The sequence below is a fragment of the Pelobates fuscus genome, chromosome 1 (assembly GCF_036172605.1).
Source record: "Pelobates fuscus isolate aPelFus1 chromosome 1, aPelFus1.pri, whole genome shotgun sequence".
Classification (NCBI taxonomy): Eukaryota; Metazoa; Chordata; class Amphibia; order Anura; family Pelobatidae; genus Pelobates; species Pelobates fuscus.
The window spans coordinates 281,063,821-281,135,762 of NC_086317.1; the positions used below are offsets into that span (position 1 = coordinate 281,063,821).

At 39.1% G+C, this 71,942-nt stretch overlaps 2 protein-coding genes across 2 annotated transcripts; one reads left to right on the forward strand and one right to left on the reverse strand.

Moving 5' to 3' along the window:
* Nucleotides 1-4,745: 4,745 nt before the first annotated feature.
* Nucleotides 4,746-25,205, reverse strand: MIS12 (MIS12 kinetochore complex component). The gene is made up of 2 exons (XM_063444602.1): nucleotides 24,909-25,205; nucleotides 4,746-5,459 (listed from the first exon to the last, which is right to left on the reverse strand). Exon 2 carries the CDS (start codon nucleotides 5,433-5,435, stop codon nucleotides 4,779-4,781), a length of 657 nt encoding a protein of 218 aa, XP_063300672.1. The 5' UTR covers nucleotides 5,436-5,459; nucleotides 24,909-25,205; the 3' UTR covers nucleotides 4,746-4,778.
* A 416-nt stretch (nucleotides 25,206-25,621) lies between these two features.
* Nucleotides 25,622-47,604, forward strand: DERL2 (derlin 2). The gene is made up of 7 exons (XM_063457440.1): nucleotides 25,622-25,843; nucleotides 34,581-34,646; nucleotides 36,447-36,520; nucleotides 37,848-37,941; nucleotides 39,513-39,708; nucleotides 45,662-45,752; nucleotides 46,696-47,604. The coding sequence occupies exons 1-7, from the start codon at nucleotides 25,751-25,753 to the stop codon at nucleotides 46,787-46,789; spliced, it is 708 nt and encodes a 235-aa protein (XP_063313510.1). The 5' UTR covers nucleotides 25,622-25,750; the 3' UTR covers nucleotides 46,790-47,604.
* The last annotated feature ends 24,338 nt before the right edge of the window (nucleotides 47,605-71,942 follow it).

Here is a 71,942-nt window from a genome sequence, read left to right on the forward strand (position 1 = left end):
AAATCAGAAGTGCTGATTAACTTAATTCTTCCTTGGGGATACATTTGAAATATTCTCAAATTGGAGAAATATCCATATCTACATAAGGAAGGCTTAAATATTAGAGAGCAAAGCATGTGTTGTTTGTGTTTCTCTACATAAAACAGTTTTGACTATACAAATATTTTTCAACTTTCTTAGTTACAGAAAAACTAAAGGGAAGACCAAAATAAAATCACAGATGACTGATGCTCCAAATATGTTCCCTTTTCACAATTTATAGACATGGTGCATCACAAGGTCATGATGAATTGAACACTGAACACTCTACATGGGTAAAAAAATAAATAAAAAAAAAGTGAGTTATTTTTCTATTTTAATAAGGTCTAGAAGTTGAACCTTCGTTTCCATGGTAACAAAAGCTGTCAATGTTGTAGAAGGAAGCCCCCATGAAGAATTAATTTACAGCACCAAACTCTTACTCTCATCCAAGCATGGTGACTCATCCATGGCTATATGCAATAACTGTGTAATAGGTCTCTGTGATCTGGCTTCAGCGAAAGTGGTGGTGGGGGGGAACGGACTCTTATCAGGATTAACCATTGTACACTTACAAATGGAAACCCAGATCACATAAACTTGACTTTTAACAAAGCACACTGTTAACAGTGTAATTGTTTAGAGTAGTATCTTTACACCTACATATATATAAACACACTTTTTCTTAAACAGTAAATCAGACTTGCTTGAAAAAAGAAAAACCGCTCTCAGTCAACTCAAACAATATTTGCAAATTAAACAATGATCAGTAGATTAAGATATATTATGCGCCATCCAAACAAAAGCAATCCAAAGCATTATTATGGAATAGAAATAAACAATGTGACACAAATATGTATCCTTGAGAAATTACTGTATAAAGCACCCTACTTAAAGGATTATTTCTAGCATCCTGACTACTGCAGTGACATTTACGTGGTCAGGGTGCAAGTATCCTGTATGTGTTCAGAGATATTTAGTCTTGCTACTGGTGGAGAAAGTCCACCTAACAACCAGCATCACTTACCAACTTGGAACACCAGTTCAGGACTGGCTTATGTTAAAGGGACACTATAGTCACCAGAACAACTACAGCTTATTGAATTTGTTCTGGTGAGTAGAATCATTACCTTCAGGCTTTTTGCTGTAAACACTGTCTTTTCAGAGAAAATGCAGTGTTTACATTACAGCCTAGTGATAACTTCACTGGCCACTCCTTAGATGTCTGTTAGAGATCCTTCCTGGGTCATGGCTGCCTAAAATGCATCCAAACATTCAGTATCTCCACCCTCTGCATGCAGACACTGAACTTTCCTCATAGAGATTCATTGATTCAATTCATCTCTAAGAGGAGATGCTGATTGACCAGGGCTGTGTTTGAATCGTGCTGGCTCTGCCCCTGATCTGCCTCCTTGTCAGTCTCAGCCAAGCCTATGGGGAAGCATTGTGATTGGATCAGGCCACCCCTTTCTGCTGATGTCAGCAGGCAGTGGGCAAGTCAAAAGGAAACCGGGACAAAGCCTGCAGCTTCAGGCTTGGATACAATTAAGATTTTACTATATTTAGGGAGGCATGAGGGTGACCGGGGGGCTAGATGGTGGTTTTAACCTTATAGGGTCAGGAATACATGTGTGTTCCTGACCCTATAGTGCTCCTTTAAATTAGTGCATAAAACATCTATAGCTCACACAGCTTGCTTGCAACAAATATCAAAAGGGTGCACAGTCCTTACCACCCTACACGCTGCCTCAGTGATATCCCTCTCCTGCAATAAGTCAGTGATGTCACCAAAGCTGGGAGACGTAGGCCTTGGAAGGCAAGCAAGGGTCACTGCATCCAAATAAAAAAAAGACTAAACTGTTTCATTAAAGGGACACTATAGGCACACAGACCACTTCATCTCAATAAAATATATGGGTGTCATGTCCCTCTAGTGTCCATAGAGAACATCTGATTGGTGCATGCATCGTGGTTTGCCGCACTACCTGAGATCATCAAGATTGGAAGTGTGATGAGTGCAGAGAGGGGTGGGAGAAATGATAAGTAACTACCTTTTTAACCCTTGTGGGCTGGGGGCAGTCAGTCTAGGATACTATAGTGTTAGGAATACACAAGGTACTGTGTACCTTCCATTAGCTTATAAACAAAGGTTAGTTTTAGTTCTAACATGCTTTTTTCGCCTAGCTTGACTTCTATTTTATCATGTGTATACTAACCAACATAAAAAAATATGACTAAATATTTAGCCAACAGAAAAATGTGTTTAAAGGACCACTATAGTCACACAGACAACTTCAGCTCAATGAAGTGGTCTGGAGGCAAGGTCCCCCAGGTTTTAACCCTTCAGATGTAAACATAGCAGTAAACAGATGTAAACATAGCCGCTAGAGGTACTTCCCCGATGCTCAATACGAAAATCGCATTGAGCACGCAGAACGTACATAGGAAAGTATTGAGAAATGCTTTCCTATGGGCGTTTTAATGCGCATGGGGCTCCACTCTGGAGCTGACGTCGGAGAGGTCACCAGCGCCGAGGAAGCCTGGCGCTGGATAAAGGTAAGTGGCTGAAGTGGTTTTAACCCCTCCAGCCCAGTGGGAGGAGGGCCCTGAGGGTGGGGGGACCCTAAGGATTATATAGTGTCAGGAAAACGGGTTTGTTTTCCTGACTCTATAGTGGTCCTTTAAGATAACCAAGGAAACACATGATAATGGTTATTATAAACCGAAATGTATTCAGTATAGCAATATACTGATATTATATATAAAATTAGGCAATCCACTTGATTTTGATAAATACAGATATCATTAAAATATTAGGTAATACACAAGACTGAGAAAACCTCCCTTGATTATAAGTATGAAAGAATGTTTTAACAATGAAAAAAACACTGTATAAAAACAAAGAATAAACACATTGTTTACTTAGATCATTCGGTTTTCAGCAATGCACATCAATACAGTTAATACAATCTAAAATACATTTTCAATTGCAGGATTCTAACATGAATTTCAAGTTTAAGGCCACAATAGTTGAATTGGAAAGATTCTCCAACTTCTTGCTTTGTTTTCATGTCGGCTATTTTGGCATTAAATTTCAAATTCGCTTTGCATTCCCAAGTCACACTTTAGTAAATACCTCTGACAGTCTGAACAAATTCTTCATACACTGGCACAGTGCTCAAATTTAATGTTAATCTAGCACTGCAAGTCATAACAGCTTCAAAAACACTAGAATATAATTTATCAATGTTCATGATATATTTAATTACTATGGAAGCTCTTTTAGCTTTGCGTACCAGCGTTCTTGGAGGTTTGTGGGTAGCACGACTGGTACACTTTAGGTCTTACCAGATTTACTCCAGAATAGCAATGACAAATCACAGCCTTAACGCAATGCAGTATTATTCTGTCTGGGTCTATATTCCATTACATCAGAGAGTTTTTCAGTCCTTCGAGGTTTGTCTCAAAACTAGTAGAGTTGGACATTCAGAGATGCTCTTCTCAGTGAGTAGAACGGTTATAACAATTACAGTTGTCTTCCTCTTGGCTTGAATCAGTCTGGTCACTCTTATCAACAAGGGCTTATTCAGTACACATTAAACTGTATGTCGAATTGCCAAATACTTCCCTGCTGCCACAGGTTGGCTATTTTTTTGTCTTAATGCAGCAAAAAAAAAAAAAACTTCTGATATTCTAATTCCAGACCAAATTTCAAATAATCCAGGTTGATTTGCTTCCTTATAATTATACACATGCCAGATGGCACAATAATTACAACACATTGCAGGCAGGGGGAGAGGAGGGTGAGGTGACAACTCAGGCACAGTAGCTTGGTGATACATGGCTAAGTTTTGCATTATGGATAAATTTACAAAAATGCAGAGTTTAGTTAATAACCCTAATTGACCATGGCTGTTCATGTTATGGCCAGGATAGGTGTACTGAAAGAAATAAGCAAAACAACCTCCATCAGTATGTGTTACGGTCAAGAATCCTTTCAAGAGTAGGGAGTGAACAATCTCTGTATGCCAAAAATATTAGTTAAAGCAATACATGCATAGTGAAACCTGCTGGTTAATCATATATTCTTTATAATTATTTTGCTGGACTCCATTAACAAAATCAGTATGATAGCGATGCCTCGCTTTACAGAACTATTGGGAATTACCCCCATATAATTTATTTTCCATCAGAACCCAACTTGAAAAGCTGTAACTTTTGTTTTTAAAACGGTGAGCCTTCTATTTTCACCTTGTTTTACATTTTACTAAGGATAATGCGTATACTTTAACATTCATGGATTTGTGGAATACAGGTGTTAATACAGGCTGGCTAAATTTAAGTCTCCTACAGCACTAACTAAATCCATGTGGGTTCCCCAATTGTGTGCCATGGTGAATGATATTGGTCAAGCTGTTTAAAGTTGCATTACATTTGTCAGATCCCAGATATTGCTTTATCAAATCACACAAAGAAGCTCAGCAATGATTTAGGAAATATTTCATTCACATGTTAGCAAGTACAATTATACACACAAGGAAAGAAACTTTGTGTACAGGTAATAGTTAAATTCATTTAAATAAAATACAACCTGCTGCTTCTTTATAGCAATTGTTTAAGCCAAAACGGTATATAAAATATTTAAACTAAAAAATGTAGTTGTTAGATTATATATTAAATACTATATCACATTTATTGTACAATTCACACACTAACAATATACACACACACACACGCACACACACGTCTTTAAAATACAGTCAGACTTTTTTCCATGTTCTCACATTGATTGGCGTTACAGAAGATAAATCCAGTTTAACTTTTTCATTGATTTCTTCCATTGTTCCTTGAAGCTTCTTGGATGTTTGAGTCATAAAGGCAAAGCTTTCTTTCAAATCAATGTTTCCATGCTCTCTGCAAATTGTATCAAGGCCATCAAACCAAGCAAGGACATTTTCCAGTTCAGCCTGGACTGCTTTCTGCTCTTCCAACTCCGCTAAAAGGGACTGAGTGGCAAATGTTTCAGCTTTATACTGCTTCTGTAACAGCTCGGTTTCATTTTGAAGCTGTTTAAGTTGTTCTGCACTGTATGGGTATTGTCCATGGACCTTATCTTCAGGCAACACAATATTCTTGGGCACCTGCAAAACCAGCCTTAAAATACATTTTTCCATTTTCTGGAATAGGTGATTGAAGCGTTCATTTACAAACTGCAGATACTTTTCAGTGCTCTCTCGGATATGGAATTTACTAATCCTATGGCCAGGGATGCTCTCCAGCTTCTTCAATATGACTTTTTCCACAACTAAAAGCATTTCAAATAAATAGTCTTGGAATGTTATATACAACCGGAGTATGCAGGTCTGGGGTGTAAATTCAAAAAACTGCGCCTCATAGCACATCGGGGCAACAGACATTTCTTTTTTGTTTTCAGAGGTAACCTAGCCAGAAAAAAAAAAACACAAATTGCATTGACAGTGACTTTTCTTTTAAAATGTAAACTCAAAAAGATCATGTAATTAAATTAAGAAAACAAATATGGTTTACTCCCAAACACACTGCTTAAGGGGGAAGCATTATTTTAAGTTAACTACACAACGAATAAAGTTGAAAACCACGATAACATTTTGTCATGTGATGCTTCATTTTCATTGTTTCTAGATCCAAATATGCTTGTTTATATTTAATTTACACTTACAAATGCTATTCCAAAATTACAGATTCAGACACACACACACACACACACACACAGAGATACACACATCTATCTATATCTCTATCTATATCTATACACACACACATACATACATACACACACTGACACTCACAGATACACACATACCTAAACATACACACACAAACTGCAATTTACATTTGTTAACCATACTCTGCTCCCATATCTTTTGTTTGCAGGGAGGTGAATTCCTGGGGCTGGCTGATGATGATGGGAGTCTGAAGGAGAAGCTGTAGAGCTCTCTCCTGACTCCTCCTCCTCGCTCAATTTCTTCTTCAGTGTCCTGTCAACCCGCACGGTTGTTTCTTCCTCCCAGCATACCAGTCAGTTCCTCCCAGCACTCTCTGCAACATTAAAAAAGCCCCCCTCCCCCCAGTGCAGCGATGGCGCAGCTTAGCTCATTCCGGGACACTACATTGTCCCTGAATGAGGGTGCCCAGGACAGACTGAATGAGGGTGCCCAGGACTGTCCCGGGCGATCCAGGACACATGGGCCCCCTTCCGGCAACCTGGGGCGGACCCAGAACCTAATCTCAGGAGGGGCGCTGGTAGATTATTTAAAGAAAACAATCCAGGCACAATAACTACAGCTCTCAGAAGTGCCATGGTGCCCTCCCAGGGAATAGAGGCAGTAGTGTGTGTGTGTGTGTGAGAGAGAGGGGTGCAGTGTGTGTGTATTTAGGGAGGGTGTGTGTGCGTATTGTGGGGAGTTGAGTGTTGGGGGGCAGATAAATATATACTTTTTTTTTTATTAAAAATATTTTTTATATTTCCCCTTGCCATCACTGCATTGGGAAAACTGTATATACTTTAACTGTTGTTACTGTATCCATTTGGACATTATTTTCACTAGGCCAGCACTAATCTGTACTTTTGTATGTTTGTACTTAGCGGTTACAAAATGTACTACTTATCAGCCAGTCCAAATTCATCACAAGACACCACACACAAACAAAAATAATAATAAATAAAGAAAAATCACTGTAGTTATAAGGGCAAGTTTCACACAAATATAATACAGTAAAAATCTCACCATGCAGATACTTTTACAACCACCATGGCCACTTCAGTGATTTGGCAGCAGTCAGTATGTGCAATGTTTCAGCGTGATCTTTGTAATTGTTTCCTGGGGGACAACAGCATCCCCAGCAAACTTATGACATTGGCAGCACAAAACTCTGTTAGGAGGCTGCCTAATTTTAATTCTGTGCATAGGTTATGTCTTTTGCCAGTGCGCACTGGCACGTGAAAATCTTCCCCTCACAGGCAGAGTACCTGCAAAGGGAAGCAAGCTCACCTCTCCCACCCACATCCCTCTACGTAACATTGCAGCTTTTTTATTTTTTATTAATAACTCTCCATCCCTCCCTTCACCGGCCTCTGATATTACACCAGAGGGTTATCATAACCCAACCCCTTAAGGACACATGACATGTGTGACATGTCATGATTCCCTTTTATTCCAGAAGTTTGGTCCTTAAGGGGTTAAGCAAAACCCTAAAAGGCACTGCAGCGGAGAGCTCAATGAATAAAAAGAAGTCACAAAACACCTTCAGGGAATGCTCCAACATTGGGCATACAAGCAAAACAAAGGCTAGCGTGTGATACTAGCTATTTAGATTTTTTTTTTTTGTCTTTCTCCCTTTCCCCTCTGCCCTACAATTTCAGGAACTACAAAAGGAAGGCAACTTTAAAAAAAAAAACAAAAAAAAAAAACATTTCTTTACATACTTTCCATATTTTTGTAATGCATTAAAAACGGTAGCATGTGATGCCACTGTACTGAATAGTCCATCTAGTACCAAAACTATTTACAAAATAGAAATTTAAGGAAAAGATTGTAGATAAACGAAAAACAAACAAAACTTGCACACATCTTGTCATCTTCACTCTATGGATACTTTAGTGTTATGCAGCCCAGATGGAAAAGTAAAGTCACATCATTATTAATATTATATTTTATTAGTTTGGAATAAAATGTATGCGTTACATCACTGGTAAATTCCTTGTTAATGGGCTATTTTCCTATAAATCAGATGAAATGTTCATTTCTGCAAATTTGTTCTCTTTATGCCATCTAGTGACAGAAACTATAACAACAAGTGTTTCGGTTATAATCATTTACGGACATCTAAGGGACAAAGAAGAAAATTGATTACTTAAATCGGATATATAAATAGGACTAAAAAACAAAACAAAAAAACCCTCCTCTATGCATTGCAACCTTTACGAGATACAGCACAAAAACAGCCCTACTTAATAGACAAACACCAACACAACCCTCTTTTTTTGTTATTGTAAAAACAGCAAAATTTTAAAAAAGTTTAACCCCTTAAGACCGCAGCCAAATGTACAAGTTGTGATCCAAAAAAAACGTAAACAAAACCTGGCATTTGCACTATATGTCTGTCCAACCGTAATTCACCTCTTTCATATTTGCACCCACACTTATTATATATCATTTTATTCAGGGGAAACAGGGCTTTCGTTTAACATAAAATATTTAGGTATGGAACATAATTTAATATGAAAAAAATATTAAAAAAATGGGAGAAAATAAGATTTTTTAAAATTGTTTTAGTTCTATGTGACATTTTAACTGTGAATGTCAAAATACTGTTTGCTTTTACTGCAATACAATACACATTTGTATTCAGCGATGTCTCACGTGTAAAACAGTACCCCCTATGTACAGGTTTTATGGTGTTTTGGAAAGTTACAGGGTCAAATATAGCATGTTACATATTTCAGTTTTTTTACATTGAAATTCGCCAGATTGGTTACGTTGCCTTTGAGATCAAATGGTAACCCAGGAATAAGAATTACCCCCATGATGGCATACCATTTGCAAAAGTAGACAATCCAAGGTATTGCAAATGGAGTATGTCCAGTCTGTTTTAGTAGCCACTTGGTCACAAACACTGGCCAAAGTTAGTGTTAATATGCAAAAAACGAATTTGAACGCAAATTTTGACCAGTGTTTGTGACTAAGTGGATACTAAAAAAAAACTGAACATACCCTATTTGCAATACCCTGGGTTGTCTACTATTGCAAATGGTATGCCATCATGTGGATCATTTTCATTCCTGGGCTACCATACGGTCTCAAAGGCAACCTGGCGAATTTTAATGTGAAAAAACTGAAACGCAAACCTTATATTTGACTCTGTAACTTTTGAAAACACCATACAACCTGTACATGAGGGGTACTGTTATACTCAGGAGACTTCGCTGAACACATATTAGTGTTTCAAAACAGTAAAATGTATCACAACAGTTATATCGTCAGTGTAAGTGCCATTTGTGTGTGAAAAATGCAAAAAATGTCATTGTCACTGACGATATCGTCATTGTAATATATTTTACTGTTTTAAAACACTAATATTTGTGTTCAGCGAAGTCTCCTGAGTAAAACAGTACCCCCATGTACAGGTTTTATGGTGTCTTGGAAAGTTACAGGGTTAAATATAGTGCTAGAAAATTTTATTCCCTGAACTTTCGGCCTGGGTTGTCAGGCAGGTCCTGCAAATTGTAATTAATAAAATGACCTAATTATGTAAAATTATTACATAAATATATACGTAGAATTATTATATATATATATATATATATATATATTTCGTTCTACATGTATTTTGATATCAATATATATATTAATTTTAAAATACAGTTAGAACGAAATTACGCATGTTTATATATTTTTTATTTATTTTTTTAACATATTTATATATTTTTTATTATATATAAATATATATATAATGAAAATTATATATATATTTAATCAATATCATTGTACGTGTATTTTGATATTAATATATATATATATATATATATATAATTATGCATATATTAATATTAAAATACACGTAGTAGACAGTGTATGTATATATATATTCTTAGATCATACATACATATATATATATATATATATATATATATATATATATATATATATATATAAATATATATAATGTTATTTTACACTGTTTTAACATTTTAGTTTATTTTTTCAGACAGCAGGGGGAGTACCTGTCATTACAGGCACTCCCCCCCTGCTGGCATTGACACGGACGGCTATGCCGTCCATGTGATCGCGAGGTCCTCGCAAGGACCTTGCGATCACATGGCCCTGGGGGGCCGAAGAGGACAGAGGGGGACTCCCTGGGCTCCCAGGTAAGTCCCCCATACCGCGATCGCCGGCGTGGGATCGCGGGCGACCGGGTAAGTACAAAAGATCGCAGGACGTTCTATGCCGTCCTGCGGCGTTTAGAGCCACCAAAATAAGGACGGCATAGAACGTCCTGCGGTCTTAAGGGGTTAAATACGGTATAATATGGTAAGAAAACGTGTTTTCCAATCTGACTAATTGAGGGCCACACCTGTGTACAACACATGTTCAAAAGCCTGATTCTGGGGGCATGGCTTACTGCCAATATGGCCAGACGTGTTTCTTCACACCTCCAGCACAGTCAAAATCCATTTGAGCTGTAAATGCTAAAACAGTGCTGGATCTGGTCTGCACATACAGTGGACCAACACTGGACCGTGAGAGTATTTGTGAATGTCCCTTCGACACCAATCAGTAGAGAATTTGCACAATCCGACCATGCCTGGAGGAGGCGGCTGATACTCTGACACTTACTCTTCTTTAGCCCCGCAACCCCCCCCCCTTCCCCGAAACGGCGGAGGTTATCCTGGTCCCCACTAGGGAAACTTACCTCTCTGTATCAGCGGAGTCTTATGCCTACTCAGAGGCCTTGTGACATTCCTAAACTAGCAGACACGCCACAGCCTTCAGTGTCCCGGAAAGGCCCAGGAACTCAGAATTGCAAAGAGTGCTTTGAAGAGCAATTTGATCAGCTCATCTAGTTTTGGAACTGCATTGCCCACCGACCCCTTTCCAAAGATATGCCTACTAATCTGACCACCAGAGATGCTTTGTCAGATTGGCCACCTTGCACCAGGCTGGGGGTACCTCCACCCAGCTGCCCACATTCCAGAAGAGCCCTTCGATTCATAGAACCAGTGACCCTACCGAATAGAGATGGAGGATCCGTGGATACACTACATTGGCTCACCCTAAGGTCTGGGCTCAAGGGGATGAAGACTCTGGGTACAGCAACCCTACCTCGGATTTTCAATGTAAAGTCTGGCTAATCTTGCAGGACTACATGTTGGGGAGAGCTGCCATCACGCCTAACAAAGTGACAGACTGTATCTTGCAGCCTGCCAGCGGCATTGGATGATTCCAAACATCTTTGACTGAGGAGATCCTGCCTATATATTGCTACGAACAAGTTATTGATGCAGGGATCTCTGTCCTCTTCTCTATTAGGTCCAATACCCAGTGGCATAAAAGTTTTGTTGCATATGGCAGTTTAGCATGTTTGATCACCTATACTATAATTCTTTCTTCATGTCCAGAAGACTTTACTGATGCACAGGTTTAGTATTGAGCCAGGTTTTTATATAGCCAAACATACCTAGCCTGACAGACCAAGTTTTCTGCAATTTGCTTTTTCCAAGGTCTTGATACTTCCGACCAATACAAATCACCCTTCATAGACTTGTAAGTTTTTGCTTGTTTTCATTTACCAAAAACAGTGCGGTATTACTTGATTTTTTTTTATGTCTCAGCTTAATCACTTGTACTATTGTACTCACAAAATATCACTCAAAGCCTGTGTATCTTGGTATGCACTACAAAAATAAAATTTACAACAAAAAAAACACAACCTGATTCTAAGTCCATTTGGAAATTTATTCCAAATGAGTTTTTTTTTCTGGAATGAGGGGCAAAGCTAATATGGCAGACTTATAATGCAGCAGTCTGCAAAACAGTTTTTTTTCCCCTTTGTAAAAACTATAAAGACTTGAGCATGCAACAAAATAAATACGTAATGCATATTTACAAAGCCAAAGTCTAAAGTGCATTAAAGGAACACTATAGTGTCAGGAATACTCCGGCGATGACTCAATCCATCTCTATGCAGAAAGTTCAGTGCCTCCACGCAGAACATAGAGAAGCTGAACATCAGTGCTGCACGTTATGTTGTCTCTGGAGGTGTACCTAGGCAGTAATTTAACCCCTTAAGGACGTAAGACGGTTCAGGACCTGAACCGTCCTAAATTTAAAATGTACTTACCCGATCGCCGTCGTTCCCCCGGCGGCGATCGGCGTTGCTCCCGTTGTGGGGAGACTGCCTGCAGTCTCCCCATGGCGGATTAGGACCCCTGGGGCCATGTGATCGCCCAACAAGGCGACCACATGGTCACAATAGGTGTCCTAGTCTCTGCCTGCAGGGGGACTGTCTGTGCTGACAGGCAGTCTCCCTGCAACTGTAAAATCATAAAAAAATTTAAAGTGAAAGTTAATAAAAAAAAATATTATATATGTGTATATATATATATATATATATATATGATATATAGACATATATTATACCTATATAATATATGTCTATATATCATTTTTTTAATGTCATGCTAAGTGTATTTTTATATCAAAATGTACATATATTAATATAAAAATACACTTATAATTAATTTACACACATATATAATATATATAATAACTATATATATATATTGCATATATTATTATAAAATACGAATAATAAATAATTTAAATTAAAAAAATTAAAAATAATAAAAATTTAAAAAAAATTATATATCTATACGAAATGTTATTCTAACTGTATTTTGATATTAATATATATATTTATATCAAAATACACTTAGAATGAAATTGTATATATATCTATGTATATATAAATAAATAAAAAGAATACGAACTATTCATATGTCCATATACAAAATGACATAAATAATTATATAAATATACACGTAGACTTCAAATATATAAATATGCACATATATTTAAATTCTACGTGCGTATTTATGTAATATTTTTACATAATTAAGTTATTTTATTGATTGCAATTTAACCCCTTCAGGACGGAGTCAATAGTGCACGTTCTGATCAAAACAAAACGTAAACAAAAACTGGAATTTGCGCTATATGTCTGTTCAACCGTAGTTCCCCTCTTTCAAATTATATGCACCCACACTTATTATATATCATTTTGTTCAGGAGAAACAGGGCTTTAATCTATCATTAACTATTCATATATGGAACATCATTTATTATGAATAAAAGTAAAAAAAATGTGAGAAAATAAGATTTTTTTTTAAATTTGCATTTCCGTCTGACATTTTAACTGTGAATGTCATAATACTGTTAGGTTTTACTGCAAAAAAAATGCACATATTTGTAATCAGCGATGTCTCACGAGTACAACAGTACCCCCCATTAACAGGTTTTATGTTGTTTTGGAAAGTTACAGGGTCAAATATAGAACATTACATTTTCAAATTGAAATTTGCCAGATTGGTAATGTTACCTTTGAGATGGTGTGGTAGCCCAGGAATGAGAATTACCCCCATAATGGCATACCATTTGAAAAAGTAGACAAGCCAAGGTATTGAAAGTGGGGTATGTTTAGTCTTTTTTAGTAGCCACTTAGTCACAAACACTGGCCAAAGTTAGCGTTCATATTTGTTTTTGTGTGAAAAAAGCAAAAAACGAATATTTGGCCAGTGTTTGTGACTAAGTGGCTACTAAGAAAGACTGGACATACCCCACTTGCAATACCTCGGGTTGTCTACTTTTGCAAATGGTATGCCATCATGGGGGTAATTCTCATTCCTGGGCTACCATACGCTCTCAAAGGCAACATAACCAATCTGGCAAATTTCAATGTGAAAAAAATGAAATGCAAGCCTTATATGTGACTCTCTAACGTTCCAAAACACCATAAAACCTGTACATGGGGGGTACTGTTATTCTCAGGAGACTTCACTAAACACAAATATTAGTGTTTTAAAACAGTAAAACATATTACAACAATAATATAGACCATAAAAGTGCAGTTCGCTTGTAAAAAATGCAAAAAACGTCACTTTTACTTAAAATATCATCGTTGTAATACAATTTACCAGTTTGAAACACGAATATTTGAGTTCAGCGAAGTCTCCCGGGTAAAACAGTACCCCCTATGTACAGGTTTTATGGTGTCTTGGAGAGTTACAGGGTCAAATATAGTGCTTGCTAATTAAATTCTCTGCACTTTCTCCCTGTGTTGTCATGCATGTCAATCAAATTTTAATTAATCAAATCACATAATTATGTTAAAAGATTATTTAAATATACATGTAGAATTTTAATATATATGCATTTATAGGTATTTAAATTCTACGTGTATACTGATGTAATCTTTTATGTAATTATATGTATTTATCTATATATATATATTTGCGGTTATTTGCATTTTATATATAGATAGATATATATAGAATGTCATTCTAAGTGTATTTTGTTACCGATATATATATATTAATAACAAAATACAGTTAGAATGAAATTACATATGCATATATAATTTATATTAAATTTTGTTTCAATATTTAATTTATTTATTTTATTATTTAATTAATTTATTATTTTAATTATACGTATTTATATATAATATATATATGTACATCTATTATATATATAATATATATACATATTATATATATGTAATGTCATTCTAAGTGTATTTTAATATTAATATATATACTTATATTAATATTAAAATACACTTTGTATGACGTTACATATATATAATATGTATATATATTATATATATAATATATATACATATTATATATATATAAAAATGCATTTATTTTATTTTTACACATGTCTAATTATTTTTTTTAATTCTTCCCACCAGCAGGGGGACTGTCTGATATTTCAAACAGTCCCCCTGCTGGCATATCCACAGCCAGCTATAGGGGGCCATGTGATCGCTCTTTGAGAGCGATCACATGGCCCCCGGGGGCCTCATTTGCCGTGGGAGGGCTGCCTGGGCTGTGAGGCAGTCCTCCCGAAGCGGATCGCGGCGGAGGTAAGTATAACTTACCTCCTGGGGCTGCAAGCCGTTACGGCGTGCTATGCCGTCATAACGGCGTTAAAGCCCACTTAACCCGTGACGGCATAGCACGCCGTAACGGCGTTAAGGGGTTAAGGGGTTAAGGGACCTGCCTGCCAACCCAGGCCGAAAGTCTAGAGAATTTAATTTGCTAGCACTGTATTTTACCCTGTAACGTTCTACGACACCCTAAAACCTGTACATGGGGGGTACTGTTTTACTCGGGAGACTTTGCTGAACACAAATATTAGTGATTCAAAACAGTAAAACATATCACAGCGATGATATTGTCAGTGAAAGTGACTTTTTTTGCATTTTTCACACATAAACAGCACGTTTACTGATGATATAATTGTTGTGATACATTTTCCAGTTTTGAAACACTAATATTTGTGTTCAGCAAAGTCTCCTGAGTATAACAGTACCCCCCATGTACAGGTTTTATAGCGTTTTTGAAAGTTACAGGGTCAAATATATGGGTCAAATATTTTTACATTGAAAATGGCCAGGTTGGTTACGTTGCCTTTGAGAGCGTATGGTAGCCCAGGAATGAGAATTACCCCCATGATGGCATACCATTTGCAAAAGAAGACAACCCAAGGTATTGCAAATGGGGTATGTCCAGTCTTTTTTAGTAACCACTTGGTCACAAACACTGGCCAAAATTAGCGTTCAATTTAGTTTTTTACTTTTTTCACACACAAACAAATATGAACGCTAACTTTGGCCAGTGTTTGCGACTAAGTGGCTACTAAAAAAGTCTGGACATACCCCATATTGAATACCCTGGGTTGTCTACTTTTAAAAAAATATGTACAAGTGGGGTGTTATTCAGCGATTTATGACAGATAATAGTGTTACAATGTCACTATTGATACATTTTAAAAATGTATGTTTTGAAACCACAATATCCTACTTGTACTTATAGCCCTATAACATGCAAAAAAAATAGCAAAAAGCATGTAAACACTGGGTATTTTTAAACTCAGGACAAAATTTTGAATCTATTTAGCAGTTTTTTTTCCATTCGCTTTTGTAGATGAATAAAAGATTTTTCACATAAAAGTCAAAAAACATGTATTTTTTTCAATTTTTCATTTTTTAAAAATTAAATTACATGAGATTATATAAATATTGGTATGTAAAGAAAGCCCCTTTTGTCCTGAAAAAAACAATATATAATTTGTATAGGAACAGTAAATGAGAGAGCGGAAAATTACAGCTAAACACAAACACCACAAAAGTGTAAAAAGATGCCTGGTCGCAAATGTACAACATCGCAAAAAAAGTCCAGTCCTTAAGGGGTTAAACAATGCCTTTTTTCTCTGGAAAGCAAGTGTTTACGTTAAAATGCCTACAGGGACAGGCTATATACATCAGAACAGCTAAATTAAACTGTAGTTGTTCTGGTGATTACAGTGTCCCTTTAAAGTTGTATTGGTGACTGCGGTGCTCCTTTAAGTTGATGTTAGTGTCTGTTCCTTTCAATTCTCTTATGCCAACAATTACCACCTTTTTGTTGGTGCCCTTCCCATTACAGATTACATACTTACATTTTTTTATTATTTTTTTTAACAGTATTTAAATAATTTTGATTCATATATTTTGCCATAACTTATTCCACTTACAGTATTTGTATCTTGATTGGTTTCCTGCCCACACTATATGTCCTACACCTCCTACACACTATATGTCCTACATCCTCACAAATCTTTGCTATAATTTCTATTGTTCCTAAGATATTGTACCGTTATACTCCAAATTGTATTACATTACTTGCAATTTAAACATATGTAATATTGGATTCCACCCCTTGTAATTTATTACAATATCAAATAAGTAATGTGCAATGTAAGGTTAGAGAAATTTTTCCCAGGTGACAAGTCATTATTTTAACCCCTTAGGACACATGACATGACATTCCCTTTTATTCCAGAAGTTTGGTCCTTAAGGGGTTAAATATAATCATATTGATGCTAGGGTTTGTCATAAAAAGGTTTCCTATTTCTCTACTGGCTTTGCCTTTTCTTACAGGCAGATATAATTACCGTATATACTGGAGTATAAGTCAAGTTTTTCAGCACATTTTTTGTGCTGAATAACCCCAACTCGACTTGTACTCGAGTCAATGTCTGTATTATGGCAATTTACATTGCCATAATACAGACAATGGGGCTGGCAGAGAGCGCTTACCTCTCCTGCAGCTCCTGTCAGCTCCCTTCTCCTCCGCGCCGGTCCGTTCAGCACCTCTGTCAGCTCCCAGTGTAAGTCTTGTGAGAACCGCGGAGGGTCATAGTGCGGCTCTCGCGAGACTTACACTGTGAGCTGACAGAGGAGCTGCACGGACCGGCGCGGAGGAGAAGGGAGCTTACAGGAGCTGCAGGAGAGGTTAAATGCTTCCTGCCAGTCCCCCTCCCCCCCCACTGAACTGCCAATGCCACTGGACCACCAGAGAGTGAGAGCCCCCCCTCCCTGGCCAGCTAACAAGCAGGGAAAATAAAAATAATAATATAAATAATAATAAAATTAAAAATAATTGAAAAAATTAAAATAATTGAAAAAATTTTAAAAAAAAAAATGCCCACCCCCCACCAAGGCTCTGCAACACATACACACACTGCATTCATTATATACACACACACACTGTAAATAAATATTCAAATAATATAATTTTTTTAGGATCTAACTTTATTTAGAAATTTACCAGTAGCTTCTGCATTTCCCACCCTAGTCTTATACTCAAGTCAATAAGTTTTCCCAGTTTTTTGGGGTAAAATTAGGGGCCTTGGCTTATATTCGGGTCGGCTTATACGGTAAGTGGTTTTGATAAATACATGCCAGTATCTGAAAGGATAAAATTCAGTGAGAAAACTGCATAGGTAGGTTGTTCCCACTTCCCTGGACAAGAAGCTCCGAAAAGATATTTTAAAAAAATGTGTATATATATATATATATAAATGTAAATACACCCGCCTACCTGCTCATAAAAGGCAGTAACCTCCTTCCATCCACAGTTTTCTAAATAACCATATGGAGACCAAATCTTGCAAAATATAATTTATTATCCAATGGGAGGGAAAGAATGCAGTACTGCCACTCTAAGGAAAATCGAATTTATGGTAAGTAAAATTACTGTTTTTCCTGTCGTAAGTGGCAGTACTGCACAAGTGGGATATAGCAAGATCCCTAAAGGCAAATGGGCGGGTAATTAGTAAACCACAGCTTGGAGCATGAAAAACAGCTTCAGGGGAGGAGAATATGTCCAGCCTGTAATGCTTTATGACAGTGTGGAGTGAGGACCAAGTAGCAGCTTTACAGATATCTTCTGGAGAAGCCGATGACCTCTCAGCGCAGGAAGTAGACATGGCTCTGGTGGAGTGTGCTTTGACTGGAAAGTGCAGGGAGACATTGCTGGTTTTATCGGCCAACTTAATGGCCTCAGTGAGCCATCTGGCTAATGTAGCCCTTGAAGCCATCTTGCCTTTAAGAGCACCTAGAAAATAAATAAACGGTCAGAAATCCTGTAAGGTTGCTGATCTGCAGAGGTATATTTCCAAGGCCCTTCTAACATCTAGGCAGTGCCAATTCCTCTGTTTCCATAGAGTGGTCTTGACAGAAGGAAGGCAGAACAATAGGCTGGTTGAAGTGCCGTCGAGAAACCACTTCAGGTAGAAATGAAGGTCTGAGGTGTAATATCACAATGTCTTGGTGAAAGATTGTAAATTCTGGAGCAGAAGACACAGCTTGCAGTTTCCCAACCCTTTTGGCCGAAGTAATTGCTACCAAGAAAGCAGTTTTAAAATGTCAACATCTTCAAAGAAATCTCTTGCAAAGGTTCAAAGGGGGAATTGCACATCGCCTTAAGTACTACAGACAAATCCCAGGTGGGAAAGGTAGAAATATGAGGAGGAGGTTTTAGATAAACAAACTTAAATAATCTATGATGAAGCCTGTTGGATGCCAAACCTTTACAATAAAATGAGGGCAGTAACTTGTACTTTACTTTAAGCAATGAGACACTGAGTTGAAACCTGATTGAAGAAAAGTCAGGATACAAGGAAAGGAAGACCAACCATCGTCAATATCCCTTGTTAAGCACCACTGTTAAATCTTTTGCCAGATCCTGAGGTAACTCTTAGTGGAAGACTTACGAGTGGAGGACAGGAGGGTGTCACAGATGGAGTCTGAAATACCCTGCTCCTTGAGAATTATCCTTGCAGCAGCAAAGCCGTCAATCGAAACATCAACGTTTCCATAAAGACGTCTGGGTGTTCCAGTAAGGAAGAACCCAACGAAAGACTGCCAGCTGATTGATTTCAGAAAACCAGCTCCGGTTTGGCCAATAAGGAAGGATAGCTAACACCCTTGCCTTGTCTTCACAGATTTTTTTTTTGTACAATTCGAGCTATTAATGCTACTGGAGGGAAGACGTATGCAATCTTGAATTTCCAAGGGATTGAAAATCCGTCCAGAACTAGAGGTAGATCTGGTTTCATAATGGAAGCAAAGTTTCTTACCTTCGCGCTCAGTCTGCTGGCCATAAGATCCATCTCCGGTAGTCCGAAATTTCTGACTAGGATCTTGAATGTGTCTAGATGAAAGGACCAATCTGTTAGAGTCCAGCGTTGCCTGGATCGTCTGCCACTATGCTATCTGAGCATTTTATGTAAGTTGCTGAAATGGACTTCAGTTCTATCTGAGACCAAGCCGTGATCTGAGCGCAGAGCCTTTTGAGTGTTATTAACCTAGTACCGCCCTGACGATTCAGGTAAAAGACAGTAGTGAGATTGTCTGATTGAATTCTCACCGATTTGTTTTGGATTTCTAGATTGAAAGCTAGAAGGGCATTCCACACAGCTTTCAATTGCCTGCAGTTTGGGGACTGAGCAGCTTCAGTTTGGGACCAGGAACCTAGGTGAAAGAGTGTGCACCCCAACCTGTGACTGATACATCTGTATTTATGGTGACCTCATTTCTTTGCTTAAATTAGAGATTGATTTAAATGAATCTTGAGTCCATCCACCAATTCAGTTGACTTTTTACTCTGAGATTTGCATCTCTTTTGGACCATTTGGACAAGAGGTCTGATCTGAGATCTTTTCCACTTTACCGCCGGGATGGTGGATGTAAGGAGGCCTTAAGTAGCTCATTGCTTGTCTGACGGAAAATTTATTATTTTTCTGAAGAGTACAAATCTCTTGTTTTATTCTTCTTAGTTTCTTTATTGACAAGAAGATTTTTTGAGCCACTGAATCCACCAGCAGGCCTAGAAACAGTATCCGTGTGGTGGGAAACAACACTTATTTTTTGGAATTTATTATCCAACCGTGAGCCTGGAAAAACTGAATCGTAAGCAGAAGATTCCTTTCCAGCTGTTCCATTGATTCTGCCTTCAGCAGCCAATCGTCTAAGTAAGGTATGATGGCAATGCCTTTGATTCTCAGTTCGGCTGTTAAAGGTAGAAGGATCTTCGTGAAAATACAAGGAGCTAAAGATAGGCCAAATGGAAGTGCCCTGAACTGGAAATGGAGAAGTTTTTGTTTGTCTGATTTTATTGCACTCCTGAGAAACCTTCTTGAGCTTCCGGCCGTAGGCATCCTTGAGATCTATTTTCGCCATGTCATCTCCCTTTTGAAAAATATGAGTGACGGAAAGGATATTTCCCATGCGGAATCGTTAGTACGGAATGCAGGAGTTGATTGTTTTTAGGTCTAGAATAGGACGAAAACTTTTGTCTGTCTTATAACGAGAGTAAACACCTTGGAACTTGTCTGGCGTCAATATTTCCTTCTTTAATCCTGGTAGCCCAAACCTGTCTTGGCTGGGTATTCTCTCTTGCCTTCACGAAATGGTTTCCGAAACCTTCTAGATTTATCTTGGAACCGAAAGGATCTTTAAATCCTGTATTGAAACCTCTTGGTGTTAGATGATCTGAATTCTTGTGGCAGGGCCTTTTTAGTATCAGCCACTTGTTTAATAATGTCTTCCAGTGTAGATCTGAACAGTTTGTTCCTCTCAAAGGGCAGTTCACACAGATAACCCTTAGATGCTGTCTCTGCAATCCAAGATCGGAGCCACAGAGCTACTGATGATAGACCCATGATTCTGGCAGAAAGTCTGAGACATTCTTAGGTCATATCTTGAATAAATTCATTAGATAGACGTAAAAGGTTAAAAAAAAAAAAAAAAGTGCGACAGGACTTTGTCTGCAACCATATCCTCCAAGAAGAGCCAGGCACCTTGCGCCTTTGCTACTCTCGCTCCTGAAATAGCAGCTTTGCATTGATAACCTGCAGCCTGATAAGCCCTTCTGCAAAATGTTTCTGCACGCTTATCCATAGGCTGAAACCTGAAATTACCCCTATAGGAATTGTCAACTTTGGAATTGGATGTCAACTTTCGGTAGATCTTTCGTCACTTTGCAACTTAAAAATCTATTTAAAGTGTTTAAAAACAAAAGCCCGTCTTTCAAGATTTTTCCACTCCCTTTGGAGCAGCTCCAGAATTCTGGAATTAGTAGGGAAACCTTTTGCCTTACTTTTAGTGGGTTCCATTCCTTGAAATAAGGCAGAAACTTCCTTAACCAATTTTGTTAAGTTCCTCTGGAGGAAAACCTTCATCCAGGCTGGAAACTTCCGATCTTGAAGAATTTGAACATTCACCTGAAGACAAATCTGATTGCGAAGATGACTTCAAACGCTTATTTTTTTTAAAAATCTTCCTTCTCTGGAATCTTAACAACACCGCTGTCATGCTTTACCAAATCCTTAAATTATTTAAACATTTGAGATAGGTTTTCCTGAAACCAGCTCAAAAAAAGATTGCATCTCTTTGTTTTTATTTTTCTAAAGATTCTGCAGCATCCTAGTTGCACGTCTTTTTTCTACATCCGTTTGCCAGCGGAACAGCACAGGTGTTTACCTTTACATGTAGCCTTCCTTGGTGGTGGAGACGCCATTTTTTCTTAGTCCTTGTCTAGGGATGCAGGACTGAACATATCTGAAATAAAATAAGAATATCACTAAAAACAGAATAAGAAATAAAAGCCGAGGCATTTTAAAGTAGAGACTAATAAATCTCACCTCAAAATACCTCACTGTGTGGGAGGGCTCGGGCCACTGTGAACAGGATACTGGCAACCACACAGATGTCAGTCTGTTCAGTACAGCTTATAGTGCCAATCATGTAGCAAATTTTCTAAGTTCCGATCGCGCATGTGCGATATTGGCACTTCAGGGGAATGCAAGGCAACCCGGGCGTGCGTTGCACTGCTGTGCGCAAGGCCTGCTCCTGGATTGGAGGGCCGCCCGGGATTTCCTACTTAATAATAATAACAAAGTATTTAACCAGGAAAGGTACATTCAGATTACTCTGGTTTCCAAGTACGTCCTGGGGATGTTACCTTAGCCCAACATCCAGGGGTTGTTACTATCACCCAATTTATAAAGTTAGAACAGATTCTGCTGATGCATTAGCCCACTGAGCTACTTCCTGCCGGCATAATGAAAAAAACCCTTCCACTTGCGTTTCATAACGCTTGTGTGGAAGAGTACCTCTAAGCTCACCTCCCAGGGAGGTTTAGGGACCACATCTCCCTGGCTGCAACCTGTGAGCCTCATTAGTCTGTCTTGGAGCGTCTTGTCCATCCCGTTGTTGGGACAAGAAGAACTGTGGATGGAGCTGCCAGCAGGGGGTGTAAAAAAAATGTAAACATGTTAAAATAAAAGTATATATCTATATATCGAATATATATATCGAATATATATATATATATATATATATACACACACATATACACACACACACACACACACCTTATATATATGTAACGTGATATGTAATTTATTTTAATATTAATATAAGCACATATATTCTTAAAATACACTTAGAATGACGTTACACACGTGACGTGATATAAGATATATACACATTGTATATATAATACATATATATATTGTATATTTATATATGTATAATTACAATATTTTTTTAAAATTTAAATTATATATACATATATAATCTCATTCTAACTGTATTTTGTTATTAATACATATATATTGGTAACAAAATACACTTAGAATGACAATCTATATATAAAATACAAATAACTGCAAATATTTATATATAGATAAATATATATAATTACATAAATAACTACATAAGTATACATGTAGAATTTAAATACATATATATATATATATATATATATTATATATAATAATTCTATGTGTATGCGTAAGTAATATTTTAACATAATTATGTGATTTAATTAATAAAAATTTGATTGACGTGCCTGACAACCCAGGCAGCAAGTGCAGAGAAATAAATTTGCACGCGCTATATTTAACCCTGTAACTTTCCAAGACACCATAAAACCTGTACATGGGGGGTACTGTTTTACTCGGGAGACTTCACTGAACACAAATATAGTGTTTCAAAATTATATATTTAGTAAAAGTGAAGTTTTTTGCATTTTTCACACACGAACGGACGATATTATTGTTGTAATAGGTTTTACGGTTTTGAAACACCTATGTTTGTGTTCAGTGAAGTCTCCCAAGTATAACAGTACCCCCTATGTATAGGTTTTATGGTGTTTTGGAAAGTTAGAGAGTCAAATATAAGGCTTGCATTTCAGTTTTTTCACATTGAAATTTGCCAGATTGGTTACGTTGCATTTGAGACCATATGGTAGCCCAGGAATAAGAATGACCCCCATGATGGCATGCCTTTTGAAAAAGTAGACAACCCAAGGTATTGCAAATGGGGTACGTCCAGTCATTTTTAGTAGCCACTTAGTCACAAACACTGGCCAAATATTTGTTTGTTTTTTTTTGCTATTTTCACACAAAACCAAATATGAACGCTAAACAAATATGAACGCTAATAAGTGTGGGTGCACTTAATATGAATGAGGTGAATTACAGATGAACAGACCTATAGCGCAAATTCCAGTTTTTGTTTACATTTTGTTTTGATCAGAACGTGTACTATTGACTCCGTCCTGAAGGGGTTAATGCAGCTCAATGAGGAGTATTTGCAAAGCAGGTGCTCTGAGCAACTGCTGCCTCCAGAGTTTAGCTCCACTGAGCTAAAAAAAAAAACCAAAAAACAGGAAATAGCAGAACCTGTGGGCCAATTGACAACCAGGGGATTGTAACAAGGTTAATTTATAAAATTGTGTAAAATAATAAAAAAAAAAAAAAACTTAAGTAGTTTTGAATGTCCTTTTGACAACTGCATAAATTTTTAGAAATATGGATTGTCCGGTGTTTTTTTCCTCTCTCTTTCCCTTTCTAATAACACGGCATTACTTTTTTATTAAAATCCTGAAGTGAAATTTCATGGTTTGTTACAGCCTAAGCAGAAACACACGCACGAAGTTCGTTTACAGCTCTGGTTATCTTGAACATACATCCCACCTAGCATTATAAGCATCTAAAACTATAAATACCATGGAATATATTGTCTATTAGTCTGAAGTACACTTTGTGAGAAGAGACACAGTGTGCATGTTCTATTAAATGCTGCAGGGTTATGGTGCCAAGAGTGTTCTGTCAACATCCCGGTGTCGTAACAGTGTTTGACACTTACCCGGATGCCAACAGACACTTACCCTGCGTCCAGTCTCCTGGAGGAGCTATGTGTGTTTTATTCAGGGCAGAAACCCATTACATGGCTGAGAGTGATCAGCCAACATGATATGAACACCCATATCAGCATTCGTCATCCCTGGCTCAAGAAGCCAGGTCCCAGGCAGGTGTCAAACTGGGATAAAACAGACTGAGCTGGAAAGGCGCCTCTCCTGACACTGAATACATTTATCCTATAGACTGTAAGCTCGATTAAGCAAGGTCCCTTTTCAGCCTATTGATCCCGTAACTTTTCTTGTAATTGTCTTATTTATAGTTAAATCCCCGCCTCTCATAATATTGTAACGCGCTACGGAATCTGTTGGCGCTATATAAATGGCGTTAATAATAATAATCACCACAGTGCTCTGCAGTGGTTATGATGCACAGAGTGTTCCTGTATTGATGTAATTGATACCAGTTTGGAGCCATTGTGCTTATTGTCCCAGGACATGTCTCAATGCATCCTTCCTGGTAAAGCATTGTATAAGCCGACCATTTGCCGGTACATACAGCGGGACACTGAGTGACACCCTACCCGGGGTTTACCTCTCCACATATCCCTGGGGGTCAAGGCTTGTGTCCGGCTTCTCAGACCCTTCTATCAGCCTTTAACGGGCGCTGCCTTTTCCCGCCACAGCCAAAACAAACTGAGCTACAAGGCAAAAGCAGTCGATGGCCAAAGAGTAGAGTGAGCGCCAATGAGACGTTACGCGGCCCGTTCCCCATTGCGCAGGCCGAGTGAAGCTAGCAGCGACCATCTTTACTACTGGCACGCCCGGCTGACTGCGCACTCTTTTTATCGTTCGCGGCGCGATATAATGATTAGTGTAATATTACAAATGTGAAGCGATGGTTGTGTATCGAAACATTTCTAAAACGTCACTAAATTAAATTACGTGACGTCACCAAAGTGCCAACTAAGACCTGCTAATGCCAATGCTCTAAACACTAAAGGGAAACATCAGCAGCCGAATTCTTGGTATAATTGACCCATTTTTAACCCCGCGGAATGGTATATATCAACAACCGTGCCTTTGGGGGACAAAACAAAGTCTAATAAACCGCATGTAAGAGACAGAGCCCTGCGCCGGTGACAGGAATGCAGAATGGAATTGTCTCTGGTGTTTAGAGCTCAGGAGATAACCTCCAGCCTCGTGATCCCGGTGTTAACCAATCACAGCTGACCACCAACATACACGCGGCCCAATGGCGGCCAGACGTGACATATCGCAGTGAGTAGGCGGGGCTGGGAGCGGACGGCCAATGAGAAGCGCTGCAGGATGTGTGAGTGAGCGCTGATTGGCTGCGTGCTGTGAAGGCATTCGCTTTGCTGGAGGAGCGCTGGTACAGTGAGGGGATGAGAGTGGAGGCGCTGAGCAGGCAGCAAGATGGCGTACCAGACCTTCCGGCAGGAATACATGCAGATCCCCCCTGTCACCAGAGCCTATACCACAGCGTGTGTGCTCACCACGGCCGTAGTGGTAAGCATGGGGGGCTGGGAGCCGGCTGCCTGATCAGTGCTCACCGGGGGCAGCTTAGTGCAATGCCGGGATGGGGAACCTTCTGCACTCAGTGTAATATAATACAGTGTAATATAATACGGAGTAATAGGATGGCTCAGCATGAGTGTGTGTGTGTGTGTGTGTGTGTGTGTGTGTGTGTGTGTGTGTGTGCGCGCGCGCGCTGTGTGTCATTGTATATATATGTGTGTGTGTGTGTGTGTGTGTGTGTGTGTGTGTGCGCGCGCGCTGTGTGTCATTGTATATATATATATGTGTGTGTGTGTGTGCGCGCGCGCTGTGTGTCATTGTATATATATATGTGTGTGTGTGTGTGTGTGTGTGTGTGTATTCATGCAGTGTGTCAGTGAGGGCTGAGCCTGGGCTGACACACAGTCTGTGATGACATGCCAGGCTCCCCACACAGGGCACACTAGTCACATTGCCCGCTGGGCACTGAGTCGGTGCAGACAGTCTGGTTAAATGTCTAATTTGCCCCCTGACAGGGCACTGTTGGCCTCTTCCTGGCTGAAAGGACACGTCATGGTCTGTTAAACACAGTGCAGCCCAACATGATGGGGAGTTTTACTGTCTGTGTGCATACTATTCCATATAGGCCATATGTGCTTGATGAGGGTGTTGATATTTGGGGGGGGAGACAAAACCTGTGTGACAGAGAAAATATAGTATTTAGACCATAAAATAGAGACATGGCAAAAATCATAGAAACATACACCCAGGTTGTTTTTTTTAAATTAATATTCACTCGAACGATATTGTTTAATTTATTATTGAGGTCCAAATTCTACTGAAAGTCACGCTATTTATTGGTATTATAATTATGAACCTTCTTTTGGCACTTAATCATCTTGTAAAACTTTTTTTTAAAATAACATTTAAAACTACTGTTCCATCTAAATCCCTATGCTAATATGGGAAACATGCAAAAATAGCCAAGATACTTTTTTTTTTGTATCGTTAAAACTGCAGTAAGTTGAGCAGAGAGCTGGAAACTGAATGCCACAAATTGAGCTTTTATAATGGCTGAAGCTATGATTTATCCAATTGACTGTTAGGCTTACAACTTGAAATTCATTGGTAAATGATTTTTTTGTTTAAAGGAACACTATAGTCACCTAAATTACTTTAGCCAAATAAAGCAGTTTTAGTGTATAGATCATTTCACTGCTCAATTCACTGTCATTTATGAGTTAAATCACTTTGTTTCTGTTTATGCAGCCCTAGCCACACCTCCCCTGGCTATGATTGACAGAGCCTGCAAAAAAAAAAAAAACTGGTTCCACTTTCAAACAGATGTAATTTACCTTAAATAATTGTATCTCAATCTCTAAATTGAACTTTAATCACATACAGGAGGCTCTTGCAGGGTCTAGCAAACAATTAACATAACAGGGGATAAGAAAATCTTAATTAAACAGAACTTGCAATAAAGAAAGCCTAAATAGGGCTTTCTTTACAGGAAGTGTTTATGGAAGGCTGTGCAAGTCACATGCAGGTAGGTGTGACTATGGTTCATAAACAAAGGGATTTAACTCCTAAATGGCAGAGGATTGAGCAGTGAGGTTGCAGGGGCATGTTATATACATCAAAACTGCTTCATTAAGCTAAAGTTATACACGCAAGTGTTGTCTCATATTATTGGGGAAGGCCACATTCCATCCTGAATCATAAATGTTACATACATAGTTACATAGTTAGATAGCTGAAAAGAGACTTGCGTCCATCAAGTTCAGCCTTCCTCACACCTGTTTTTTGCTGTTGATCCAAAATAGAAGAAAAAAAAAAAAAACCCCAGTTTGAAGCACAATTTTGCAACAAGCTAGGACAAAAAATTCCTTATTGACCCCAGAATGGCAGTCAGATTTATCCTTGAATCAAGCAGTTATTACCCTACATTGAAAGATTATATCCTTGAATATTCTGTCTTTGCAAGTATGCATCTAGTAGCTGTTTGAACATCTGTATGGACTCTGATAAAACCACTTCTTCAGGCAGAGAATTCCACATCCTGATTGTTCTTACAGTAAAAAAACCTTTCCTTTGCCTTAGACGAAATCTTCTTTCTTCCAGTCTAAACGCATGGCCTCGTGTCCTATGTAAAGTCCGGTTTGTGAATAGATTTCCACACAATGGTTTGTATTGGCCCCGAATATATTTGTATAATGTTATCATATCCCCTCTCAGGCGACGTTTTTCTAAACTAAATAGGTTTAAATTTGTTAACCTTTCTTCATAGCTGATATGTTCCATTCCTTTTATTAATTTTGTAGCCCGCCTCTGCACTTTTTCTAGTGCCATGATATCCTTCTTTAGAACAGGTGCCCAGAATTGCACAGCATATTCAATATGTGGTCTTACCAGTGATCTATAGAGAGGCAAAATGATATTCTCGTCCCGAGAATGAATGCCCTTTTTCATGCATGACAATACCTTACTGGCCTTGGCCACTGCTGATTGACATTGCACATTGTTGCATAGTTTGTTGTCTATAACAATTCCCAAGTCCTTTTCGTGTGTTGTTATCCCTAATTCGCTTCCATTAAGGGTATACGTTGCTTGTGTATTCTTTACGCCGAAGTGCATAACTTTGCATTTTTCAACATTAAATTTCATCTGCCATTTGAGTGCCCAGTCCTCCAGTCTATCTAAATCCTTCTGCAGCAAAGTAATATCTTGCTCACATTGTATTATTTTACAAAGTTTTGTGTCATCTGCAAACACTGAAACATGACTTTCAATGCTGTCTTCAAGATCATTTATAAAAATGTTAAATAGAAGGGGTCCCAGAACAGACCCCTGAGGGACACCACTTGCCACCTCTGTCCAGCTTGAAAATTTACCATTAACAACAACTCTTTGTATTCTGTTTTTAAGCCAATGTTCTACCCAAGAACAAGCCTTTTCATCGAGACCGATTTCCTTGAGTTTGAACACTAATCTTTTGTGTGGAACTGTATCAAATGCCTTGGCAAAATCCAAATAGATCACATCCACTGCAACACCCTGATCTATACTTCTACTTACTTCTTCGTAGAACGCAATCAAGTTAGTTTGACATGACCTGTGCTTCATAAAACCGTGCTGATTTTTGCTGATAACCATATTCTTCTCAAGGAATTCTTGAATATTATCCCTTAATAACCTTTCAAATATTTTACCAGCCACAGAAGTTAAGCTCACAGGTCTATAATTTCCAGGCAAGGATTTTGAACCCTTTAATGTGATAATTCATTGAAAATATGTCTTAATTAGTTACAATACCATGCATATATTATAAAAAAATATTTTAGTGTGTTATGCAGATATATAATCTCAATCTATATTTTATAAATCTGATATATATTCACACGCAAACTGGGGGGAAAAGAGAGTACACCCTCTTTGAATTTTATAGTTTTACATATCAGGACATGACTAATCATTTGTTCCTTAGTATGTCTTAGTTATGTAAAAACAACCTCAGATATGAACAACACAGTGTCATGATTTATTTATAAAGAATAAAGGCAAATTGGAGAAGCTGTGTGTGTACACCTTATGATGTAATAGCTTGTAGAACCACCTTTTAGCAGCAATGACTTGAAGTCCTCATTTTCTGTTTGCCTTGATTAGTGTCTCACATCGTTGTGCAGGAATATTTACTATCTCTTCATTACAAAGTTGCTTCAGATCATTGAGGTTTGCTGGCATTTGTTTATGCATAGCTCTCTTAAGGTCCAGCCACAGCATTTCAATTGGGTTGGGATCAGAAATTTGACTGGACCATTGCAACACTGATTCTTTTCTTATTATTTTTTTTTTTTTTTTTTTTGCCATTCGGTTGTAAATTTGCTGCTGTACTTGGGATCCTTGTTCTGTTACATAACCCAATTTTCGTCGATCTTTTGCTGTCAGATAGATGGCCTCACGTGTGACTCTAGAATACTTATAATATAAAGAGGATTACATGGACAACACAATGACTGCAAGGTTCCCAGGTCCTGTGGCTGCAAAACAAACCCAAGTCATCACCCCTCCACCGCTGTCATTGACAGTTGGGATGAGGTGTTTGTGCTGATATGCTGTTTGTTTTTCGCAAAATAGGATTCTGTGCATTATGGCCAAAGATTTCAACTTTGATCTTGTCTTTCCAAATTACATTGTTCCAGAAGTCTTGTGGTTTGTTCAGATGCAAGTTTGCAACCGTAAGCGGTGCTTCAATATTCTTTATAGGGAGAAAAAAAACTTTCTCCTGACTACCCTTAAAAATAAACCATACATGTTTATAATTTTTCTAGTTGTTCTGTCAGGAAATTGAGCATTTAACAGGCTAACTTAGGCTCGTAGAGTCTGAGATGTAACTCTTGTTTTTTTGTTGCAATTTCTCTAAACATTGCACGGTCTGACCTTGGGGTGAATGTGCTGGGACATCCACTCCTGGGAAAATTGGTAACTGTCTTGAATGTTTTCCACATTTTCATAATCTTTCTCACAGTAGAATGACGAATGTTAAATGTTTGGAAATGGCCATGTAACTCTTCCCGGTTTGATAGGCTGATGCCTTTCCTCCTTGACATTGTGTTATCACACAACTGAATGCTACAGACCAGCAAGCTGCTAAAACTTCAACTTTTATAGAGGTTGTCACATTTACTGATGATCAGTTAATCAATGGCAATTTATTAGCAGCACCTTTCTGCTAATTATCCTCTTAAAGCGGCACTGTCACGCTGAACTAACCTTTCACCTATCGCTTCCTCTTCTCTCCATCTCTTAGAATTTGTTCTTTTCTTTATTTCTGCTCTAGTTTTCTTTAAAACATAAGACTAAAGTAGGGACTGAATCTATATGGACAAAAATATTGGGGGACACCTCTCAATTGTGGAATTCAGGTGTTTCAATCAATTTCATTGCTACAGATGTATAAAAACAAGCACCTTTCCATGCAGTCTGCATTTACAATCATTTGTGGGGGGGAAATGGGTTGTTCAGAAGAGCATAGTGAATTCCAGCAAAATTGTGAAATTTCAGTCATCTTGAAGTGGTATTATTGTAAAGTGAAAGCATTTAGGAACAGCAGAACTTTGGCCACGTAAACTCACAGTGCTGAGGCCCATGATGCATAAAAGTCACCAACACTGATTCCGTAGCTGAAGAGTTGCAAACTTCCACTGGCATTAATATCAGCACAAATACTCTGCAGCGGGAGCTTCATGGAATAGGTTTCCATGGCCAAGCAGCTGCACGCATGCCTCACATCACAAAGTAGAATGACAAGGGTCAAATCGAGTGGCGTAAATTATACTGCCACTGAACTCTGGAGCTGTGGAAACGCTCCTGTTAGGCAGTTTTTTGATGGGCAAGTCTGGCTTTGACGGATGCCGGGAAAACGTTGCCTGTCTGCATTGTGCCCACTTTAAAGGACCACTATAGTGCCAGGAAAACAAACTTGTTTTCCTGACACTATAGGGTCTCTAGGTCCCCCCCCCCACCATTAGGGTCCCCCTCCCGCCAGGCTCTAGAGGGAGGAAGGGGTTAAACACATACCTTTTCTCCACCGCCGGGCTCACTTGGCGGTGGGGACTCTCCGCCTCCTTTCCCCGTCATCAGCTCAATGCGCATGCACGGCAAAAGCCGGGCGCATTCAGCCAGTCCATAGGAAAGCATTCCCAATGCTTTCCTATGGACGCTGGCGTCTTCTCACTGTGAAAATCAAAGTGGGAAGCGCCTCTAGCGGCTGTCAATGAGACAGCCACTAGAGGCTGAATTAACCCATAGGTAAACATTCTCTGAAACTGCTATGTTTACAGCAGAAAGGGTTAATCCTAGATGGATCTGGCACCCAGACCACTTCATTAAGCTGAAGTGGTCTGGGTGCCTAAAGTGGTCCTTTAACCCCTTAAGGACGGAGGACGGTTCAGGACCGTCATCGGCATTTTTGTGTTGCCGACCGGTGACGGTCCTGAACCGTCCTAACCGTCCAGTGTACTTACCCGATTGCCGTCGTTCCCCCGGCGGCGATCGGCGGTGCTCCCGGTGTGGGGAGACTGCCTGCAGCCCAGACCGTCTCCCCATGGCGGTTTAGGACCCCTGTGGCCATGTGATCGCCCAACAGGGCGACCACATGGTAACAATAGGTGTCCTAGTCTCTGCCTGCAGGGGGACTGTCTGTGCAACTGTAAAATCAAAAAAAAATTTAAAGTGAAAGTTAATAAAAAAAAATATTATTATATATGTGTATATATATGATATATAGACATATATTATACCTATATAATATGTCTATATATCATATATATATATATATATATATATATATATATATATATATATATATATATATAATGTCATGCTAAGTGTATTTTTATATTAATATGTACATATATTAAAAATACACATATAATTAATTTACACACGTGTATATATATATATAATAACTATATATATTGTGTGTGTGTGTGTGTATATATATATATATTATTATAAAATACGAATAATAAATAATTTAAATTAAATGAAAAAAAATTAAAAATAATAATACAAATTATATATCTATACGAAATTTTATTCTAACTGTATTTTGATATTAATATATATTTATATCAAAATACACTTAGAATGAAATTGTATATATAAATAAATAAAAAGAATGCGAACTATTCATATGTCCATATACAAAATTATATAAATATACACGTAGACTTCAAATATATAAATATGCATATATATTTAAATTCTACGTGCGTATTTATGTAATATTTTTACATAATTAAGTTATTTTATTGATTGCAATTTAAGGGACCTGCCTGCCAGAGAATTTAATTTGCTATCACTGTATTTTACCCTGTAACGTTCTACGACACCCTAAAACCTGTACATGGGGGGTACTGTTTTACTCGGGAGACTTCGCTGAACACAAATATTAGTGATTCAAAACCGTAAAACATATCACAGCGATGATATTGTCAGTGAAAGTGACTTTTTTTGCATTTTATACACATAAACAGCACTTTTACTGATGATATAATTGTTGTGATACATTTTCCAGTTTTGAAACACTAATATATGTGTTCAGCAAAGTCTCCTGAGTAGAACAGGACCCCCCATGTACAGGTTTTATAGCATTTTTGAAAGTTACAGGGTCAAATATATGGGTCAAATATTTTTACATTGAAAATGGCCAGGTTGGTTACGTTGCCTTTGAGAGCGTATGGTAGCCCAGGAATGAGAATTACCCCCATGATGGCATACCATTTGCAAAAGAAGACAACCCAAGGTATTGCAAATGGGGTATGTCCAGTCTTTTTTAGTAACCACTTAGTCACAAACACTGGCCAAAATTAGCGTTCAATTTAGTTTTTTACTTTTTTCACACACAAACAAATATGAACGCTAACTTTGGCCAGTGTTTGCGACTAAGTGGCTACTGAAAAAGTCTGGACATACCCCATATTGAATACCCTGGGTTGTCTACTTTTAAAAAAATATGTACATGTGGGGTGTTATTTAGCAATTTATGACAGATAATAGTGTTACAATGTCACTATTGATACATTTTAAAAATTTATGTTTTGAAACCGCAATATCCTACTTGTACTTATAGCCCTATAACATGCAAAAAGCATGTAAACACTGGGTATTTTTGAACTCAGGACAACATTTTGAATCTATTTAGCAGTTTTTTTTCATTCGCCTTTGTAGATGAGTAAAAGATTTTTCACATAAAAGTCAAAAAACATGTATTTTTTTCAATTTTTCATCATATTTTTTCATTTTTTAAAAAATTAAATTACATGAGATTATATAAATAATGGTATGTAAAGAAAGCCCCTTTTGTCCTGAAAAAAACAATATATAATTTGTATGGGAACAGTAAATGAGAGAGCGGAAAATTACAGCTAAACACAAACACCACAAGTGTCAAAAAGATGCCTGGTCGCAAATGTACAACATCGCAAAAAAAGTCCGGTCCTTAAGGGGTTAAGGTGGATAATGGTATGGGACTGTTTATCAGGCGTTAGGTTAGACCCCATGCTTCCAGTAAAGGGAAATCTTCATGCTTCACCATATCAAGACATTTTGGACAATGCTTTGTGGAACCAGTTTGGGAGAAGGCCTTTTTCCCCCCCTAACTTTGCTGGTTTTGCTTACATATTTGATGATTCTCAAACCACGTCAGTCCAATTTTTTTTTTTTTGGTACATATAAATGAGGTATGGGGTGGCCGTACTTTCTCAAAGTCTTCATATACTTGTGTTCTCATACCAATTATTTTAAGGTAGAAACCGCGATATAATTTAAAGTGCCTGTTATGGATTGTAGAACACCTCTAACTTCTTTCTTGTTTTCCATATTCTTTTAGACATTTTTTTTTTTTTTGTGCACAAGCTTTATTTATCCCTGTTGTCAAACAATTTCCCCTTTCTCTTCTTCAAGATGCCACTTGCTTTATCTATTAACCTTTATTCCTCTCTGAGTCAGCATTTAAAATAAATAGTAGAATTTGGTCACCTACATTCTTCTTCAAAATTATTCTGTTTAAAAGTCTAATTTATGCATTTAAAATTATTCCAATTTGTGTGTGTTGTTTTTTTGTTTGGTGTGCAGCTATTTATTTAGTCTCTTAGTATATCATTAAAAATGCTTGCAAACAGCATTTAAGTACTCTACTTAAATAGTCATAAAGCTTGTATTTGTTTTCTTTCTTTCATTCATTCAGCAATTAGAACTCATTACACCGTTTCAACTGTACTTCAACCCAGACTTGATATTTAGGCATTACCAGGTAAGCATTCTTTTCAATTTCTTCTTTCAGCACCAATGAATCCTTTATTCTGATAAACCATTGTGTTCAAAAGAGTGGTGTGGATTTAACCAGAAACTAAGTGTTCAAAACTCATACTGACAATTGGCCTGTGGCCTGGCAAATAAAAATGTGGTCCTACCTAGTGTGTCATGGCAGTGGCAAGTAACTTTAAAGGCCTAGCTTGTTGTTTAGGACTTGAACTGTAAAGCATTGTTGCATCTTAATTTACAGTTGTACATATAAAGTGTGTGTGTGTGTGTATATATATATATGTATATATACACACTCTGCAGGTTCCCAGTTTAAATGTAAATATCCATATTGTCTGCTTAGAGTGTAATTTTACAAGATAATCTTGGAGCTGTAATGTCTGAAACATTCTGCCATTTCCTGAACACATTTAGGAGAGAGCTTAACTGTCGGTTGATCTACACAGTGTCATGGATCAAGTGATAAGAATTACTTTCCAGGGAGTTTCCGTACATGAGTTGGAAAGATTATATAGACTGTCTTTATATATTAGATACATGGTTTTACTTAATTTTCTTCCTTTTTTGTTTTCCATGTAAATGACTGCACGTTCATATACTGAAAGGAACACTCCAGACCTCTAATGTGCTTTAGCTTGTTAAGTGTTTTGTGTCTTAAGAGTAGTATTTTTTTATTTTATTTTTCTAAAAGTGCAGAAATCATTAGAAATTGGCACATTTTATGATTTAACCTTGTTTCACCCCCTTGCTGTCAGGCAACTAGCCTATTTACTTCCTAATTGTTAGCACTGTAAAACTGTGCTCTAGAAGCAGTCCGTTCCTCGGGGAATTCTGTGATTGGACAGCCACATAAAGTCTGGAATATGTTAGAAGGGTGGAAGACTTGCAAAGGCAGAAGACAAGATATCTACAAAAAAAAAAAAATATATATATATATATATATACCCATAATTAAATGCATGAATGGGGGCATGTCTAGTAACCATAATTTTATTTTGATCTGCACAGTGGAGTGTCCTTTTTAAATATAGTGTTAAGGTTTATGTTTTGAGTTGGGGTTAGTGTTTTGGGTTAGTTATTTAGGGTCAAGGACAGGGGTAGACAACCTTTGGCACTCCAGATGTTATGGATTACATCACCTTTGATGCTTTGCCAGCATTGTGACTATAAGAGCATTATGGAAGATGTAGTCCACAACATCTAGTATGCCAAAGGTTGCCTACCTCTGGTCTAGGGATTGCACTCAAAGCCTTTAGCCCTAATCATTAGCATGCAAAATTATTTAACCCCTTAAGGACACATGACATGTGTGACATGTCATGATTCCCTTTTATTCCAGAAGTTTGGTCCTTAAGGGGTTAAACCTGATAGATATGAAATGGATATTCTACTTTTTACTTCCATTTTTTTAAAATATTTTTATATATATATATATATATATATGTTTTTTGTTTTTTTATATTATTATTATTATTATTGTAGCTTTATAAATAACTTGAATTTGATGTTACACTATTCATTTGATCCACTTCCATTTTTAGTAAATGTGATTTATAGCAATATGAGAATGACAAAGCCAGGATTTTTTTTTTCTGCTTGCTTCATTTGCACAGATCAAGAAAAGATAAATATCTGATTTGATGATATCCAAAAGGAATTGGCAACTGTGCCCTAAGCACACATAATGTTTTCTTGCTAAAAATATAAGTGGTGCCATGTAAATGTCCTTTATTTTTGGCAACATTGTGTAATGTATCTTCTGTCTTTATTATATTTTATTTTTTTACAGGTATGGCGATTAATAACAAACTTCTTATTTTTTGGAGCCGTTGGATTCAATTTTTTATTTAATATGATTTTTCTGTATCCTTTTAATGGAATTGTTGTGAGCTAACATTGTAAACATCTTATAATCTTGTTTCTTAGCATTTATAATGGAAATACGAGTTTATAAATGGTCAATTTATCAGCTGTCGAATACAATTACCATCGATTCTTACTAAATATGTGACTTTCCTTTATAAAAGAAAAGCTGTAGGCATCATAAACACTTTAATGGATTAAAGTGGTTATAGTGCCTGGAGTCCTTGGGTGCCAGATCCCACATCACTGCTGAACAGTTTACTCACTGTTTTTAGGAGGGTTGCTCTGTCCCTGGCAGCCTGGTCTCCATTTATGATATGGTGGAGGTGTAAGGACTGGATACTAGGGACTGCTGACACTCTCAGCCAAGCACTGCCTGCTACCTCTGTTATAGGGTGAAGTGGGACATCACTCCACCATTTTGTTATTTGCGGCAAGGCTACTGGGGGCGGGGGCGGAGATTCTCTAAGAGGTGAATAAACCATATAACAGTCATTCAGAACCTGGTTACCATGGACTCCAGGTACAATAACCACCTTAATCCGTTTATTCCCCCCCCCCCCCCTTTTTTTTTTTTTTTTTTAAACTTCAATACTGCTGCATCAATAATGGCTAGAATGAAGAGACATGGAGAGCAAGTCCCTTGCAAATACCACTATAATTGTTATTTTGCTTGTTGTCTCATTACTGCAATCTGTCTGAAGAAAAGTTCCCCTGGCGTCTTGGTTGTAGGAAGTGCATCTAAATATCAATAACTTTTCCACAGTGGAAATATTTTATATAGTATTTGCTTAAAGGGACAGTATAGTTATCAGAACAACTACAGCTATTGCAGTTGTTCTGGTGTCTGCAGCCTGTCCCTGCATGTTTTTTAATGTAAACACTGCCTTTTCTCTGTCTAGGAACACCTTTAGTGACAGTCACTCAGATGACCACTAGAGGTGCTTCCTGGGTCAGTGTTGCACATGCTCTGCATAGAGGGGCGGGCTGTACGTTCGTCATAGAGATGCATTGATCCAATGAGTAGATGCTGATTGGAGCAACATTGCGTTTTGCCACACATGCGCAGTAGCTTCCAACTACTTTCCTATGGAAAAGCATTGGATTGGCTCAGATTGGATCAGCATGGCCAGCTACGACGTGACCCATACTGAGCTGTAATAAAGATGAGTAAAATCACCTTTTACTCTTCTGACAGGGGGGCAGCCACCTAAATATTGCTCTACTACATCTGTACATCTAATTAAGCTTGAAATTTTTTCTTGTTCTAGAAATGTTTTGTCTTTTATAAGAGAGATGTATTCCTTAACATGGGTGCTTTCTACAGATATCGATACTGCAGGATGCTTGAAGAAGGATCCTTTAGAGGTCGAACTGCAGATTTTGTATTTATGTTCCTGTTTGGTGGTCTTTTAATGGCTGTATCCTTTATCAACCAGAAATTGTGATTTGATAAGTTAATTTACATTTGTCATTTTCTTGCATGAACATCATGTTTCAGTTGTATGTGCAAAGGTCTGTGTATAAAAAAATGTCTGGTTTTATTTTTGGAGTATATTGTTTAAATAACTAGACTAGAAGTATTGTATGCATCTCACAAGATGGGGCATACATTGAAAAAAATTTATTATTTTTTTGTGTGTCCTTTCCCATAAATCTCCTAATCTGTCTTTATCACAAAAAAATGCTTTTGCTCCTCTGCTCATGCTGCTGCTGCTCTTAAACAGAGCCTACCCCACCTTCTTTCCCTTAGGCTTAGTTCAAACGGGAGAGATACCCAGAGGAAGGCAGATCACAACAGACATGCAGAGAGGGCAAGGGCTGTTTTTTTTTTTTTAGCCTCTGATTTAAAAAAAAAAAAATCTCGAAATTTGCTAGCAATTCTGCAAGCACAATATAGAGATGAATTTGATTTTTTTAAGATGAAATTGTATTTGTGCTGTCAGGTACACTTTTTTTTTTTTTAAATAAAACTGTGCAAGTTAAAAGGGTACATTGTGAGCAATAGGCGAGACTGGAACAGTCAGGGGGTTTAGTTTTGTAACTTTAAGCAAAGATATTGACTTTGACATATTGGGAAAGTGCATCATAAATATTCATAATTGTGCAAGTTTTGATGACTTTTTGGCTCCTTAGCCAAACGATTACATACATTTTTCGGACTTAAGATTTCCCTTGTAACGAACAGATATTCATTTGGTTTTGACATTGATGCTTCCACTGATTGCAAGAATTTCATTTTTGTTTGACAAATGCTTTCTGGGTAAGGAGCCTTGCTTGGCATTGTAAATCCTTGCAGCAGTCCATGAGGCTGATAGGACCGTTTCCCATTTATGAACGCAACAAGTAGATTATGGCAGACCTCATCTCCTAGGAGACTCCCCAGCAAGTGGAAAACTTATTTCATTTTGACTATTTTGGAATTTCACTGAAGAGATGTACTGAATAAGGGTCTAAGTAGGGTCTACTTTGTTTATTTCCTCCGCCTGACACTTCTAGACACTGGGCGGAGATTCCGCTCAGATGTTATCAGTGACCCCCAGATGTTATCAGTGACGGCTGCAGGGAATTGGCCCTGTCTATGTAGACCTCCTATGCTGTACTATAAAATTTCATATAAGTAGAACTCTCCCTCCCCCCCCTCCCCCCCCCCCCATCTTTACCTAATCAGGAGTCTGCAAATTTGGCAACATTTCCTAGACAGTGATCGTGCCCCTTTTTAATACATGTGCAAAAGCATACATTTAATCATATTTCTGCTATGTTATTTCATTCTTGTCTTCTTTTGTAGATATAATTATGTATTTTTAATATATTGATATTTTTTGTTATACATTATATATTTTTGAATATTTAGAATTGTGTTTTTTAGAAATGTTATCCAAAAATATGAAATAATTGGAGAAGCTTATCCAAACATATTAAATTAAGGCTATAGTTACAAATGCTGCCCAGCACTGCTGTCATTCTTTCCTTAATGGGTTTTCCCCAGATCTTTGGCCTGTTTGTCAGTTTAGTTTTCTTGGGCCAAGCGTTCACGATAATGCTTGTGTATGTGTGGAGCAGAAGGAATCCTTATGTCCGTATGAACTTCTTTGGTCTTCTGAACTTTCAAGCACCTTTCCTGCCTTGGGTGCTCATGGGATTTTCATTGTTACTGGGGAACTCCATTATAGTGGATCTTCTAGGTAAAAATACTAAATAATTCTGAAATCATTATTTAATGCAACAATGTATACTTACAAATTAACCCGATAAAGACACCCCAAATAGATATTGAGCTTTAATCACGACCATATTGATGATTCAAAGGTAAATGTTTGTTGTTTACACTTTTTGTGTTTTGCTTAAATGTTGGATTTACTTAGTACAGTGAGGAACTATTTGTGCTCCTTTTTAAAATGTGCTGGTCATGATTTGCATAACTGAAACAAAACAATATAAATTCTATATGTAATGCTAGCAAAATTCCTAGCAATACAGCTGTAAACAAATGCCCCCACCCAGATGACAAATTCATTCTTTGGCATGCAGTCAGCTTAGACCAGGGCTGTCCAACCTGCGCCTCCCAGGTTGGACAGCCCTGGTCTGTTGCTGAACTACAACTCCCATGATTCCTTGGCTAACTGTTTCATTGAATGGGAGTTGTAGTTCAGCAACATCTGGGGGGCCGCAGGTTGGACAGGCCTGGCTTAGACCGTTCTGCTTAGATGTGAACACTAGAAGAGTGCTTTTCTTCCTCCCCCTGTTATGGCAACTACAGTACATGTGCTGTAATTGATGTGATCAGGTATTTCAGCGATATATTCGACACTTATCCTGTGTATTGCTGGCCCGAGTGACCTTTACCTTGTATTTCTGTAAAGCTTTATTTTTCCTTTCAGATTAGAGGCAGTGCTTACACCATAGGGATATCCAATCTGGAGGGAAAAACAGGCAGGCAAATCTCCAACATTTTAACCCCTCCCCTAATTACCTCCTTTCCAATAAGTAGCAGCTCCTCCTGATCATCCCCAGTTCTTTGCCTGCCTTCGGCAGGGGAGGTTATGCAGGAAGGTTCTCCAGGAAGCAGGTGAGAAGGGCTGAGGCTCGGGAGGCTCTGCTTCCTTGATGTTCGGGTAAGTAGCGTTTAACACGCCGGACGGTGTGGTCCCTCAGAATTTATTCCGTCTCTTGCCGTGCCAGGTGCCGGTCTGACGAAGGACGCAGGCGTGCGTCGGCTGGGAGGTCCTGTCGGTGGAACGCACACACAGGTTGCGTTGCGTTCCACCAGGGAGTCGCAGAGCGCTATGCACATGCGCAATGCGAACCTGGATTCAGGCGCCAAATTTGAACTGGGCGTTTTTGTTTGGTTACAGGACTTAAAAGGAGCGTCCCCAGCAGCAACCTCTGTTTGCCAGGTGCTCTCAGAACGGTTTGCAATGTGTGTTTCTCACCTGCCCTCCAACACACTCTCGGGCCATTTAAGGTAAGACTGATTAAGTTTTTATTTAAATGGTTCTAGCCTGAATCTTTAGGGAAAAATTTTGTTATTTTCCCTTGTTTGTTTTCTGTTCCCAGTATATAATCCTGAAAATTTTGGATAAAGTTGCTGAGAAGGGGAAATGTACATCTAGCCAAGCATTTAATGTGCTCTGTGTGTGGCCATCTTCTGCCAGATGGTTGTAAAAAGAAAACTTTGCTCTGTGTGTTCAAAGAAGCTTCAGAGGAAGCACAAAGAACAGTAATGTCCACTTTATCAGCTGGTTGCAACAAAGTATGCAGCGAACAGTTGTGGATATGTGGTCAGCAGCATTACAGACAATCCAGGCTTCGGTTGCCCAGGATTCTCAGCTTGTAATACATGCTAACAAAAAGCCTAAGATCTTGGGAAGTTCCGATTCTAGTTTGGAACTAGTGGTTCTGAGTATGGCGATAATTCAGCAGTGCCTCATCAAATGAGGAATCTGCATTCCCAGTAGAATCCATTTGGGGAATTGATTAAAGATGTGCAGTTGCATTTGAACTTGAAGAAACAGGGTAAAAGTCCTATAGGTTTCTTTTTCACCCACAGATTGGGGTATTGATTTAAAAGAATGGAAAATTCCCAGGTCACATGCTGTTTATTGGCTAGACAGTTTTTATTTCTCTCTTTCCATAGAAGCGGTACAAGACTGTATGCTGGATACTGTCCCTGTAGTGGGCGTTCCTATTGCTCAAATAGGTAAGAAAACTACATTACCAATTGGAGTTTCAAGCGGCCTCAAGGAGGTCATGGTTGAACGCAGGGACTCCTCCTTAAAGATGTTGTTCATCTCTTCGGCAGCTCAAGCTAAAGCTTTGATTACGGGGTCATCCGTTGCCGAGGCCCATATTTCTTTGGTTGGAAGAACTAGAAAAGGAAGACCCGTTAAAGCTATTATAAAATATCAGTATGGCATCTGATTTTTAGTGGATGCCTCTGCAGAAAGCCTGAAATTATCGGCCAAGAATATAGGTATTTCAACAGTCGCCAGAAGAGCCCTTTGGCTTAGAAATTGGTCAGCAGATGCGACACCTGATAATTCACTGTGTGAACTATCTTTTGAACCTGGAAGACTTTTCGGTTCAAAGCTGGATGAGTTGTTGAAACAGGTGAAGGAAGGAAGGAATGCTTTACCAGTATCGTATGGGAAGCAGTTAGAAGCCGTAACGCAGAGACACTTCCCTCATTTAGAAGTTCCTCTCTTAGAAACTATTTCAAAGGTCAACAGAAAGAGCCTTTGATTATAGGAAGAAGTATCGACTCTGTTACTAAAAGAGTGGTGGAAGAAGTTCCTCTAAAGGAAGACATCAAGGCACCTATTCAAAACTTTTCTTGGTGCCAAAACCAGATGGTTCGTTCGGACCTATCCTAGACCTAAAGGCCGTAAAAAAGCGGATTATCATAAAGAAATTCCTCATGGAAACAGTAAAGTCGGCTGCTCTGCTTATGCACCCATAAAATTGGTTGCTTCCCTGGATTTGAAAGATGCCTATCTTCATGTACCCATAGCAGCATCCAGCAAAAGTTTTCTACGGATGCGGTGTGCTGCCAATTGGTAACCATACATTACCAATTCAGAGCACTACCTTTCGGCCTGGCATCAGCGCCCAGAGTATTCACATAGCTTCGAGTAGTAGTTCAAGCTTTCTAAGAAGTATGGGCATCGCTGTCATTCCATATGTGGACGTCTGGCTGTTGTTTGCAGAGTCCCAAGTTCAACTACAGTTAGACCTGGGGACAGCCATCAATTCGCTGGAAAAGCATGGCTGGCTAATAGATTTCAACATATCGGAACTAGTGCCAGTTCAAAGGATCCGGTTCTTGGGTCTATTTTTGGATTCTATCGCGATGAAGTTATTCCTGCCAGAGGGGAAGATACTAAAAGATCAAGCGGTTAATCCGGAATCTCTGAGAAAAAAGTATGTTTTCAATCAGAGATGCCAGGTGCTTGCTGGGTCTGTTTACAGCCTCAATCCCGGCAGTCGATTGGGCAATAGCCAGTATGAGACCTCTACAAAGTTACATTCTGCAGGTCTGGTATCGACAGGAACTCTGCCTAGATAGGCTGATGAGGTTTAACGATCTAATTTTGAAAAGTCTGCAGTGGTGGACATTTTCTCGATTCCTCCACGGGGGTCTGTCTTTCCGGATGCAGTACTTTGCTATCATATCAACAGACGCCTCTGCGCTGGGCTGGGGGGCCCATCTGGAAGACGTATAGAAGCAGGGGTTCTGGCAAGAGAAGGATATGAGAAGTTCCTCGAACTTCAGGGAATTAAAGGCCGTATGGATGGCACTCTTGGCGTTTCAGTTTCTCATCAAAGTTCAACATATTCGAATTCGTTCAGACAATCGAACGACAGTGGCGTATTTGAACATACAGGGAGGTACGAGATCAACAAGATTAGAAAGCCTTTGTTCAATAATCATGCTGTGGGCAGAAGTGCACCTGATGTCAATCTCTGCAGTTCACATTTTAGGAAAGTTCAATGTGGTGGCAGATGCCCTGAGCAGGCATCATTTGAAACAAGCAGTTTTGGTCCCTGTCATGCAGAACTTTCAAGTTCAGCACAGTCCGCTTCGGTGTTCCGGAGATAGACCTGAGGGCACTCAGAGTGAACAGGAAGACAAGACGTTTTGCATCCCTAACTCCAGCAGACAGGCCGGATTTCATAGATGCCCTGTCATTACCATGGAAGTTCAACCTGGCATATAGCTTCCCGCCAGTAGTGATTATTCCCAGTATACTTCAAAAAAGTAAGGCTGGGAAATGTAAGTATTATCCTAATCCGTCCAGGGTGGCCAAGAAGTAGTTGGTTCTCGGTTCTCCTGAACTTTCCGGGGGCCACCTTTTGGAAGCTTCCTCTTTCAGGAGTAATTCTAGAGGACGCCATGGTGCCTCTTCCGGACCTTCGGAGATTCCGATTGACGGCCTGGTTTCTGGACTCCAGATTTAGAGTGTAAAGGTCTGGATCCTGAAGTTATAAAAAAATTTTTTTTTTTTTTTTGTTGGCATCTACTTCAAGGTTCTACGTTAGGATTTGGAAGTTTCAGCGATGTTGTAGGTTTGAAGTCAAACCTGTTTCCGCGTCCATCCAGAAGATTCTATGCTTCCTTCAGATGAGATTGGCAAAGGTCTTAAACCTGCTTCATTTAGTTTACATGTTTCTGCTATCGGTTTCTTCTCCCTCAGATGTTTCGCCTCGAATTTTCTGATTTCAAGGTTCTTCAGAGCTCTGACACGTTTGGTGCCCTTTGTTGGGGAAACTTGTCCTCCCTGGGATCTGAATTTGGTCCTTTCCGCGCTTTGAGTACCGCCTGTTGAACCATTGGAAGAAGTTCCCTGAAGATGTTTTTTTTTGGATACCGTTTTCCTTTGATGGCTATTCGTCAGCTAAAAGAGTATGTGAGCTCCGAGCGCTTCGGGAGTATTTTCCCTTTTTGGTTTTCATCAGGACAAGGAGGTTCTGAAGCTCGATCCTTCAGGTATCACTAAAGTTTTTTCTGTTGCCTATGTCAACCGAGAAGTGGTTTTGCCGACCTTGTGTCGGACTCCGTCTAATGCCTTGGTATGTAATTTTCTCTGCTTAGACGTAACGATAGGTCTTTGGCAATATCTAAAGCTACGGAATCCTTCCGTTAGGATATCGGTATGTTTGTCTTGTTCATAGGCACACAGAAAGGTATGTTGGTTTCGCAGAGTTCTCTGGCTAGATGACTGAAGGATTGTATTCTGTTATCTTATTCTAAGAGTGACTCGGAATTTGCAGGCCCTATAAAGGAACATTCTACTAGAGCTGTTTCGCCGTCAGGGGCTCTGCGTGCAGCTACTTCTCCGTCTCGAATTTGTTCAGCTGCTAATCGGTCCTCTCTCCATACGTTCGCAGGACACTACAAGTGGGACATACTGGCCTCGGAGTATGCAGCTTTTGGGCGCAGGGTGCTTCAAGCAGTAGTGAACTGAAACCCGCCCTCAGGATCTGCTTTATTATATCCCTATGGTGTAAGCACTGCCTCTAATCTGAAAGGAAAAACATAAATTTTACTTACCGAAAATTTCTTTTTCCTGAAGATTAGAGGCAGTGCTACAATTCCCGCCCCTTTTTCTAATAAACTAAGTAATTTTGCAGCTATTTGGCTTATGTATTGTCTGGGGATGATCAGGAGGAGCTGCTACTTATTGGAAAGGAGGTAATTAGGGGAGGGGTTAAAATGTTGGAGATTTGCCTGCCTGTTTTTCCCTCCAGATTGGATATCCCTATGGTGTAAGCACTGCCTCTAATCTTCAGGAAAAAGAAATTTTCGGTAAGTAAAATTTATGTTTTTTTTTTTATATTGTTGACTATTTTTCTGTCTACAGACTTGTGATTTGGTTATATTATAAGATGGAGTAATAGAATAGTGTCAATTGTTTGTTACTGTGTAATTGGTATTACACCCCTTTACCATATTTTTGTGTTTACTTGTTGGGCACCTACTGAAAGCCATCAACATATTTATTAAACAGGTAGATATAGACAGATTTTGATTTAGTCTCCTCGCTCATTTTCTGCTTCACTTTAAATACTTTGTTGTAGCCTTTAATGTCATAACTTTTCATTTTTCCACATCTCTCTAATGTTTTTGATTTCATTTAGGTATTGCAGTTGGGCACATATATTTCTTTTTAGAGGATGTGTTTCCCAATCAACCTGGAGGAGGAAGAATTCTTAAAACCCCTTATGTATTGTAAGTACCGTATACGTTTTTAAAAACCTTTTTGTGTAATGCACAGAGCTTGTTAACTTGAGGAATAAATATACATGTATGGGATTTTTGTAAAGACAGGTTTTCAAAGTGCAGATTGTAGATTAAAGAGCTGCCATGTGTGTCTACTATTGTGAATGATTTGCAGACATTACTATTCAAAAGGGTTGAATTAAATATCTTGCTTATCTGCACATGGATGCATTTTCTCATTTAATATTTAGAAGTACAGTGCTATGGGCTTTGTGTTTTTTTTTGTTTTTATTTTACTTGCACTATAGCATCAGCATATTTTTCTACTAGTGTCCAAACTAATGGTTGCGTATCCATTATTTCTATGCAAGTCATATCTTTAGTAAAGTGTATGTATTCAACAAATAGAAAAACGGTCTCATTGAAACTGCGCTTAAACTTTAGACGCCATCCATTCCAAGAACAATATGTGACAAACCGATCCAAACACATCTTATTATTCGGTAGATACTATATGTACAAACGCTGTTTCAGTCCTGCTTAGGTTTTATTCAACATTGTATAGACAATATCTAAACACAGAACAGCTTTTTACAAACTACCATTATATTTCCCATAACGTTCATTCTACCCATTCATTCTGGGAAGAAACTACACCCGCAATGATAATTGAATTGATTTTTATTTTTTTGTTCATGCATTTATATATATATATCTCATTTATATTTATATATATATATATATCTTGATACACTGGACTAAAATGTGGCTTATACTTAATAGTATCTATGAAATACAACTACCTTGAGAAGCATTTGTGCCTCTTTCTTTACAGCAATGTTTTGTTTTGACAAGAATTTAACTCATGTTTCCTTTTGATATGTTCCCAATAGGTGATACTTGCTAAAATGTATTCCTTTATTTTATTTTATTTTATTTTATTTTATTTTAGAAAAGCAATATTTGACACTCAAGAAGAAGACCCAAATTACAATCCACTCCCTGAAGATCGACCTGGAGGATTTGCGTGGGGTGGAGGTCAATGATTTTAAAGTTATTGAGACTGGTGCCAACATTCAAATGCAACAGGGAAGCAAAGTTATTTTATTACCTTGTGGGACACATTCTCCCTGTTGCAAGAGACAGCTTTCACATTTCTCCAGAGCCGGAAGCACTTTATGATCCATTGACTCGCCCATGGAGACCTTTTCAACTACCCATCAGTGCCTCTGAGTTGAGGTTTTGCTTGCATTGGTACTTGAACCTTTTGGATCCAAGAAACTGGAAACAAATGCTAGTCAACAAGGCCATGCATAGTTGTATAATGGTTTTTAAAGTTGTTGTGTGTATTTTTCTTAAGTTCTTTGATACAAAAGATAATGTATGACAGTCTTTAAAAGACACATGAAATCAACAAAACTCAGTTGTGATATTTGTGATCTTTGTATATATATATATATATTTTTTTTTTATTGATTTGGGTAAAAATATCCATGATACTACAACTAGATGAGTTCTTTCACTAGTGGCTTTGCTTTACCAATATTCTCAGATTGTAAAGTAAGACGGTTAGCTGATATGTCAGATATTACGTGATTTATTTTATTACTTTTTACAAGATTTATAGAGGAGTTTTATATAAACTTTCAGATGAACACAGGCATGTATATAACTTGAACGAATATTAATACAGATTCGATTCCATTGTCCATGTGTGTGCTGAAATTGGTAGAGTCCCTGAACAAAAGGTTACCTATGGCTTATTGCCTCCTTTTTGTAAACTAGGATATTTTGAGGTTAAAAAGAAACTAAAGTATAAATAGTACTGGTACAAACAAACTTTAATATTTTGGATGTCTCTCATTGTGGAGAGGGGGAGAGCTGTTATGCCAATTTTAGGAAAGTTAGTTAGGACTGAAGGATAATTGATATTGCTAATACACTGATCAGTCATCACATTAAAACCACTGACAAGCAAAGTGAAAACCATTGATTATATTGTAACAATGGAACCTGTGAAGGGGTGGGATATATGAGACAGCAAGTGAATAGTCTGTTTTTGAATTTCATGTGTTGGAAGCAGGGAGAATGAGCAAGAGGGGAAAAAAATCTGAATGACTTTGACAAGGGCCAAATAGTGATGGGTAGATGACTGGGTAAATCATTCTCTAAAATGGCGAGTCTTGTGGAGTGGTCCCAGTGTGCAGTCATTGGTACCTACCAAAAGTTCTTTAAAGTAAGGACATCTGGTGAATTGCCATCAGGGTCATGGAGGTCCAAGTCTCATTAATGCAATTGTGAAGTCTGGTCCAATCACACACAAGCTACTGTAGCTTATACTGCTGTAGAATGTATTGCTGGCCATGATAGAAAGGTGTAAGTGCACACTTTGCATCACAGTTTCCTGCGTAGCTGCCCACCGGTCAGAGTGCCCATGATCACCCTTGCCCACTGCCAAAAGCACCTTCAATGGAGATGTTCATGTCAGAACTGAACCATGTAGCAAAGCTTGTCTGATCTGTAGTATCATGTTTTCTTTTAGGTGGATGGCTGGGTGCGTATGTGTCATTTACCTGGGGAAGAAATTACAGCAGGATGCACTATGGGAAGAGAGCAGGCTGGCGGAGGTAGTGTTATTCTCTGGGAAACCATGGGTCCTAGACTTCATGTGAATGTTACTTGATACGTATCACCATTTAAACCTCTTCATTGCATTGGGGTTCCCTGATGGCAATGGCCTCTTTTAGCAGGATACTACACCCTGCCACACTGCAAAACATGTTCAGGAATGGTGAGGAACATGACAAAGAGTTTAAGGTGTAGCCATGGCCTCCAAAAGCCACAGATCGCTGTCCGATTGAGTATCCATATGCTCTGCGGGAACAACAAATTCGATCCATGGAGGCTGCAGCTTGCAGGACTTAAAGAATCTGCTGCTATGCCAAAAATCAGAGGATGTGTACAGAGGTTTTGTTGAGTCCATGCCTCGATCCATTTGAGCTGTTTTGGCATTACAAGGGTGAAATGCATGATATTAGGCAGGCGGTTTGAATGTTGTGGCTGATCAGTGTATATTTAAAATAGCAAATATTGTCTTTTTCCAGATAAATTAAAGTAATACTTACCACCAATAAGATTACCAACTAATACATTACAGCTTGTTATAGTAAAAAGTCGGCTTTAGTACCCTGCTCGGCTTTCTTTCTTAAAAAAAAAAAAATTTAAAATTGCCATCATCCAATCATTATCCGTGGCAGGTATATATGGCAAAGCAGAAGGGAATCCAAATGCCTATTCTGTCCTCTTATGAAGGGATATATGGCGGGATCCATCTGGGAGAGACTAGAGATGGAATTAACAGTCATAAAGGACAATAGTCAGAGGGAAAACGAAAATGCTGAAAGAAGTGGAAAGGATTTGGAGATACAAATGAGATGTGAAAAAAATGAAGGGAGCTGGAAAGCATTATAAGGTGTAAGTGAGAATATAACTGTCAGCAATTTAATAAAAATTTAAAAAATAAGCATTCATAAATAGTGATGTCCCGAACAGTTCGCCGTGAACCGTTCACCGGCAAACATAGCGTGTTCGCACCGCCCCCTATTTGTCATCATAGAGTAAACTTTGACCCTGTACCTCACAGTCAGCAGACACATTCCAGCCAATCTGTAGCAGACCCTCCATGACGAATAGGGGGCGGACCGAACATCGCGCGTGTTCGCGACCACGCTATGTTCGTCGGCGAACGGTTCCTGGCGAACTGTTCGGGACATCACTATTCATAAATGCACCTTTTCATTTACACAAAAATACACCTATCTATGTAAACACTGACGCTACATGCAATTAATTTAGTGCATTTCCACAGGTATGTTGCACACAAATGTTTACAATGCAATATTCTGGCGTTTACAAACCTTGTCATTACTGAAATACACACTTGCCATTGCACACCTGCCACATACAAAAATCTATGAAAAGTGAATGGGTTTTTATAGTCTTGACGTTGTGATTTTCCCTTCGTATAGTGGCAGTACTCACAAGTGGGATGTTCCTTACAGTCTTGGACAAGAAGCTCCCCCTTTCTTAGAATTTTATAGCTCTGCTCCGCCTGCTGCCTCCATAAAACCTGCAAGCCAGAATCACACACCAGTTCTTCTTGTCCCGGCAACGGGACGGACAGGTTCCCCAGTTCTGGTGGAGAAAGGTGCGATCAGCACATGCTGCTGATCGGGGAGGTGAGTGCCCGATAGCTCCCCGAGCTGGAACTGAGTGGCACAGTACTTCCGGTCTCGCGTTACAGAACGCGACCGGGTACTTCTTTTTTTTGGCTTCCACGGTGAGTTCCTGGGCGGTCCTCCTCGTTGGCATTACTCATGCGCACAGCGGTGGAACGCACGCCTGGGAGGCGTTGCGTTCCACCAAACACGGAATCGCGCTACTGCGCATGCGCGAAACTGTGTTTTGGCGCCAAATTAAAAAATTCAAATATAAAGCTGTGCAGAACCTTTCTGACTCCAAGGGTGGGTGTAAAGTTCTGGTTCTCCGTGTCACCAGCCCTCCTACACGGACCTTAGGTGATTTAAGGTGATATTTAACTCTTTAAACTCTCCTTTTATTCACCTATAATTATGCATGCTTCAATTTATATATATATATATATTTTTTTTTTATTTTACTATTCTGATGTTTCCACAGATATGTCCAGTCCTATATCTCCGGATAAAGCAGATAAAGACAAGATGTAAACATCTGTCCCCAAAAAGCAAGTCTAAGCACTTATGTTATCTGGAATGTGCTGTACCTCTACCTGACGAATGTCGCAAAAAGATGTAATCAGTGCTCTACAGAATTGCTAGAGAAAGCAAAGCAGACTGATATGGCATCCTTCCAGGGCTGGTTTCAGGAAAATTTGTCCCAGACATTTGAGTCTTTTAAAGATGCTGTGAAGAAAGAACCGTCTATTTAAGAGAAACTGCCTAAAAAACATAGGAGGAATAGATCTCCTTCTGTGTCTGACATCTCTTCGGGAGAATGCTCTTTTTCTTCACCTTCTGATATTTCCAGCCTGGCTTCAAGTGTGGAGGAGGGCTTTCCACCAGAAGAGCTGAAGAAATTTATTAAAGAAGTGACGACAGCTGTACAAGAAACAACCTACCAAGGGTAAGGTTAAAGGTTTCCCGATGTCACCTAAAATCTTGGATCTCCTTCATAGAGAATGGAAGAATCCTGAAAGACGCGCGTTTATTTCAGAGCATTTTAAACTGCTGTTCAAGATACAGTCTGAAGAAAAATGGGAAGATCTTCCTAAAGTAGATATTCAGATTGCCCAGCTGTCAAAGAAAACCACTATACCCATTGGCGAAGTCTCAGGACTTAAAGACCCAATGGACGAACGAGCCGAAACTTTGTGTAGAAGAATATTCCAAGCCGCAGGATATCAGTGCAGAGCAGAAATTGCAGGTTCAGCGGTTCTCAGAGCGTTTGGCTACAAGCCCTGGAAGATTCCCTTATGGGAAAATCCGATAACGATCCTTCCCATCTCATGTTCCTACTGAAATTATCCAATGAATTCCTTTTGGATGCCTCTGATGAGTTTCTTAGTTTATCAGCAAGAATTATGGGGTTGTCGTCAGTGGCCAGAAGAGCACTTTGGCTACGAACATGGACAGCTGATTCAGCGTCTAAGGCAGCCTTATGTGAATTACTCTTTGAGAGGAACATACTTTTTGGTACTCCTTTGGAAGACATTATTAGACAGATGGCGGAAACAAAGAAAGCCCTACCTCTGGAATCAAGAACCCAGGAATATAAAAGATTTCAGTACAAGGTTCAGCGGTCCTTTCGTTACCAAGGGCGGTTTCGCAGGTTTCAAAAACATGATGGAAACAGCAGCCAGTGGTCTAGACAAGAATCCAACAGGCAAGACGAAAAGAGGAAGTTTTGACGCCAAAAGAGTGGGAGGACGCCTTCGGTTCTTCGCCCACGAATGGAAAAAGAATACTTCAAATGGGTGGATTATAAGAACAGTTTCAGAAGGTTACAGAATAAAGTTCTCGACAAGACCACATCCATCCTTCCTACTGTCAAGCTATCCTTCAAGGAAAAAAACAGAGGCACTCCTAACAGAAGCTCTTCTTCTTTTAAGAAAAGATGTGGTAGAGAAGGTACCAAAACGTTGGGAATTTCAGGGAGTTTACTCACGCCTTTTCCTGGTTCAAAAACCAGATGGATCCTTTCGGCCGATCCTAGGCCTAAAACAAGTCAACACCTGCATATACCGCACCAAAAGTTCCGTATGGAAAGTATTCTGTCTGTAACGCACATTTTACAAAAAGGAGATTACATGGCAAATTTAGATTTAAAAGATGCTTACCTCCATGTACCAGTTTCAGAATCTTCCCGGAAGTTTCTCAGATTTGCGGTTCTAACAAGAAGGCGAAGGATTCTCCATTTGCAATTCAAGGCTCTTCCCTTTGGCCTGTCCTCAGCTCCTCGAGTTTTTACCAAGATCCTGGCACCCATAGCAGCAGTTTTACGTCTGAAAGATATCTTGATTGTTCCATACCTGGACGATTGGTTCTTGAAAGCCCAATCATAACCACTGCTAAAATTTCATCTCAAGATTGCGATGAAGGTTTTAAAAGATCACGGTAGGATACTGAACCTGAAAAAATCCAAGTTGACTCCGTCACTGAGTCTAGAATTCTTGGGTCTTCGGGTAGAATCACAGTCCCTCTCTCTTTTTCTACCAATAGAGAAACAAATGAGGATTTTAAAAGCCGTATCAAAGCTGCAAAAAAACCTAAGCTCAATCAGGGATGCTATGAGGTTACTAGGCCTCCTCACTTCTGCAATCCCGGCAGTGGCCTGGGCAAAGGCAGAATCAAAACCATTACAATGGGACATTCTTTCCCAATGAACACGGAAGATCTAGACTCTGCCTTCCACCTATCCGAAGTGGTGAAAATACAACTGAACTGGTGGAAAGACAGAAGCAACATTTCAAAAGGCTTATCGTTTGCACAAAAACAGTGGATTACGATAACCACAGATGCCTCCCAGACTGGTTGGGGCGCCCATCTAGGTTCTCAGTTCCATCAAGGTCTTTGGAACAGAGAAGAGGCATGCGCTTCCTCAAATTTCAGGGAATTAAAAGTGGTTTGGAAGGCACTGGTATCCTTCAGTTCAGTCATCACCAATCAGACAGTGAGGATTCAGTCGGACAACGCCACTACAGTGGCTTATTTAAATCACCAAGGAGGCACAAAGGTAAAAGCTCTACAAGATCTCTGCTACCGTATAATGTCTTGGGCCCAAGCGAATCTTCTCGCAATATCAGCTACCCATATCAGAGGGTCTCTAAACGTTATTGCAGACAACCTCAGCAGAAGTCATTGGTCTCAGGCAGACTGGGCGCTATCAAACCAAGTTTTCTTGGAGCTGGTTTCACGCTTCGGCAGGCCAGAGATAGACTTGTTGGCCACAAGGAGAAACAGAAAAGTACAGAGATTTGCTTCTCTCCAAGCAGGAGATTACCCAGATGTCCTAGACGGTCTATCGATCCCTTGGAACTTTGACATGGCTTATGTTTTCCCTCCTATCGCTCTTATACCACGGATTGTTCAGAAAATAAGATGGGAGAAGGCAAGAATTTTAGCAGTCCTGCCTTCTGGCTGAACAGAAATTGTTTTTCAGAAGTGGAAAACATGACCATCTCACGTTGGCCTCTCCCAGTCTCTTCAAACATATTAGAGAATGTGACTCTTCCCGTAGAAACCCTGGAAATGTTTCACCTGACGGCATGGTTGCTGCAAGGATAATCCTTCAAGGACATGGTCTTTCAGACCATTTATGTGACGTTTTGTTGTCTTCTGTCCGCTTTTCCACTTCGAAAATCTATTTCAGGGTTTGGATGAAGTTCAGAACCTGGTGTTTACTTCGAGGTTCGGATCCTGCCAAAGCATCAGTCCTGGAAATTCTTTCTTTTTTGCAGGATGGGTTTGAAGCCGGCCTAGGGGTATCTACGCTCAAAGGCCAGATTTCAGCTCTAAGTCACTTCCTGGTTCGTGACATTGCCTCAAACATGCTTGTACGAGGGTTTATTAAGTCCATACGGTTGAAGAGGCCTCCCAAGTTAGTACCTTTTCCTACCTGGGATTTGTCTCTGGTGCTTCAAGCCCTTTGTGAACCACCGTTTGAACCATTGATTCAGGTCCCCATCAAGCTATTAACCTTCAAGACGGCCTTCCTGGTGGCTATCACCTCCGCTAGGAGAATAGGTGAGATCCGAGCTCTATCTTCTTCTCCGGAGTTCACCATATTTCATCACGAAAAAGTGGTCCTGCATCCCAGGCCTTCTTTTTTTGCCTAAGGTTATCTCAAGTGCTGCGATTAACCAACCTATTATTCTGCCGGCCTTTTGTCAATCACCTACATCGGATCTGGAAAGAAAGTGGCATCTCCTGGATGTTAGAAGATCCCTGAAGATCTACCTTCAGAAGACTCAGGGGTTTAGATCCTCCGATCATCTCTTTGTCTACTTTCAAGGCAAATACAAGGGTTGTGCGGTCTCCGGACACTTGTTGGCTAGATGGCTGACAAATACCATCAGGTTGGCCTATCACTCCAAAGGGATTCCTCTTAGATTCCCGTTAAAGGCTCATTCCACTAGGGCTATGGCGACCTCCTGGGCGGAAAGAGCAGCAGCATCACCTGAAGACATCTGCAAAGCGGCTACTTGGTCTTCCTTACATACCTTTATCAAGCATTATAGTCTGGACATATTCTCATCATCTGAGGCTGCTTTTGGGCATAAGGTGCTGCAAGTTGTGACCTGCTGAGTCCCCACCCTTTATTTTGTTGCAGGGATCTTGCTATATCCCACTTGTGAGTACTGCCACTATACGAAGGGAAAAACAGTAATTTTACTTGCCGTAAATTCCTTTTTTCTTAGTATAGTGGCAGTACTGGCTTTCCCTCTGCTTTCATATGGATTAAATTAATTTGCATTATTCAGTCTCCGTTTGGTTCTTTTTTATTACTGGTGTGTGATTCTGGCTTGCAGGTTTTATGGAGGCAGCAGGCGGAGCAGAGCTATAAAATTCTAAGAAAGGGGGAGCTTCTTGTCCAAGACCGTAAGGAACATCCCACTTGTGAGTACTGCCACTATACTAAGAAAAAAGGAATTTACGGTAAGTAAAATTACAGTTTTTTCAGCTTTATATCTGGGACACGCTCTTCCCCTCCACACTAATAACAAATGGGAAATATATACAGTTGTAATCCAAATTATTCAACCCCCATTGCAAATCAGGTTTGTTGAATTTACAGACCTTCAGCTGTTTGCAATTAACAAATCAAACAAAAGCATTTGAAATGGCTCAACACAAATGCTTCCAGTGGTTTCCCCAAACTCTGAAGATGCAACTTATCATGACTTCTCCAGTCTCAATTATTCAACTCCTTCATGGCAAACATATTTAGTACTTAGTAGAGCACCCTTTTGCTACCTTTTACCCATTACTCATGAGCAATGGCCTCTAACTCAGTAATTTTCTTGGGTTTGTGTGCTGCAACTGCCTTCTTCAAATCCCACCAGAGATTTTCTGTGGGGTTCAAGTCAGGAGACTGTAATGGCTTTAGATTTTCCAGGACTTTTTCTGCAATCAAGCCTTGGTGGAATTTGAGGTATTGTTGGGGTCATTGTCTTGTTGGAAGGTCCTACAACGCCCAAGCTCAAAGAAAGCATGACGTTTTCTCCTAGGATCTCCTGATACTTCAACAAATCCATCTTGACATCCCCACGTTGTCGGATTCCAGGGCCTAAGGATGCAAAGAAGCCCCAGAGCTTCAGCGAGACACCACCATCCTTAACTGTAGGCAGAGCATTCTTTTCAGCATATGCTTCATTCTTCTTCTTCCAGATATACAGGTGATCCATTGGACCGAAAAGTTCCAGTTTTGTTTCATTGCTCCACAGAACGGACTCCCAAGACTTCTGTGGCTTTATATATATATATATATAGGATTTTGAGAAATTGGAGTTAGTAGAATTGGGTCAATAGCGGTGTACGGAGTTCTTACATGGACAAAGTCAGGTTGGTTTTTTTGTTTTTTATACAACCTGCCTTCTCAGAAATATGCAGCCATTGATATCACCTTTTTTCTACCCCACCCAGGACAACACAAGACTGTTCCATCAACTTTGAACTTGCAAATTATGCTTCCAATGGTGTCTTTAGGAGCATTGAGTGCCTTCGCTATCTTTTTGTATCCTGTTACTTGATGACTACCTCTTCCAATCTACCATTCTTTTGGCTTAACCATATTTCTAACATGCAGTCAAACATGACACTCAACAAACCCCTAGCCAGTTCAATTTTGCATGTGTTCCAGCTCAAGCACACCTGGTGCAACTAATGAAACCCTTGAGTAGTTGCATCAGGTGTGCTTGAGATAACATCTGCAAAATAAAACAATCAGTGTTTGCATTTGTCACTTTGAGTTTTTTGGGGAAACACTTTACATATCAGTGTTTGTGGATCTTACCTCCATTGTACAAAAGCACCTTTACACACGTCACGTGTATTTTTTTGAGACATCTGTTTTGCATAAACAAAAAGTATACACACTAAAAATATGTGATAAAAACGTATAACTGAAGGTGTTCCTAGGTGTACCTCACAAACACCTAAAGACAATGTACAACCAAGTAGAAAAGTGGAAAACACCCAGAATACGTTGAATATATATATATATATATATATATATATATATATATATATATAATATGAAACAACCTGGACTCGGATACAATCCGTGGATATAATTGTCACGATTCTGGGAACCAAACAAACTAACACACACACATGGAAAAGGTGCAGTACCGGACCTTAGAGTGGCCGGGATAAGCACACAAAGAATAGTCAGGAGACAAGCCGAGTAAGGGGAACCAGAAGACAGAATAACGAGAGACAAGCCGAGGTCAAAGGGTAGGAGAAAATCGCAAGGTCGGATAAACAAGCCAGAGAGTACGTAACCAGAGAGAAACACAAGTAGAACAGCAATACTAGAAAGCACAACAGGGGCAGAGAGAGACAGGAAAGGTAAGTATTTAAACCCATTGATTATTCTGATTGGATAATTTCCAATCAGAATTAACAATCACACGTGGGAGATATCTATACCTCCCACTGTGATTGAGGCACTGTGCCTTTAACGCCAGGTCAGGTGGCTGACCCCGGCGTTTACAAAAATGGGCGGTCTCCCAGCGTGCAGCGTCATGCATGCTGCCACTGGATGACGAAGAGGAAGACACGGGCGGCATCCGAGGCTGGGAGGATGCCGCTCGCCGAGCGTACGATGAGAAGGGGACCACGGACGGCTGGAGGGTGAGTGCCGCGAGCGGACTGCAGCCTCCCCTCGCAGCCGCCCGCGGGATCCTGACAATAATCTGTATGAGAATCAGAAAACTGACATAGCGTAATACAGTATAGGATAAAGTGTATGTATAAGTGTTACAATAGATACACTCACAAACAAACGTGAAATCAGGCTTCTCACCCTCTCAGGGGTAGTATGCTGTATGATGAATATGCTTGAATATCATCCCATGGAGTATATGTGGATAAAGGAAATCAGAGATAGTGAAGTTTTGTTAAAAAAGTACAAAATCACATTTATTGGTCGCACTTACATATATGAATTTCAAAAGCGGGTGTCTCCATATAACATGGAACTCCAAACAGTGTGGTCACAGATCCAATAGGAAATTCAGGAGCAGGTATATGCAGACAGCCAAATACATATGGATAATAAAATACAAAATAAAATACAAATCATAAGTCCATAAAGAGAGAATCCAATAAAATACAAATCAAAAGTTCATAAAGAGAGAATCCTTATATACACAGTCAAAACATCAACAAGTGTACAAATAAGCCTTATTTGTACACTTGTTGATGTTTTGACAGTGTATATGATTATATGTTTTAACTGTAATTTGATATTTGGTCCCTGAGGAAGTTTCCTAAGGGAGACGAAACGCGTAGGACCAGTAATAGCATTTTATTATTTTTTTTTTTATACTTCAAAGCCAATAAATTTCCTTTTTTACCAACCATTGGGAGTGTGTGGACTTCCTAATTTTGGAATTGGCGTGGTAACCAAAGAAGGAACCCCCCTAACTACAGGGGAGGCAATCTGAGGGCTTGAAAAAAAAACATCAATTTTGATACAAGCTGAATCCCTGGTCGTTTTGTTTGCAATAGTTGTACATGGTCACCAAGTTGGGAGGTGACCTAAGGGAAGCAAGTATCCGAAAAGCTAAGTTTATATCGATATTTTCCACGGGTGAATAGGTGGAAGTTATACCTTGTATTGTAGTGTATTGTATTTATTTTTCTTTTAATACTGTACTGCAGAATCTCAGAGGACATTTACTTCGCTACAGGTTAATTACTTTATATTTAGCAATACTACTATCTATATCTCCAGGAAGCATTGTATGTTCCCTTGTGGTGAACCTGCATTCTCTGTTTTCTTTTGTCTTTCTTGATTAACTAGGGTTATGCCCTGACAGACGCCTGGAGTCTCTCTTTGGTGCCTAGGAGCATTGGGAACACTTGGATACATTTCACTTAGAGTTGTGTTTATAGTTGTTTTCCTTTGGTATCCTATCTCTATACTTTTTACCTTTCTCTTTTCCTGGCCACAAACTCTGCTCCTCAGTCCACATCCAAGGGGAACCAACACAAAATGGCGGCACGTCCGGGAAGCTTTCGTAAAGGGTGGAAATTGTAAAGCGGGAGTACGTAAACCGGAAAATGCACGTACTTACTTTACTTTGATTTGTTCCTGTTCTCTTCCTTACTCCTATTCTTTTCTACTTTTCCAATCTATTTCTCCTAAAATAAAAAAGGCAAAGGACTATGTTGCTGTATGTACTTTTCCTCTGCTTGACAAAAGGCAGACCTACCTTTGTCAAGTTTTTCACATCCCCCCGCTAGATCACAAGACAATATCTATGGAGGCTGTTGCGGGATTCGCCATAGACCTCCATGTTGTACTCTTGTGCATGTGTGAACGTATTGCACTGACATGTGCTCCTGGCAGATAAAAAAAAACGAGCTCAAGAGGACCCAATGGCTGGAGATGGCCACAGCTGCAAAGGACATAGGACTTACCTTCCCCTGCACCCTGTGGACACCAAGTGACTTAGTCACTATCAGAGATCTTTGCAGATGATGCTTTAAAAATATATAGTCTCCCAGACCACTTGCTTGATCTTAATTGTGTTATCTGGGTGCAATCAGAGCCAGCATTAGGTCTTCAGGTGCCCTGTGCAAGCCAATCTTGTGGAGCACCGGCCGCCACACTCATTGAGCGGATCTTTCCCTGTGAAAGCGGAGCATGTTGACGTCACGCTCCTGACCTCTTCATCATCCATAAGTGGATGCCCGGTGTAACTGGACGTGGCTCTCCCTTCATAATTTACAAGTCAAGTGCACAGCAGCACTTGACATGCTCTGCATTTTGAACACCTAACTCGGGCCTACTTGTGAGTGACTGACTGCGAGCTGTGTCGGCCGCACGGCACGCACACCCCAAAGACCTGCCCTGGGTGCAATGGCCCTGACCTTTTAACCTTGCAATGTAAAACACTGCAGTTTATTATTTTTTTTTTTTTTTTAAACCGCAGTGTTTATATTGCAGGGTTAAATTCATCTATAGAAATGCGCTTGCAGAACTGACTGAGTTAAACTCACATGGAAGTCCATAGGAAAGCACAGAGTAAAATGGATGTACAACGGAGTTCACCGTGCATGCGTATCATGCTCATACACTGGAGTATGTGCCATGCCTCTTTCTAGATGTTACAGGAGGTGGCGAGGTGAGCAACACTGAGAGCCAAGGAGCTGTTAAAGGTCAGTAAATTCTTTAATTTTTATTACACATGGGTTTGGGTGGGTTGGGACCTATAAAGATTTAGGAACAGGGGCACCATAAATCCCTAAAGGAATACAAACCTGTATTCCTAATGCTATGGTGTTCTTTTAAGTATCCCAATCTTGTTTCGAAATACCCTATACAATGTGCTACTTATTTCACATTTGCATTAGGTCGTTTTAAAAAATTAGGTTAAGAAACAATAATTACAGTTCCACAAATGGAAACTATTTACCGAGCCCATAGGTGCGTTAAGGTTAGCTCCCTGATAAATATAATTAGTTACATCACACTCTACCCAGAAACCACAGTTCATATTGGATTATTGTATGATGCAACTGTTGTGAACGTAGTCAGTGAGGTGACTGATTTGTCTTTGCTTTTGTTAAAGGAACACTATTGTGTTGAGAATACAAAAATGTATTACACTTTAGTTCTAAATGCACTGTTTAGGTGGACGGCATTCCTTGTCCCCCCCTATTAAAAAGATATTACTCACATTTTTACCTGCGCCGCTTTGGTTATGATGTGGCTTAGCACTGCCTTGCTCCTCTTCTTTGGCAGAGATCATTACATTTGATGATCTCAGCCAATCCAGTGCTTTGCACGTAGGAATATTGAATATGAATCAACGCAATACTCAATCAATGCATCTCTATGGGGAGCATTCAGCATCTCCATGCAGCACAGTCGTTCCTTACTCTTTACCCTAGGCTTACAAATCATCTATTACCTTTTAACTTCCCATTGTTTTTGTATACATTTAAAATATTGCCAATGCCATTTAAATAAGAAGTTGATGAAATTATAGCAACGCTGCCATGAAGTGTTCATAAGAACAAAGCAACATTGCAATCATATTACCAACTGTGCTCATTGTTAAAAGGGAGCTTGCACAAGGGTCAGGTTTATGGCAGATATTTGGGATAGATGACGTATAATGTAAGGCTGGTTATGCTTGGGGGGTTTAAGGTTAGTAGTAACGACCGATATTTTTTGGATTGCAACTCTAGCCATTCTCAGCCAAGGAATTTCAGTCCATCTCTTCCAGAGTGCCATTAATTGAAGGGGTATCAACTCTGCCAACATCACACTCAAAATGCTTGCTGTACGGTCCAAAGCTCTTCTGACCTGACATGTGACACTGTTGATATGCTTTTGTGATAAAACCCCACAAATTACATTCATCTACCAGTATATCAAATACAACAGGCCATCGCAAGTGAAATTAGATTATGATAGTGTACTCTGTGTGTCACAAAGCTGTTCTGGATTCTCAATAGTTTGTTTGTTGAGATAATCTGAGAACTGGCAACTCAACTCTTCTGTGTGTACACTGGCTGGTGTTCAAATAATAAAAAAAAAGCTATGATAAAAGTATCTTAAAAGTAACTTTACACTGCAGTTTTTTTTCTGAAGCTGCAGGTGATGAAATAAGTTTTCTGTGACCACACACCGTAAACTGCATTTCCTTTTCTGTTTTTCGTTAGAAAAAAATGAAACTAACAGGTGCTACAAAATGTACTTTACATGGGAGTTGTAGTTCAGCAACATCTGGGGGGCCGCAGGTTGGAAAATTGCACTTATATAGTGTATAGTAGAATCCCTGCCTTCTGATTAAATTGACTAAATTCTCTTTTGGAAAATGATATTCAGGGACAGGTAGCAGGAGCCCTGTAAGGCAAAATTAACAAATATAAATAAATATAAACATACTACTTGGGTTATACAGGGAGTGCAGAATTATTAACCCCTTAACACCGCAGCCAAATGTACAAGTTGTGAACGAAACAAAACGTAAACAAAACCTGGCATTTGCGCTATATGTCTGTCCAACCGTAATTCACCTCTTTCATATTAAATGCACCCCCCCTTATTATATATCATTTTATTCAGGGGAAACAGGGCTTTCATTTAATATCAAATATTTAGCTATGAAACATAATTTAATATGAAAAAAATGGGAGAAAATAAGATTTTTTTTTATTTTTTTCGTTCTACATGACATTTTAACTGTTAATGTCATAATACTGTTTGCTTTTACTGCAATAAAATACACATATTTGTATTCAGCAAAGTCTCACGTGTAAAACAGTACCCCCTATGTACAGGTTTTATGGTGTTTTGGGAAGTTACAGGGTCAAATATAGCGTGTTACATTTGAAATTGAAATTCGCCAGATTGGTTACGTTGCCTTTGAGACTGTATAGTAGCCCAGGAAATAAATTTACACCCATAATGGCATACCATTTGCAATAGTAGACGACCCAAGGTATTGCAAATAAGCGATGTCCAGTCTTTTTTAGTAGCCATTTGGTCACAAACACTGGCCAAAGTTAGCGTTCGTATTTGTTTGTGTGTGAAAAATTCAAAAAACGCCAATTTTGGCCAGTGTTTGTGACTAAGTGGCTACTAAAAAAGACTGGACATACCCCATTTGCAATACCTTTGGTTGTCTACTATTGCAAATGGTATGCCATCATAGGGGTAATTTTCATTCTTGGGCTACCATAGGGTCATAAAGGCAACGTAAGCAATCTGGCGAATTTTAATGTGAAAAAAATTAAACACAAGCATTATATTTGACGCTGTAATTTTTGAAAACACCATAAAACCTGTACATGAGGGGTACTGTTGTACTCAGGAGACTTCGCTGAACACAAATATTTGTGTTTCAAAACAGTAAAAAGTATTGCAGCAATAATATCGTCCCTGTAAGTGCTGTTTGTGCGTGAAAAATGCAAAAACCGTCACTTTTACTGGCGATATCATGGTTGTAATACATTTTACTGTTTTGAAACACTAATATTTGTGTTCAGCGAAGTCTCCCGAGTAAAACAGTACCCCCCATGTACAGGTTTTATGGTGTCTTGGAAAGTTATAGGGTTAAATATAGTGCTAGCAAATTAAATTCCCTATACTTTCGGCATGGGTGGTCAGGCAGGTCCCGCTAATTGTAATTAATTAGGATACCTAATTATGTAAAATTATTACATAAATATATGTGTAGAATTAATATATGTATATATATACATATGTGTATATATACGTATATATATATATATATATTTTTTTTAATATTTTTATTTATATATAGGTATATATATAGTGATATATACGTATATATTTATGTATATAGATATATATATTATTTCGTTCTACGTGTATTTTGATATAAATATATATATATTAATATCACAATACAGTTAGAACGAAATAAAACACATCTATATATTTTTTAATATTTTATTTTTAATTATTTATTTTATTTTATTTTTTTACGTATTTACATATTTATTTTTTTTATATTATTTATAAATATATATATATAACAATAATTATATATATATTTAATCAGTATCAGTCTACGTGTAATTTGATATTAATATATATATATATATATATATATATATATATATTAATATTTAAATACACGTCGTGTATGTGTAAATGTGTGTGTATGTGTATATATATATATATATATACTTAGATCATATATATATAATATATATGATCTAAGTATATTTTATTTGTAACTGTCATTTTTTTTATTTCTTTTTTTAACTAATATTTTATTTTTTTTACAGGACAGGGGGCAGAGACAGTGTCAGCCAGTGATGTCACATCACTGGCTGACACACAGGATCAGTGATCACAGTGACTGCCTGTCACTGTGATCACCTCCTGCAGATTGGGTAATTGACCACAGGGGGGAGTGCCTGGGTGGTACATGCACTCCCCCCTTCCAATCTGCAGGGGGATCACTGTGCCAGTTACATGTGTCAGCCAATAGGCTGACACATGTAACACTGATCGCAGTGACAGGCTGTCACTGCGATCAGAGAGCTCTGAGATCGCAGTGACAGCCTGTCACTGCGATCTCAGACCTAGCAGATCGCGGTCACTGACCCCAGGGGGACTGCCTGGGGGGCCAGGTAAGTCCCCCGACCGCGATCTGCAGAAGGGGAAAGCCGCCGGCCGCATGTGTCAGCCGATTTGAAATCGGCTGACACATGCTTAATACTGGTCGCAGTGACAGCCTGTCACTGCGATCAGAGACTGCAGATCGCGGTCACCGGCCACAGGGGGGGTTGCCTGGGGGGCCAGGCATCCCCCCCGACCGCGATCTGCAGCGGGCGATTAGCGCCGGCCACGTGGGCGGCCATTATGGCGAGGACGTACTATTACGCCCGCCGGCGTTTAGAGCCGGTTCCTGCAGGGCGTAATAGTACGTCCTCCGGATTTAAGGGGTTAAGCAAATGAGTATTTTGACCACATCATCCTCTTTATGCATGTTGTCTTACTCCAAGCTGTATAGGCTCGAAAGCCTACTACCAATTAAGCATATTAGGTGATGTGCATCTCTGTAATGAGAAGGGGTGTGGTCTAATGACATCAACATCCTATATCAGGTGTGCATAATTATTAGGCAACTTCCTTTCCTTTGGCAAAATGGGTCAAAAGAATGACTTGACAGGCTCAGAAAAGTCAAAAATAGTGAGATATCTTGCAGAGGGATGCAGCACTCTTAAAATTGCAAAGCTTCTGAAGCGTGATCATCGAACAATCAAGCGTTTCATTCAAAATAGTCAACAGGGTCGCAAGAAGCGTGTGGAAAAACCAAGGCGCAAAATAACTGCCCACAAAATACGAAAGTATACGGTGAAAAGATAATCTGCACTCTGGTGCTACAATCACCCTAGTGGGCCACAATAAACCACTAGAAAAAAACACAAGTGATAAAATAAAGAATAGTGGTGAGAGTACTCAAATAAAAAAACAGATAATATTACCCACTTGTAGGATAACACTAAAAAGGGAAAAAAACACAATATAGGGTAATAACGTCAAATTAAATAAAATTTAAAAAAAAAGGGCAAATTACACTCACAAACGAGGAGCCAATTAGAAGCTGGCCCAAGCTTCACGCCTTGAACAGAATAAATCTCCCAGAGACTGGAACAGGGACGAATTATAATGGGTGTCTTCCCAGGGTAAGTGCAACACACAGGAACGCAGGTTGTAGATTGCACACCAAATTTAATATAAATTCTTAAAACAAAATAAACTAAAATTGTTGAAACGAAAAAATAATAAACTTAAATTAGGAAAGTCCCATAAAACTTGAATAAATGTCCCAAAACGTCCTCCGGGTCCACCTTACGCGTTTCGGCACAAAGCCTTCATCAGAGGTGCTGTCTTCTGTTCTGGCATGAAGTTCCTTTTAAATCTTATTCTTGGCGCCGTTTTCGCCGATCACCGGCACTTCTCTTCCGGGTTCCGGCGTCAGGACGTCCTGCGTCATCACGTCCTGACGCTGCTACTGGTTTCGGCGAGGATGACGTGTAGGAACCAGTGTTTTGATACGTTATGATTTAAAAATTTGCGTTTTATATTGTATATATGTATATATTGTATAACATATATACAATATAAAACGCAAATTTTTAAATCATGACGTATCAAAACACTTTGCTGAGGTACACAATGGGGACCCAAGAGGCATAGATTTTATGGGGATCGATATTATCACAACACATTGGAGAGGGGGAGATAAAGAGTATAATCTAGGATATGCTGAGATGAAATGGATGTTTGAAATGGAGACCATGGTTCCCAATGGGTTAAATGTTGATTTTGAAATTAATAAATACATCTGATTATCTATTTGGGGACCATGGTCCATAAGTGGTTAAATATTTTACATTTTTATCCAATTTGTACTAATTCTACTCTTGTTTTATCCTCTCTCTGTGATTTGGATTTTATTATATTTTTATGGATAAGGTTTATACATCAGTAACATGTATATTATATGTATTTTTAATGTAAGGTGTGGAGGGAAGTTGTATTTAATATTTTCTATTTAAATATGTTCCCTTCTCTTCCCCCCTCTGTATTATTTTGATGTTTGAGGGACGTTTCTAGTATTCTTGATGTTTTACGTTGTAATTACATTGGTTTTAATGGAGGACGGTTCCTACACGTCATCCTCGCCGAAACCAGTAGCAGCGTCAGGACGTGATGACGCAGGACGTCCTGACGCCGGAACCCGGAAGAGAAGTGCCGGTGATCGGCGAAAACGGCGCCAAGAATAAGATTTAAAAGGAACTTCATGCCAGAACAGAAGACAGCACCTCTGATGAAGGCTTTGTGCCGAAACGCGTAAGGTGGACCCGGAGGACGTTTTGGGACATTTATTCAAGTTTTATGGGACTTTCCTAATTTAAGTTTATTATTTTTTCGTTTCAACAATTTTAGTTTATTTTGTTTTAAGAATTTATATTAAATTTGGTGTGCAATCTACAACCTGCGTTCCTGTGTGTTGCACTTACCCTGGGAAGACACCCATTATAATTCGTCCCTGTTCCAGTCTCTGGGAGATTTCTTCTGTTCAAGGCGTGAAGCTTGGGCCAGCTTCTAATTGGCTCCTCGTTTGTGAGTGTAATTTGCCCTTTTTTTTTTAATTTTATTTAATTTGACGTTATTACCCTATATTGTGTTTTTTTCCCTTTTTAGTGTTATCCTACAAGTGGGTAATATTATCTGTTTTGTTATTTGAGTACTCTCACCACTATTCTTTATTTTAGCAAAATAACTGCCCATGAACTGAGAAAAGTCAAGCGTGCAGCTGCCAAGATGCCACTTGCCACCAGTTTGGCCATATTTCAGAGCTGCAACATCACTGGAGTGCCCAAAAGCACAAGGTGTGCAATACTCAGAGACATGGCCAAGGTAAGAAAGGCTGAAAGACGACCACCACTGAACAAGACACACAAGCTGAAACGTCAAGACTGGGCCAAGAAATATCTCAAGACTGATTTTTCTAAGGTTTTATGGACTGATGAAATGAGAGTGAGTCTTGATGGGCCAGATGGATGGGCCCATGGCTGGATTGGTAAAGGGCAGAGAGCTCCAGTCCGACTCAGACGCCAGCAAGGTGGAGGTGGAGTACTGGTTTGGGCTGGTATCATCAAAGATGAGCTTGTGGGGCCTTTTCGGGTTGAGGATGGAGTCAAGCTCAACTCCCAGTCCTACTGCCAGTTTCTGGAAGACACCTTCTTCAAGCAGTGGTACAGGAAGAAGTCTGCATCCTTGTTTTTGTTTTGTTTTTGAATGTCAGAAATGTATATTTGTGAATGTTGAGATGTTATATTGGTTTCACTGGTAAAAATAAATAATTGAAATGGGTATATATTTGTTTTTTGTTAAGTTGCCTAATAATTATGCACAGTAATAGTCACCTGCACACACAGATATCCCCCTAAAATAGCTAAAACTAAAAACAAACTAAAAACTACTTCCAAAAATATTCAGCTTTGATATTAATTCGTTTTTTGGGTTCATTGAGAACATGGTTGTTGTTCAATAATAAAATTAATCCTCAAAAATACAACTTGCCTAATAATTCTGCACTCCCTGTATAGTGCTAAAAACTGTCCACCCCTAGATTGTGTACTGAATCGAGTCCCACCTTAAAAGGACATGTATCACTTTGAGCCAGCTGTCTCACTGAAAAGCTTTAGATTTGAATGAGACAGTTGTTATTCCATTCTGAAAACGTTTTCTTCCTATTTACCAGCTTCTCTTTTCTGGTGCTTTTCATGCCCACTAATCTTATAAAATTGGTGTCCAATCCCTAGAACGCTGGAGAAGCACACACATTAACTAAAGTTTCACTCTTACACGTACTACATTCAACCCCATCTCACCAAATCATGCTAAGGATGGTCAACTTTATTCTTTGTCCGTGTGCAAACTTTGACAGCATTTCAACATGATAGGGATCTTTGTCAGACTTGACAAAAATCTTTGTGAAATGAAAGCATCTTGCTATTGGCTTTTGATAACTCTGTTGTTCTCAGTGTTATAAATTCACTTATTCTGATTTAAAAGAATGTTGATTAATCTTATTTTTCAACTATTTATACAAATCACAAATCACCATATACTCACGTTACCCAAAAAATAAATAAATAAATATATAATAGTAAAAAGTAAAAATGGCAGCACTCACGGTCTTCAAATAAAATTTCTTCTTTATTCAGCAAGATTAAAACATGGAATCAACGTTTCAGTCCCTCTCTGGGACTTTCATCAGGATCATAAAAACGAAGACGCCTGCAAGATGTCCTGTAAGTGTGTGTTAACAGTACGGGAATGAGCAACAGACAGGAGAAGGGCACAAGCAGAGCAGAGTGACTGAGAGGGGGACTATCTCTGAATTAGTTCAGAAATGTAGCGCATGAAAGTAGGGTTGTTGACAGCTTTGTAGGTAAGAGTTAATATTTTAAATGTAATTCTATAGATTACAGTAATCCATTATAACAATGGACAGAGGGTGACGAGTGGGAGGAGCGACAAGAGAACAAAATTAAGCCCTAAAAGCGACAATCATTATGACATGTAAGGAGGCAGAACTTTGTGTATATTAAAAATATTTATGATAGCTGTGGAATAAATATATTCTATTACTGGGACTTCAATATTGTTACATATTTAGGCATCCAGGTAAGAAAACCCAGACATGAACAATGCAATGTGAACAAAACACATAACAGCACAGACATCACGATTCATGAAATGGCAAGATATGACTTTATAAGCAGCCACATGCTTTATACGTTACCGTACCTGGGAAATAAACATTGCAGACACTTTTATGTTTGCTAAAGGATGGCACTTAATATGTTCATATTTGATTTGGCAGCAGACACATAACATCTTAAATCTAGCATATAAGAACACCATAAAAACTTAAGTAAAGTGGAAAAAATGCTGTGACTGTAACTGTGTTTTTTTTTTGTTTGTTTTTAAGTACAGAAAATGTATTATTTGATATGATTAATAATATATATTACAGTGAACTAAACAATTAAATAATACACATAAATATAATGTATGGAGCAGGTTATAACTAGTGAACAATCACCAACAAAAAAACAACACACAATTGTATTCAGCATGCACAAATCTCTTTAAGAGAAGTGCGTTTTTATATATATATATATATATATATATATATATATATATATATATATATATATATATATATATATATATGTAAGAAAGTCCAATAGTAAAAAGCTAAACGCATCAAGCTGTGTATGATGCCACCAAACATGAATGCAGGGGTACCTAGTCACACTAACCCGAAACTTGCATGTATGTCACTCCACATGCAATTATATTATCCACCTACTGGACATGCATGTACATTAAGGAACATAAACAACACAAACATATATGTACATAGATGCATACAAACCCAAACACAATTATTTACTTATAGGCTCATACCTTAACAAGCATCCACTTTTGATAAAGCTTTGGCAAAATGCGTCAAGTGAGGAGTGAGGAGGAGTGAGGACTACTACATAGGACTGGTTTTTATTATTATATTTTTTATAGATCACTTTATTTTAGCACTGTTTAATTATAATAAGGTACTTTGTAAAATTCTTATACATACCCAGTCATTTCTATGCTCTACTCACCTCACATCCAGTTTTTCTGCTGCTGATTCGGGGGCCAGTATATTCCTAGGTGGGGATTGTTCCACCTGAAGCCCATTAAACTAAAGCAGGTCAATGCTCTAGTAGATGTAAGTAGGTTTACCCTTTTCTTTTTATTGTACACCTACGTACTACACCATTTGGTTTCTCTCTTTCCCTTTCATGTGCTGACTACATCCACCTGATAGCCTAACAGTACCATTTCACACCAAGGAATCCATGAACAGGGATTATTCTGTCCAGGTTTTCCCAAAATAGAGCTTATTTAGCTCTACAAAGTGTGAGTGTTCCTTACAACTATATGCTGCACTATTATTGTGTCTTTTTATTTTAAGATATATACTTCTGGATTTCATTCCAATTACGTATGTAATTTTTGTCATTAGCGCTGTTCACCTTATTATATCCTTTACCTCGATTTGCTTTGCACAAGGTTGGGGGATCACCTTGTTGGTGAATTGCAGCTTGTGTCAGAGAGTGAGCGCTTATTTCTGTTTTATTGTATCGTCAGTAGAAACACTTACCCAGGGTGATATCCTGTATCTCCCAGATTGGTTGCTGAGATGATATTATGAGAAGTAGAAGGTACAGAACGCAGCATGATGTAAGGGCAACAATAGAAAAAAGGGGGGATGCCTATAGTAACCCCCTCATGGAATCTGCCCCTTTGAGCCCTTAGAGGGCCCAATCCCCCCTTGCAAAAAAATAGTGTCCAGGCTGCCAGTTTATACTAGCAGCATAAATTATGTGCAATGAGGACAAAAATCCCAGCCTGTAGAACCAGCGTTTGGTATATCTCTCTCTATAGTGTTTGTGTATAGTGTGGGGCAGGAGTGTAGGATGTTGCGGACTACATCTCCCCTGATGCATTGCCAGTATTATGGCTGTAAGAGTCAGGGCCGGTGCAAGGATTTTTGCCGCTCCAAGAAAACAAAAATTTGCCGCACCTCCCCCTATATGTTCTGCCCAACATGTGACATCACAATGCCCCACCCATATGATCTGCCATATGGGCCAACGCTAGTTCTGCACAAAGTGTCTTTTATCTGAAAAGACAGTGTGTTTCCATTAAAAAGCCTGCAGGCACGGGCTATAGACACCAGAACCACTACATTAAGCTGTAGTGATTCTGGTGATTATAGTGGACCTTTAATGTGAGGTTAATTAGAGATCAGTGCCAATAATATATTAGTATATTAGTACCAATAATATACTGGATTGCCTATTTACCACCAAGTGAGGACAAGAGGATGACGATGGGCTCAGGCTGCAGTCTGGCTCCACTGATCTGGTATAGAAGAGGCTCTCTTGAGACTGTTTGTAACAGTGCTCACAACAATTAACGAACAGGAAGCAGCACCATTTTTGGGATCCCTTACACAGCTCAAGGTCTGGGCCCCCAGGGCTCGACCGTGAGTATGCCTACAAGGCCCGCCCATAAATCCACCTACATGGCCCACCCATGAGTTCTCTCACAGGAAGTGGAATTTATGTGTGTAGGGGATGTGTTATTGTTATTGTAGAGGATGTAATGTGTGTGTGTTCTTATGGAATGTAGTGTATAGCATTACCAATTTGTGTAAGGGATGTAGTGTGTGTGTTTAGGGGATGGAGTGTGTGTTTGTGTGTAAGGAATGCATTGTGTGTTTCTGGGTGTGTGTATGTGTATGTAATTTAATGCAGCGTGTGTCTGTAAGGGGTGCATTGAGTGTGTGTGAGAGATGCATTTTGTTTCTGTGTGTGTAAGAGAAGCAGTGTGTCTGTGTGTGAGTAGGGATGCATTGTATGTTTCTCTGACCACCCCCCCCCCCTAGTGGTCCTCCCTTTCCCACAACCCCACCCCTTAATGATTTTTCCTCTCCCCCAACCTCTTAGTGGTCCTCCCCCCCTTAGTGGTCCTCCCTCTCCCCATGGCCAAACCACTTAGTGGTCCTCTCACTGCCCCCCTTAGTGGTCCTCTCTCCTTCCTATCTACCTATGTAGCGCGGCCAGCCGGTTCTGTTTCCTGTACCCTGCCACCGGCGAACTGACAGGAAGTGAGCACTCAGTGCGAATCTCCTGTACCAAGGTCCGCGCCGCCCGGCCACGCTACATTGCGTGACTGGCAGGAGGGAAGTGCACAGCGCCGGTCAATTAAATCTGGCGCCCCATGGGCTGGTAAACCCTAGACGACTGCCTAAGTCGCCTATAGGATGCGTCGGCCCTGGTAAGAGCATTATGGGAGATGTATAATCTGTCATGGCGAGGTTGCCTACCGCTGATGTAGCGTAAGGTTAGAGTCAGGTTAATGTAGGTATACAGTTAGAGTTGGTATAAGGTAAGGGATAGGGAAGGAAGCATTCTGCTGGGGAAGAAGTCCCGAAGTCCCAAAGTGTCGAAGCCCCGAATTTCGGAACGCTGAACCGAACCGAATATTTTCCCCATGCACATCCCTAAAAGAAAGCCTTTTATGTATTGGGGCACTTAAAGAGAACCCCTTAAATTACAGTGGAACAAAGAAACTCATAGCACAAATTCTAGGTTTTATTTTGCTTGTACAATTGCCTCTGTCGTTAAAGACCCCTGACCCTCTGCCCAGTGTTTTCATTCTAGGAAAGCAGGATGCCGTGGAAAATCACAATAATCTTTAAAGATTTGAAAAAATTTGAAATTTGAAATTCACTGTGACCCATTGTACAGCGCTACAGAATTTGCTGGCGCTATATAAAAATAATTATAATTCTCACTTTAGTGA

Bases quoted from the DNA above. Each gene is read 5' to 3' on its own strand.
- MIS12 (XM_063444602.1), bottom strand. From the start codon at position 5,435: ATGTCTGTTGCCCCGATGTGCTATGAGGCGCAGTTTTTTGAATTTACA.
- DERL2 (XM_063457440.1), top strand. From the start codon at position 25,751: ATGGCGTACCAGACCTTCCGGCAGGAATACATGCAGATCCCCCCTGTC. The intron at 25,844-34,580 runs GTAAGCATGGGG...TCATTCATTCAG, and splicing joins TGCTCACCACGGCCGTAGTG to CAATTAGAACTCATTACACC. The intron at 36,521-37,847 runs GTATCCTTTTAA...TGCTTTCTACAG, and splicing joins TTATTTAATATGATTTTTCT to ATATCGATACTGCAGGATGC.